We start from the raw sequence: 60948 nt of genomic DNA, 5'->3' as shown, positions 1-60948 counted from the left end.
GCTAGTTCAAGGTGGAAGTTGACTCTGGAAGCTATCAGGCAATTACAAGAATATTGGACCAAAGGGATTCATGTTTGCTTATAATCTTGATGATGCCTAACTTTCGCCCGTGCGATTGCACTCGGGATTGGCTCATTATTTTGTTTATAGCTCAATTTTTCCATAAGATCTACATGTATATCAATACATAAAAAAGATGTTAAAATCTTCTTAAATCTATGATATCGGAGAAGAAAAAGTTCAAATTCGAAATTTTTTATATAACACGTAGAGAAAATTTAAAGTCTGAATATCATTAGGTGATTCACGCGAAGTATATTTTGTGTTTTCAAACTTCAAACCACCATTCATCTTGAATAATGAAGCTTGGTAAAGCCATCGATCGTTATTGGTCATTCATTCCTGTCAATTTGAACGAGAATATATAGGATTTAATACTATATAAGCTTGTCATACAATGGTCTCGATCGCTATCAAACAATGGTCTCGATCGCTATCAAAAATACACCTATGAATGAGTTAATTATGCACCCACATGTGACTATGTGAGCATGTGAAACGTAAGTAACTTTACACTTGTCAAGCTTATATATATATATGGCCTTCAGATTTGGAAAGAAATCGCATAAAGTTTCAAAATTCTCTGCATATATACACAACTTCCATCAAAGAAGATTGAAAACTGGGAAAGGTGCGAGTCTAGACTCTAGAGGAAGCACTTTCATCTCCGGTCGCTCATTTTCTCAAAAGTGCCTTCAACGGCGGAATACTCCATACGCAATGCTAGCTAGCTGCAACGTACATTCGACCATTCGTTGTTTATAGCTCCATATGTAAGTTATGCATTTAATAGATGAAGCGAATTGAGTAGTTAGTAGAACACTCTTCTTTAATTAGTGTTTAACAGAATATATTGTTTTAATTGAGACTTTTGTTATTATCTCAGAAAGTTCTCTTGATACACATTGTAATATGAGATTTAGACACCACATCTCCCCTCATATCGTCTGCGGTTCATTAATCAAGGTTTGATAACAGCTGCACTGACAAGGGTTAGAACGTCTGTAAAATTCATTGATTGTTTCAAATTACTTGATATGAAACTTCATGGCCCAAAAATAAGTCCATCAATTTTTTTTTCCTCATCCGGATATGTTAATTAGATTTGGATATCCAATCCCATACACGTCAAATTATTAATTATGATTTGTATTGTTGTTGGAGTCGACTACACTTAAGTATGTTTTTACAACGTGGATAACATATATGTATTGAATATATTGGATGCAGTACGTGATGATTATTAGTGAAGCATCGATGATGTTTTGGCTTCATGCATTTATACGTATTAAAATTTTTAAATTGATTAGTTTTATGACAGAAAAAATAAAGGTGAATTTTAAGGTTTGATCATCGAATCTAAGAACTCTAAATTCAAGCAACAAATACTAAGTACAAGGTTTGGGGCAAAATCATCCTATCAAATTGTCAAATAATTTCTACAGCTTAAGCTTTATAAAAAACATCATCTTTCTCAAAAAAAAAAAAAAACATCATCAACTTAATTGAGAAAAATCAAGTTATCCATTTTGGCGGCGATTGACTCGCTAATAAACGTACAGTCGGTGGAGCTACACCAAATAGCTCCGATTGTTAAAACTTCCTATGCAACTAAACTCCCCCCACTCCTCTGAACGAAGTTTCAATCTTACATTTTCGATCTGATACAGTCAGACAGAAAGATCGAGCGGCACAAAATGAACATGAAGGCTACATATAGCTACCAAGTCCACGGCATAGTCCTATCAATGTCAAACACGTACGATTCACACATGTAAGTTTCTGGTCCCTTGACTCCCTTAAAACCTAGGTCGGGCTCTCAAACAGGGACACTGCTGGGTTGGTACGTATTTAACGGCTGTCTGCACAGTTCACATGAAAGTGGGCACACGTGGCTCGCCCATGAAGGTAGAGGTAGCATGCCAGAAAATCCAGGGCTGTAACTTGCCGACACTACTTAGGATTGCTAATTTTGGATGGTCTACTGTGTTAATCAATTAATTAGCAATTTAGGGTGAATAGTATTTTAACTAATAATTTGGTTAGGTGAGCTTGCGTAGTTTGGATGTTCAAGTGCTATCTTAACCCTACCAAATTTGATGTTTACTTCTGGTCTGTACTTGGTCCACCGGTGACCTGATTATCTTAGGAAGGTATTATCTTTAATAGTAATCATAGTTAAAGCACAGTGATTAGAATCATAGAGGAGATAACATGAGAAAGAGTACGTGGTTCAGAAGTTATTTGATTTAGATTTTTTATTTAGCAAGAATGACATAAATAATAAGCTCAGTGTCTGTTAAACACTCTCCTATAAAGAATGATCTACGTATTCTTACCAATGCTAATTATATGTTATTCCACTCTTTAATTTGCTATTACGCACTTTTGAATATCTAACAAATTAACTCATTTTAATTTTTAGTTGAAAGGTTAACAAGCTTGTTGGATTAGCATTGACCATTTGTATCATGATGGGATTTTTGAATAATTTTCCCATAATTAGGTGGGTACTATGCATGGATATGGGAAATGGTAGGAATATGCTTTTAAATGAAGTATAAAGAAAAGAAGAAAAAGATATGGGATCGATCGTGCTGTTAAAGAGTTTGCTACCTTTCAACGTTTGCTTATCCTTAATCTCACATTACTTAATCTGCAAGTGTTTTATTTTATAAATGCATGCACATTTGGCTATACGTGATGATACTGCACCCTTTAGCATGTGGCGCGGCCTTTACTCTTTGGAAAATAAGAAGCCTAGTTGTAAACTGGGTTTCCAGCGCAAAGTAGCTAGCTACTGATCGAAGCAAAATAATTAAGCTCTGACTTCGCTCGATCACTACTAATTAGCACTAATTTATATTACAATTGTGGTGACCGGGAAGGATTAACCTGCACCTTTATTATTAGCCTTAGATGAAGTTTACATTTTGGGGACTGTATTAATCGAGATTAAATCACACTTGTATGTTTTATTTTTTAGTATATTAAGTTTTGTTATTTTGTAGTTTGAATTGTATAAATATGATGTTAAGATATTAATAAAGGAAACATAAAATATGAATTGTAAAATGAAAAGTGTAAATTTTACTCATATAATTTTTTTAGACAATTATGCGTATTAATATATACCAGAGATTTGACATGCGCGCATAATTTTAAAAAGACTTCACTAAATGTTAAAGCTTACAAGGTACAACCTTTTCTTCGCACGCCAATGTATGGAAAGGTTCCTCCACCTTTGCTCTGCCTGGAATTAAGTTTGATGACCTGATCAGCCTCCAATATTGTAGGGTGAAAATGGACCTATAATCAATTAACTCTTTTAATTACAACACAATGAACTGAGGAAGGTATTGAAGTTGGAATTGTTCTAACTTCTAAGCACGAAAGTCATCAGTCATGATGACCGATGAAGATGGAAAACAAAGAAATCGATCGGTTTTGAAACTGATTTTGCATTATTTTTATAAATTATCATACTGTTTAAAACTTTAAATGATAAAACAACACCGTTTAAATAGTCTTTGCATTTTAAATGAAGTTTCACGTTTAAATATAATCAAACCTTACAAATCCTCCAAAAAAGAAGGGTTACATTTCTAAGTAATGGTGAGTGGACATTCATCTAGCTTTGGTTTTAGGTTCATAGAGAAGACTTTTATGGTTGAAAACTTTAAATGATGTAGAGATGGTATGTGAAGCCTAACAAGTACTGCCCAGCAATCCAGCATCGATCAATTAATAGATGAACAGTCCTCGTGCTTAATAGATGTGATACACATAGGTACCAAACCAATAATTAACTAATCTAGTGATACATGTACTAGATTGATCAATCTTTGGTACATTTTCAACACCCCTTTAGTTTCTTGACTTTCTTCTGTGCTGAAATGAAAGTTGTGGCATACATGTGGCAGTTTTTTGTTTCCCTAAGAAGGAAAAACCTTGCTATTTATTTTTTGAATCCAACCGGAACAGGTACAAATGGAATTCATTGAAATTTCTAAGATTGAGGGTCCTCTTTATAAGACTGCTAAGTTCAAATGTAATTAATGTATGGTTCAAACAATTGATCAAGTCCAATCTAATTTTCAGCTTCGTAATAAAAGCAGATAACATTTTTATAATAAAAGCAGAGTAATATAAAGGGGAAATGATCATTTACCCGATTTTAGGCTAAAAATTGCCCACTTGCTCCACCAACTGTTTTTTAACCCCATATTTACCCAAAACACTCTAAGGGATTATTTCCCCTTTATCCAATTAATTCTTTTTTCTTTTTTTTTGAGACTTTTTTGCCCTCTCCTTCTTTCTCACTTAGAGAGAGAAGTCACCTTCCACCTTGCTGTGCTCCGGTGACCAGTGGCCGGCGCGGTCTCCAGCGACCGGACTCCGGCGATCGGTGACAGGACTCCGGCGAACGGTGACCGGATTCCGGTGACCAATTACAGGATTCCCGGAACCGGTAACTGAAATCCGGTGACCGATGACTGGAATCCGGAATCCGGCTATTATTGCCCCCCAGTAATCATATTACTGCCTCCCAGTAATCATATTATTGCCTCTCAAAAATCATATTATTGCCGTCCAGTGAATTGTATGAACTCCCAAAACCAAAATGAATACACTACAGGCACAATTGATCAATTTATAATCATATTATTGGCTCCCAATAATTATATTAGTGCCTTCCAATAATCATATTATTGCCCCCCAATACAAAGTCCAATGTCTCTACTGCCTCCCAATAGACCACCAAAAATGCACCATTTTGTAGGATTCACAGATAATTTGACTTTAATACATTGAAAACAACATGTAACTTATCAAAACACCACACTATAGTGATCCATGTCCCTCGTATCAAAGTCTACTGGGGGCCAATAATGTGTCTACTGCCCCCCCAGTAGACCATTAAATAAACCCCACAATTACATTGCAATCTCAGGATACCGGAAAAAAAAAAAAAAAAAAAAAAACCATAACCACAACATAGGCCCAAAGCCAGAGTCCAAAGCTCAAAGGTAAGAGACCCAAACTCTAAACTCTAGATGCAGTCCCACCAAGCCTGCTCGACTCCTGTAGCCCTAAGACCATCCACGCCGGAAAACCGTCGCTGCCAGAATCCTCCATCAACAGAATCGTAGCTTGGCTGCCAGCGCTCAAATCAGCACCCCCAATAGCCGTCCTTGTGAAATCCAAAGCCTTCGTCACCGCGGCTCCCAGCTTGAAGTCGCGCACAGGTTCAACGCTCAACCCATTAGACCCATGGTAGTCCGCTCCTGGCCCGTCGTCAAGTTCCCAACCAGCATCTGCTCCACTGTGGCAACTTAAAAGATTGCCTCGAAGAGGCAGCCACGCTGCTCTTTCTTTCATCAACAAAACCAAACCCCCCTTCAAGAAGAGGAAGGAAAGGAGGAGGAGGCCGAGTCTAACCCATGACCCTAGAAGGGGATGATGTCGGAACTGGGATTATTCATATTATTGCCTCAACGGTGTCAAAGCCCCGACCCGGACCAGAACTGTGATTGCCGCGTGGAGCTTCGGATGACGACCGCGGCGGAGCATCAAATGTTTTCTTCTCGTGGCAGCGGTGCTCGCAATCGGAGATGCAGTCGAAGAGGGGAGGGAAGAGAGAGAGAGTCTGAGAGAAAGAGACATATCAGTGTAATTTATAAATTAAAATGAGGGCAATATTGTCAAATACTGTTTGATTGGGTAAATGGGGTTAAAAAACTCTTGGTGGAGTAAGTGGGCAATTTTTGGACTAAAATTGGGTAAGTGGTCACGGCCCCTAATATAAAATATTCGGCAACTAGTGTTATAGTCAACATAATTTTATATGCATTATGGATTATTGATTTTTATTTGTATTTGTTTTCGAAGACTACCTACACCTCCATTCGAGATAATTAATTTTGATAAATGCTCTTTTATCTGATTTTAGAGTAGCGACTTACATGTAAACCTGACATCCATTAGCCATCTATTGACAAACAACTTTGTATGCATAATGCATTATTAAGTTTTATTTGTGTTTGTTTTAGAAAACTAACTATACATCTTTTCAAGATAATAAATGTTTTTTCTCTGGTTTTAGGGTAACAGTTTACATGTCGTGACATCCATTTAGCCATCTATTGACAAACAAGTTTGAGGTATTAGCATTGTTGTTGTTGTTTTTATTTTTATAACTAATAGAGGACTGTTGATTTTTTCTACCATTATATGTTGACTACGTAAAGTTTTATATCAGAGCTCAATAGTACTCGTTCCAACTTCATCCCAGAGTTTACTAATTGTTTTGAGATTTCATCATGCAATGCTTTTTGTTAAGCTAATTTTGGAGCGAATGCTCTAGCTTGCAAATGTCACTTCTTAGAGCAAACTCGAATTTGGGATTGTGGAATATCCTTGTGTTTTCTTCAAGCTTCATATCGCTCCAAAAGGGGCATAGCTAGGAAACCAGAAAAAAACTCAAAAAAGGATCGAAAAGAAAAAGGTGGTCTGGAGGGACCATGCCTGTGTCAAGAAAGAGCCATATCTGGCACTCAAGAACAGTGAATGATTGATTTAGACCCTTTTCGGGAAGAAGAAAGTTGATACTTTTCTTCTTTTGGTGAAAATTAATGGAATTTGTTGCTCTGGTCTTTCGGAAGCGATTTCTCATCATCACAGTATGGTAACTTAGGTGCAACTGATTAGTAGATCCGTCCAACCTGGGTTTCAATATATCAACTTTAATTTGGTGTAGCCCCATCTTCCCACATCCCACCCCACCTGACTTGTATTTTATCAGTGTATGTTACAAACTACAGAGAACAAAGATCTTGAAAAGGAGAGGCCACCCTTAACTATAAGTTATAATGACTTTTTTGGTCAATATAAGTTATAATGACTTGGTAGAAGACTTGCTTTTGCAATTATTGATGTAGACTCGTCTTTGTTTATTTTCGATATTTGACAGACGAGACCTTTTATTTATTATTTATGTGTATATATATCTCAATAAGAAAAGATAAAGAGCAAAAATTATTGAAAATAGAGTAACACAATTTCACTCACGACCCTTAAAACAAATTGATTGGTAATATGCTTGAAGATGCACAAATTAGATATTCTACTCCTATTGAACCAAAAAAAAATTAAACAATAGATCATAAGATAACATGCAAGAGCTTCTAGATGTGCACACTTAGAAAAGTTTTAAATCCTCCATTTAAACCCCACATCGCCGTGTAACTCCAACCTTAGTGTATATCAGATAGAACCACCGGCGGATCCACACAGAGGCTAGCTTAGGCACTTGCCTAGACTGGATTTTTGAGTCTATACAAGTTTAGTAGGTATGTGAAATTGACAGAAATAGGGCGAAATCAAGTGAATTGTTGAAGAAAATGGCAGAAATAAAGCAAAACCAGGGCAAAATTAGGTAAACTTTTCACAATTGCCTCCAAAATCTATAGCTTCCCTCTAATTTTCCTCCCGTCCCCTTTTCCTTCAACCTGCCATTGTCTTGCCTTACCTGAAAAAATTTTATGGATCCCCCACGGGATAGAAAAGAAAAGAAAAAAAAAAGAACTTTTGTCACACTAACTGGCCCTACAATATGCTCAAGATCAAACCAAAGATTGCAAAGTTCACAACAAATTGACCTAACAATATGCTCAAGATCAAACCAAAGATTGCAAAGTTCACAACAAATTGACCTATTGAGAATTGAACTTACAGCATAATCGTCTCGCCAACAAAATTTCATGATCGTCTTATCAACGAAAATTCACTAGCGCTAGAGGACCGATTCTTTTAACTTTGGAGCCGAAACCAATTATCAACCCACTAAAAGGCCCTTTAAAGGAGTTAATCTGTTTATTTTTGGACATGAGTTTGCACTTTGCACTAGAGCAGAATATGCAAACATGAATAAAGATTATCCACTACAATTTATTGGGCCCAAAATTGAATCTGGAAATCCAAAGATCCCCGAGCCCAATCTAAGTCCAGTCCATTATCATTTCCCCTTTCACATTTCGGTCCGCTAGGGTTTTGGAGGCAAAAGCCATATCACTCCTATAAATACCATTTTAGGGTTTTCAGAACCCAATCTCACAGCCGCGGAAGAGAAGAGAGAGAAGAGAGAGAGAGATGGGTCGCGTCATCAGAGCTCAGCGTAAGGGTGCCGGGTCGGTCTTCAAGTCCCACACCCACCACCGCAAGGGTCCGGCCCGCTTCCGCTCCCTCGACTTCGGCGAGCGCAACGGCTACCTCAAGGGCGTCGTCACCGACATCATCCACGACCCCGGGCGCGGTGCCCCCCTCGCTCGCGTCAGCTTCCGTCATCCTTTCCGCTACAAGAAGCAGAACGAGCTCTTCGTCGCCGCCGAGGGCCTTTACACCGGTCAGTTTATTTACTGCGGTAAGAAGGCCAATCTCGTCGTCGGCAACGTTTTGCCGGTCAGATCTATCCCCGAGGGAGCTGTGATCTGCAACGTCGAGCACCACGTCGGCGATCGTGGAACCCTAGCTAGGGCTTCTGGTGATTATGCTGTTGTTATCAGCCACAACCCTGATAACGATACCTCCAGGTGACTCAGTCGCTTCTCTTTTCGTTTCGGTTTCGGTTTCGGTTTCGGTTTTGATCGTATTGAGCTGTGTGAATTATAGAAGAGATTGGTTTGATTGGAATGGTTCCGATTTTGTTCATATTGAGTTGTGAAATTGTTGAAGAGATTTGTTTCTGTAGCTGAAATACCACTTCTTTTCTATGAAATTTTGATTTTAGGAGTAGCTGATAGTTTGATTAGCTTGGAATTGAGTACTGGTTCGTATTTTATTTGAAGAAAAGTATAGTGAATTTGGTGAATTAGGTAAACAAAAGTATGACTCTTCTGTGTGAAAATGATAGTAAAAAATTCGGTATTTATTCACTGATTTACTGTATTATTGTCATAGCTGATTAATTTGTTTGGCTGAGTTGTGTTGTTAGCAATTTGCGTGTCGTGTCCTTCAAATTCCTTCAAGTGCTAGTTTGCAAGATTACAAATTGATGGGTTCAGAGTTGAGATTGTCTTATTGTTAGATTCTTTTAATTGATTAATTTTTGAAGTTTTGCTTGTTCTCTATATCAACCTGAATTGATTAACCCCGATGTTTGTAAATGTTTATATGTTAAGCATATGAACATGATGATAGCTTTCCTATTGTCACTGAGTTTCTTAATTTCAATTTGAATTAGAGTTGTATTGTTTTGTTGAATGTGTGTGTTTGTGCTTGTTTATTAGGATCAAGCTTCCATCTGGTGCCAAGAAGATTGTTCCAAGTGGCTGCCGTGCTATGATTGGGCAGGTTGCAGGTGGTGGAAGAACAGAGAAGCCTATGCTCAAGGCCGGTAATGCCTACCACAAGTTCAGGGTGAAGAGAAACTGCTGGCCTAAGGTGCGTGGTGTGGCTATGAATCCAGTTGAGCATCCCCACGGAGGAGGTAACCACCAGCATATTGGACATGCTAGCACAGTCAGGCGTGATGCTCCCCCTGGGCAGAAGGTTGGTCTCATTGCTGCCAGGAGAACTGGTAGACTCAGAGGACAGGCTGCAGCTTTTGCTTCCAAGGATAAGGCTTAAGATTTATATGCTAAAGCTTATGAGTGTCATTAGGAAGGAGACCACCGTTTCTTTTGAACTAAATTTACTGTTTTGGAAGAACCTCTTTATTTTTATTCAAGACTATCGAGTGCATTTTGTGGTATAAATTTTGTTTGGTTCTATCCTTTTATGCCTGTTTTAGATATCTTTCTTTTAGAATCATATTTACTTTCGTAATTATATTTTGTTGACATAATTATCGATATATCTTCAAACCATGTAACAGCAGGGAAATCTCTTCTGCTTTCAATATAAGACTTGGGCTAATGTGTATCTTTTCTAAACAAGTCATATAGATCATCTTTTTACGGTGAGAATATAGAGCTTCATCGTGGTTTATATCACTGACACAATTAGTAGTTGCATGGATTAAAAAGTCACGGTAACACTCAAAGTCATGAACAAAGATGAGAAAGCAATTGAGCTATTCTGCCATGAGACTACTATGATTCATGAAGATGAGATTAGTAAGAGGGAATGGACCTTAGGGGATGAAATGGTTGTTCATATTACTCAGTTTCTCAATGTTCTGAACTCATGACTCAAGCTAACGATGACATTTTTAGACGCAAAATGTCATGCTAATTACATGTGGTATGAAGATTGGAACGAAAAAGAACTTCATGTTCTTGTTATTTTTGTTTTCTTGTCATACAGACTTGCGGCTTTCAAATTGTTATATTGCAATGAGAGGAGAGATGGTTATTGCAATGAGAGGAGGATGGTTACACCATATGTTTCCACTTAGATAGTGGACTAATATATTGTAGGAAACTAAAATATAAGAACTCAAAAACAAACTTGCGGCTTTCAAATTGTTATATTATAAGAAAATTTGGGGCTTCATGTTCTCGTTGAAATTTGGGGCTTCATGTTCTCATTAGTTTTGTTTTCTTGTTAAACAAACTTGCGGCTTTCAAATTGTTATATTACAATGAGAGAAGAGAAATGGTTACACCGTATGAGACCAACTTCACTTGCAATGCCCTCTCCTCTTGAGTTGAACACATGAGGTTCAAGAGCGTACTCAAACTGTCAAACATCCCCATCCTGTCTTAATGAAGGTCCTTTGGATATGCCCAACACAATACGTGAACCGTTTTCGATATCCGATTGTAATGCCATCAACATCCTCGATGTTTCTCCTACCATTAGTAGAGACCCACCAACCAACTATGTTAGCTAATATCTTTGGATCATCTTCGAGATAAACTCTACGGCAGGGGTTGTCACCTTTACGCAGATACCGTTGGACTGATGTATAGATATAAATTTCTCTATGATTAATCACTCCATGGGCACCTATATGAAACCAATAGTATAGATGTAAATTTCACCATAATTAATCACAACATGGGCACATATATGAAATACCAGGGGTGGACTCGGTTTCATCGTTTCGGGTTTTCAATACTAACCGAAATCGCACAAAAAAGGAACGAAATCACGCAAAAGAAACTAGAAAAATAAAAGAAGGGCAAAGGAAACCAGAAAAGAAAAATCACAACATTAGTAACAGTTAAAAAAAAAAAAGGAACTAAATCACCTAAAAAAGAAATCAGAAAAATAAAAGAAGGGCAAAGGACACGTATGTTTTCACTTAGGACAGTGAACTAAAATATCATAGGAAACTAAAAAAATAAAAACTCAGCTAATAAACTAAGCTGTTGATTGCTTTGTAGTTCCACCATCATAATTGTGGAGGAATTTTATTTAAGATTTTGTTCAAAGTAATTTGGCGGAAACATCTCTTCAAACATAAGTCTCTCTCAACCCTAGCCGCAAGGGAGTCTCTCTAAAAAAATTTCTCACTTGTCCGACGACGCGTCCTATGGACGTTGTTGCCGGACGAATAGGCTTAATATCACTGGTTATCGGCAAGTAGTGGCCCTGGGCCTTTGGTTGATAGATTTTGGGGTTCAAACAATGAGGGCTTGCAAGGTTTTTGACCGGTGGAGGCTTGGTAGGAGGATCAGATTGGCAGCGACTGGTAGACCTGTAAATGGATTAGATTTTGATCTAGACCCGCTCCAGATCAGTGGCTATTGGACAGGTTTGGATCGAAAATTTTGATCCGTTAATCCGTTAACCCATTTATTTAACGGATCAAATACGGATTTAGGTTGATCCGATCCGTTAATGATCCAACCCGTTTTCATAATAATAAAATGTATTATTTTTTATTAATATATTATTATTTTTCAAAATATAAAATATAAAATATAAAATATAAAATATAAAATATGAAGAATTTCTAATACAAATTTTTTGCAGAAATCTAAAGGACAGTCCATCACCAAAGATTCCAAGAAGCATTAAGAATTTTTGATAATGTACGTAATTCTACTTTTAGTGATACTTCTCATGTTGTTTTAATATTTTATTAATATCTTATGAGGTATCATGATATAAATTTAATAATTTAAAATTTTAAAATATTTGAAATTATAAACTAGTCGAATTAGCGGATCGGATATCCGTTAATCTGGCGGATACTGATTTGGGTTGAGTTATCAATAATCAGCCAGGTTAACGGAGGGGGTTTGGATCGAATTTTTTATTTAGTAAATGGATTTGGATTTAGGTCGATCCGATCCAAATCCGGTCCATTTACAGGTCTAGCGACTGGTCAGAGTTGGTTGGCGGAGCCATACGGGGACATGGTGGAGGGGGTGGTTGGATTAATCTGGTTTGGAGGGTCTATGGGTGGTTGGTGGAGTGGGGTTGCTTTGATATCCGGTGGTTATGCTGGGCGAGCTCCAATCGGATGGATCTGTCTTCCAATCCGGTGGTTGGCAGGGATGGGAAACTCCAATTCAGGGGTGATGGCTGGTTCGATCTTGATCTGGTTTGAAGGGAGGATGGTATGATGATGGTGGCGGTCAGTCTCCGGTGGTGCTGGCGATGGCGCGATGGAGTTTGACGGCAGTCTGGGTCTGAATGTGGTGGCGGTCTGGGCCTTCATCCGACTGTGGGCCTGGTGTCTTTCTCTAGGTCCTTTAGGTGTTGTTTTGTTTTAAAGCTTTTAGTTTTGTTGTTTGCTTGGTTGTTGGTGTATTGTTGGTAATACGGCACTACTAAGGGTGTGGCAGAGACAATCTTCTGTTTCGCCGTCTAGAGGGTAGTTCCTGTTCTGGAGTTGGGTCAGCCGTGGTGGCGAAAATGTCTGGCTATGACATAGACAACCATCCTTGGCCTTCTAGTGGGTCTTTCTTGTCTGGGTTCTGATCGGAAGCGATGGCGATTTGGAGCAGTTGTGGATGGATGGTGTTGACAATAGGGTGGAGATGGTGTTGGGTTTTCTTTAGTCCCAGGTTTGAATGTCCGACAATCATTTTGGTCGAGTTTAGGTCACAACGAGTGTTGGCTTGGTCGATCAAACACTGGTCAGGAGGACTCTGGTTGGTGAGTTAGTGTCGACACAAGTGAGTTATCTAGTTTTAGAGTTCTTACTGGCTGGACGAGAGGTGAGATGTCAAGGACTCACTGCTCCTACGCTTATTATCTTTGTCATACACTTGTAGTGCTAGTTTAGAGTCAGTCATTATAGAGTTCCAGTGTGAAGTCTAGTGGCCATTTCTGAGTAAAAGATGTCGCCTAAAACTCGTTGTAAGCAGTTCATTATTAATGAAGTTCTTATTTGATCAAAAGATTTTGTTCAAAGTCCTTGGGATATAAATGCTGATGACTCTGATGCTTGTAATCAATCTGATAAACCACAAAATCCTTCTACAATTGCATTGTGGAACAAAAAGGCAAAATCATTCTCTAATTGTGTGCAACCTACGGAAACAATTCATGTCTATCCATTATAAGATTTCAATATATTTTATATCACAATGAAATTGCATATTTAGTTTTACGCTTTAATCAAGTCAATGAATTCGAGTTTACGCTCTACATCAAGTCAATGAATTCGAGTTGTACTCATAACACTGCTATACTTTTCGAAATACATTCTGTTTACGATTTCAAGTGAATAATTCACATATACTTTCAAATTTGATGTCACAATATTTCAAATTAAAAGGAAAAGATAAACGTTGAGACTCTGTGTCCAAAATATTCTACACAATTAAGAAAAAAAATTCTAGAATGTTGTGCTCTTTGTCATACATTTGCTTATAAATGTGACAACAAAATTTTTGTTAATTCAGTAACTTTGATTCAATTTACATGTAATTTTGATTTAATTTGATGTACGATGAACATATGCCATACATTTATGTACCTTAACCACATCCACAATATGTTGTTTGGTGTCACTTAGTCGGTCTCTGTGGACTTTGGTTGCTTTAATGGTGCTTTCAGTCTAAATATTCTTAAATTTTCTGCTTGTTGCTTCAGATATGACATCAAACTTCACATCCAGTTTTAAGTAATTTTAGTAACATTCTTTCAAATTTTCTTACTTTGGTGGAAAGTAACGGTGGCCTGTTCCGAACTTCCGATATTAATTACCTGTATCGTGATAATGGCATGGAAAGGGAATTTTCACACCCCATTTCAATTTCTGTAATCTGCCGCCATAATTGATTATACAGCCAGTTTTCGTTATGGCCGTTCTAAGAATCATCATAAATCTTTGTTAGCGTATGCTCCCATGCTTCGTGTAAGTCGAGCAACCCTGAGGCCAAGCCAAGAGCAATTTTATATCTCACATCTCAAACCAACAAGCCTTTTTTCTTTGAACAAATGAGATCTAAGCTGCCACTCGTAGAGACGAGTAGGAGTCTTTTCTCATGGCACCAACCAATGAGTTGTACCAGATTCCGATGCAGAAGTCGACTGATGATCCTTACTTGTGCTGTTGTGCAGCATACGCCTTTAGCCCTTGTTTTGATCCGCTTGATATCTTCTTAACCGCTACGCCGCCCTTACGAGTTCAAGTCTTTCATGTAGGCTGTAGCCTCTGTAAACCCCACCAATCCCTCTCCCCCTCCAAGCTTCCCTCCCTCATCAAAATCGTTAATTGGTCGCTCCAGCTAACTCTTGGTAAGAAACTTCCTCGGGCCGGTCCCATTCTCAAATTCATCATGGATCAAATTATTAAATAAGAACCATAGGATCTTCATCATCACTTATTGTGTCCTCTTCTTCCAAAAGATGAAGCAAACCAAAGCCAACACCCAACCGTACTGCTAGACCTATATTACTTCTCCTAGTTGAGTTGGGAATATTAACCAAAGAAATTGAAGTAAAATTCCATGAGATGATGGTTACCGGTTGAAGCCAACAAGCCAGCAATGACCAAATCAGGTAAGTGCTGCGTCAGGTTTACACGGTAAGAAAGACAACTCATCACCATGTATCGGGCAGTACCATTTTCAGACCTAGTAGTAGTGAACTCCACAGTGAGTTTTTTTGAGCTGGAATTATAGCTAACCACAACACTGTTTTCTCTTCCTACCATGATGCCTCCATTCCAAGGCGCCGTGATCAGAGACCTGACAGAGTTGACGTCTATACCAATGTTAGTGTAAGCAGGATCCTCGACTGTTATCCTTGGATTCTGGTTGATATCAAACTCCACTACAACAAATGGATACTGTACCCACGTCAAGCTGACGCTTGCCTCCACGAGGAGGACGACACTGCATCCATATCCGAGTGAGCTGTTGAGTAAGGACCTGCTTGGTGCTAGGAAGAAGGCTAACTGTCGCCAAACTTGGTGTTGTTTTCCAGGTCAATTATGAAGCTGAAATGTGCGGTGAAATCCGCTACTTTCCGGTCACTGTCCCAAATGATCGAGGAAGGTTCACGGTAAGGTGCTCGGCCAACACTGTCATTCTTGGGCTGGTCTTGGGTGCCTTATGTGAGCATCTCCCTCTAGGAATATGGTGTTGGTATTGGTGTTGAGCCTCTCCTTCTACGAACATGATGCATCCATTGTAGATTTGAAGAATACCAATGCTAGTTTTGAAGACGCAATGATCTTTCTCCAATGCTAGTTTTGAAGAATCCTCCAAGATTAATTTTCTGCCGGTTGGCAATAGTAATATGATTACCAAAAGAAGATTACCGTACTCTGATCATATTCTTCTCTAAAAAAAAATCATCCTCAGCGGCTAAAACACTTGTGCATATCTCTAACGAGTTATGTCCAACTGGAATATACCTCTCTGGGCAGTTTTTATAAATATTGGTGAAGTACTAATAGCAAATTCATTCTAATTGGAACATATGTGCACTCTTAGAATTATTACTTTGTAGGGTTGGCATCTTGGAATCGCCTATTACGGTGGAAACATTTTTACGAGAAAAGTAATTACTTGTAAATTTGAATACATTCATCTATTAATAAGCTGGTTCAGTTTGAACAGTACATACACTTTCATTTGGTTTAAAGTCACCTGTCCTCGCACCAGTTCTATCAAGTTCTCTACAACACGTCATAAGGTTTTCAAATACAGGGTTCGCCACATCACTTTTGGCAGTAAGAATGCTAACCTCACGAACTAACTGCAGAAGAGTGTCTTTCTGAAACCTTTCTCCATTTTCCTTGAACAAATTCAACCATGCTGTCTTTGAGAATGCCTGCAGATCATCGGCATTCGTTCTGGCAATGCAGGAGATAGCAACAGAATAGTTATCTTCCTCCAGCTTTTTGCAAAACCTTTCCTTGATGAGAGCGGGGGGTGGAATTCGGTCTGCCTCGGTCAAGTGCACCCAGGTTATATCCAGTAGCTCACCCTGAAAAGCATGCATGGGTTCACTAGTGAAACAAACATTCTGGGGTAAAAAAGAAGAGAAATGAACACCTTAACATGCATCGGGCAAAACATTATGACAACTACAACATGGCTGCCAGATCTGTTTGGTACTAGCAATCCATAATAGCAAGGTTCCATTTTGAAAAACACTTTTGTGCATGCAAAGCACGTGCGCACATATCATCCTATACATTTCCAAACAAGTGCTAAACATATCCCATGAGGTGACATAGAAATATTGATAAGAAAATGTTACCTTTCCTGCTTTGCAAGCATCCAATATCATCCGAAGATGTCGTTTAATATTGAAGTTATATCCACTTTGCAGCATCCTTTTGTAGAAAGACTCAAAATCATCCCACCTTTTCTCTGTGATGCATGCTTCTAACAAAGTGTTGAATGTATAGATATCCGGTGTCACCCGCAGCTCATAACCAGATTTGCTGCTGATATTGTACCCATCTTCCAACATCTTTTGGAACAGCTGTTTTGCTTCTTCATACATCCCATGGTCCAAGTAGCCTTTCAGCATTATGTTGCAAGTGACCAGATTTGGGGAACAGAAGTTCTCCATTTGGTTGAAGACATATGCCCCACTTTCAATGCTTCCAGCATCCAAACAAGCTTGAATTAAACCAGTGTAAGTCACTACTAAAGGCTTATTTGCAACCTTACATATCTTCTCAATCTGTGAAAAGAAAAAAAATGACATAATATGTCATCCAACCATGAACCCTGAATTTTCTGCCATATGAATCGTTAAGTAAACTTTAAAAGGTAATCCCATCAATGGAGTTATTAGAACAATTGGATTGGCCAGATCTGTCCTTGCAGCAGAAAAATCTTTTGTTGTATCAATATAGTGCATGCTCAAGTGCCAAGCCAAAAAAAGAGAGAAAAGGATAAAGAAGAAAACAGTAATGGGTAAAATATGTTTCATTGATACAAGTGAAAAAATGACCAACACTACAAAGACATCTGGACACCGGCACGAGTGTCAAGTAGTAATTACCTGCATTAGTGCTTCTTGACACCTTCCATCACTACAAAGACATCGAGCGAAGTCATAATAAAGAGCTGCAGAACCTACTATTCCTCGTCTTTCCATATTGTGAACAGTCTGTACAGCCTCGTCTATTTTATCTTCTCTCCAAAGAGTATTCACAATAACTGTATTTACAAGGAATCATCAACATTATCAATCTAAAATAAAATCCCAGGTGAAATCAGTAGCCAGCAAAATACCTCTGTAAGTTAAAGCATTTGGTATAGAAGATTTCTGCATCTTCTTAAAAAACTCGTGAACCAAATTGTACTTGCCACATGCAAACATCACCTGATTCAGCGAAAAAAAGTTTAAGGTATCTGAAATTCAGAAGAGATCCAGGGTTACCTAGCACTCTAGCAGGCCTGGTACGAAAATGACCCTTGCATCATTCTGGCCAAAACAAAACAAAATTCTTGTTGCATTGTATTGTACATGCTAAATGCAGTGATAAGCATAAAGAAAGAAAGATAAAAGAATTTTGTTCAAGGTGGAGAAGCTAGGCATGAATAATTTTTTTTTTTTTATATATAGATTTTAATCAAATCAGGGGAACAATAAGCTATTCATTTTTAAGAATAGATTACACTTTAGGCTGGCAAGGAAATAGTTTAAGAAAACCAGAAGACCAAATGAACAACTATAAAACCTTGCATGGATACTCTTCATGACAGACAATATTCCTTGAGAACCAATTAATTTACTTTTTGTAACGGTAATATCTCCAACGAAGTACAATGGATCATAGTAAACAAAAGAGGGGCAGGTACTACCTCCATGACAAGTCCATATGTTGTAGTGGCAGGCTGCACACCTTGTTTCTTTAACTGCTCCAAAACCCAAAATGCTCCTTCCCATTGTTTCCGCTGAACACAAGCATTTAGTACCTGCTTATACATATAAAACATTACACAAATGCACATGCTTTCTGATTGCCCATGAAATATATAGAATCTACCAATTTTACATCAATTACCAAGATTTAAAGAATCTAACATAAACTGGCTGGTTATTTGTTTCATCAAAAACAGTCATTCTTTTTAGCTTAGGAGCTGTCATCCTATAGATAGCTCTTTATAAGCATATACGAACAATGCCCCAAACTTGCAATCTATAATACTAAAGAGATTGAGGATTCAACTGAGTGTAGGAAACTAGTTGGCATAAGTGTCAACACAAAGAAATTATTCTATGGAAGTATTTTATAACTCATAGCGATTTAATCATTATGATCTTACATGTTGAAAGAGTCTCTAGATTAAAATATTAGTCAAACGATTAATGGTCACTTGGGTGGGTCCTAAATAACAAAGCAATGCAATAGTTAGAGATGATAATCTCCCAAACCTAAATGATCCCTAAGTACCACTTACTGCATTGTAGACAATGACATCTGGTTCCAACCGAGGATCCCACTTCCCAAGTGCTCCAGTCTTGAATTTCTTCTTGGGAGGAGACCGCATAGTATCAATCACATCAAATAGTTCTTTCATATGGCCCGCTTGTCCAAGAGTAATGGCAATGGAATGATAAGCTACCAAGTCAGGATATGATGATAGTTGTTGCTGGAAAGAAGAACGACAAAAGATGTCATTGGTTGCCCAAAATATTACTTCTATCTTTTGACTAAAAGTATATTTTATGAGCAACAAACACAATGTAGATAATGACAATCCAAGTCAGTTACCAGCATTGCATGAAATACATTTAGTGCCTCCACAGGTCTCCTTGCCTTTCCAAGTACATCAAGAGCAGTTGTATATATGTATCTGAATTTTGAAGAGGAAAATGCTTCAAATTTTTCATACAGATAATAATTAATGACAACATTTTATCTAGTATAATGAAATATTTTAGTGTCACGTGAAATCCAAGAAAATAGAAAAGAGAGTAGTAACAAAAATCAGCTGTATATAACATATACCAGCCCTCAAATCATTCGCTGGAAAGTGAAATTCCAAGCAGTATAGTCAATAATCCACAAAAGAGTCCATGAAAACTGTTATACTTAAATAAGCTGTGAGCATAGGCCAATCTTTGTATCTAGTGCTCCAATATTCTGACAGGCAAATTACCTGAGCTTGTGAGATTTGAAGCGCTCACGCATTTGAAGCCACTCAATGACTTGTAACACTCGTCTCCAGTTTCCGAATTTTCCTAATATCTGAATAACTCTAAGTATTGAATGATCTGTGAATCTGATTTGTGCACTTCGCATCATCTTTGAAAACATCCACTCAGGCATGTCGATGTTTGCACCATTCAGCCTGTTAAATTAAACTACTTTAACATCAATGAGACAATGAGAAATCCTAACTAAAATAAATCAATACTTGATATGAGCACGTTTGGTGAATGAAAAAAAGGAAAATAAAGAAAGATCCAGATGATCAGCAAAGTTCTGATCAAGATGTCAAAATACTAGTTTTTAGCACAGTGACCCCTCTATTTGTAGTTCTAATCGGAATTCTTACTATATATTTTCTCAATGATCATTTCAAAACCCAGAACCATTATGGCAGATAATTTGTGATAATCATTCCTTAAAAAAGTCAGAATAAAGTGGTATTTATCCCCCAAACAATTAAGGCTTGAACCTTGTATAGAGAATATAGTAGACAACATTGGAATCTTCTTGATTAGTTTTACTGTCATTCATCAACTAAGAGATAGTAGAAAATGAGAGATTATAGATAACTTGGGACCACAAAACAAATGCCTGAAAGTGTCTGACTTAGCTTCACTTGCATGCTATTCTGCAGTCAACCAAAATGATAATATAGCGGAACAGCAGGACATACTGAAAAACTCACTCATGAACTGTACATGTAACTAGATGAGCTTAAATATACAAAACAGATAACCAAATATTAAGAATACCAAATTTCTCTTATGATTTATAGTAAATTGTGATTAGCAAAGTTTAAGCTAACATCATCAGTGGACAAATTAAAAGATTAGAAGAGGAAAAACTCGAAAGAAGCAAAGAGTACATACGATTTTGCTAGCTTCTGGATTCTCTCCTCCATTTGCATTTGTGAAACTCGTGGCTTGTCCATAATATCACTGAATTCATCAAAATTCTTAAATGCAGCTCTTTCATCATAGTCTCTCCTAGGGAAATCTCTTCCGTTCTTGGTTGAATTTCCACTTCTAGGAGAGAAAGCTCTATTATCAGTGGCTTTCTCAGCACTGATGCGGTACCTCTCAAATCCATCTTCACTTCTAACACCACTTTTCCTTCTCTCAAAGTCTTGACCAGTTGACTTGTAATCTCTTGGGCTTTCTTTAGCATTTCGTGCCAATGCACCCTTTCCCGAGTTGAAGTCCAATTCTTGTTCTGGTCTACCAGTATATCTCGACCATTTTCCATCACTTGTATCTCCCCTTATCTTCATCTTTTCCTTTTCATCCATGTCACTCTGCCTGCTATCATATTCATCCTTATATCCTCTAACTCGTAGCCTTTTGCTTTGTTCCGTGGTTCCATTAGCATTTTCATATAGTTTCGCAACTTTTGACACATTCCCTCGATCCAATTGCCTTTCAGACTCCCCCGATTTTACACGCTCTTCATTTGCCTCAGACAACTGTCTTCTGGAAACATTTCTATTCCTCATATTATGCTTTGGATTATCTTCTTTTGGCCGGCTGCTCTTATCTTTGTCACTTCTAAGCTTAACAGACCCCATAACCTTCAAGCATTGATCAAACGATGGCTTAAATTCAAAATCTTTCTCCAGAATTTCACTACCAACTGACCGGTTATCAGTCCCTTCCTTCGCCACAGCACTAATTACAGTTCCACGGTTCAATGTTCTAATACCAGAAACCCGACTCTTCTTCACATTCTTCTCCTCTAAGCCAATGCGGAAAATGGTTCTCCCACAAATCAAAAACCCAGATAAAGGAAATGGCTTTGGGCTACAATTCGTAGCCAAAATCCCATTTCTTTGAAAATTACAGAACCCCACTTGCCCATTTGACAATTCCATGTTCAACTTAACTATGGATTAAACTATACTGGGCACTACAGAGTGATACAATTATATACACATACATAGAACAAATTTAACAAAAATTAAAGCTGAATTGAACTATGAACTTCAAGTTTAAGTAGCAGAACAGTTCTAAGAGGAAATGATTACCAGGACTCTGCTCTCCTCAAAGCCAGAGGACCCAAGTAGCTGGCGGATGGAAAGATGAGAGATAAAGACTGGAACTTTAATTTGATTATGATGTAAAGATTGAAAATTGACGGGAAGATAAGCAATGAATATTGGTAGGAGTGGTAGAGAATCTGCTGAAACTGTGAAAGGGGTTTAGGGTTCTTCTGGGTAGAGAGATAATGTAATTAAGTTCACAGCATTGGGCATTTGGGATAAGATTGTCAAATTTGGGTTTATTGTTTTTTTTTTTTTTTTTTTTTTTTGACTTTGTCAAGAGTAACTCTAAAGGCTTCCTAGGCCTAAGGATAAATCCCCTTCAACGCATGTGAAATGCTTCAACTGTGCATTTCAGCATAGTGCCGGACCAATTTAACAGCTTCGGAGTTTGAACATAGGTTAAGGAGCACACCCAACTAGGCAAGAACCATTAGGCCACTTGCAGTAGTTGGTTTTAAATTTTTAATTGTTAGCTAGAGTCCTAGAGAATATCACCCGCAGTGAACACAATTAACGATAATACCTACCCTCTTTTTTTTCCCCCACTTTGGTCATACCGTACATAGAGGGTTTAGTTAGATGATACTCTCTCTAAAGCCTCTAATGGTCTTAGTTCACTTCTCAGCATAGCACTTTTAGTCTCCTCACTCAATTTGGTTTTGAAATAAATAGTGTTTAGTTATTGAGATTTGCTCCATTTCCAAACTGCTAGTTGATGCTCTTGAATAAGTGCTCATGTTGATGCTATCTTGGAAAAACTCTGCTTGATTGCTCTGTCTCATGCATCATTGTCTTTTATTTTTTATTTTATTTTTTTTGAATAAAGGGCTGGTGCGGCTGCCCTCATGCCTTGATTAATGAAAATGTCGAATATAAGAGGGGACATTGAGCCTAAACCCTTGATTACAATAGGCACATAGAGAACATCCTGAAATAATATCATGACTCTCTACTAAACAATTGTATTCAAATACGCACCAACTAGCAAAGAGAGCTCTACAGGCGACTCTATTTGCTTTACAGCGGTGACACAACGGAAAAATAACTCGATCTGCAACTCGATTACAACATAACATAATTTCCATACGCACAGCTTTCCCATCATGTTGCCACTAAAAAATACATCTAGTGACACTAAGTTTCACCCTAGGAGGCAGCGACCATTTGACCAAGCAAGGAACTGGCCGCCTACCTAGAGCAGACATGTTACTACCACTAAGAGGTTGCGACCATTTGCAAATGCAAGGAACTCGCCGCCTACCTAGAGCAGACAAGGCACTTTGAGTGCATACACGGGCACACAGCCCTACTAGCCCTACACTACTACTGTAGGGACTTATTTTCAACAGAACAACAACCGTAAGCAAACAACAGGAAACAAAACAACTAATAATTAAAAACCACCAGCAAGGCGCAGAAGCCAAAGCTCAGCCCAACCACCATCTCCCCGAGCACCCAACGCTGCAGCCCACCAAGCTTGCACCCAACGTCTTCTGTCTGCACCAGGCCACCTCCTTGGAGCACTACGCCACTGGGCAGCATCCCTGCGCCCCGGCACCACCGCAACCCTTCTCATGCCACCCAACAACCCGATCAACGTCCGAAACCAGATCCAAAAAGGAACTGAACCTTCGCCGGGCTCATCTCTGCCCTGAGATCGAGATCTCAGCTGTCACACAGATCCTAGTTGCAGCTGTGACGCTAGGTTTCGCCGCCGGCAAATCGCACCCCAGAGCTGCACCACGTCTGCCCTCACCCATGATCCCGGAAGGACAGATCGACATCGATCTCCCCACACCAAGATCAACCATTCTTTCTCCAGCCATGGACCACGCTTCAACCCAAAAACCCTGCTGCAATCCCAGACCAACATCCTCTCCCGGACTGGAACGCAGCGACAGGAGCGCCGACGTAGTTCGGCCGGGAGAGATCGCACGAAGCAAACTTTTCTTTTCTCTCTCGCGCATGGGGCGTGTTCCCATGTCTTTTATTTTATTTTTATGCTACAAGCAGCAGGTTATCCGGATTTTGATAATAGACACTATTCTTGTTGATCTTGTGAAATTTGTTATGATATACTTTTATTTGAGAGTGTTTGAAGGTTCAATTCTATTGCAGGATCATTTTGGTATTTTATTCTTAACCCCCTGATTCATGTTTGTTTCCGCTACTACCAATACATGGGTATTGAACTTAGGGGGAGTGAAATCTTATGCACAATCTGCTTTGGTCCCTTTGTCATTTCTAGGCAAAAAGGGGGAGAAATTGGAAGTTTGATGTTTCATATGCTTATGCTTAGACTACTTCAACCATACATGCTCTTCACGGGTGTTATGTTTCTTGTGTGCAGATTACAACTTGGAAGTTCATATTTATTTGGTCATGGTAGTATAGGATCAACTATTGTATATGGTTAAATGTATATGTTGTTTTGCCTAGGAAATGCCAAAGGGAGAGATTGTTAATGCAATGTTTATTTGATTGGCATTTCCTAAGCGCAACAACCAAGAGTCATGTATTCCTGTAATATGCTAATAGCTTTCTACTCTTGGATCCCTAGAAGAATGGAATGCTTCAGGCTTCATGCACAACTCATATCAATCAGGTATGTTTTGCATACATGTATGCAAATATTTATGTTTGTCAAGTGTTTAGGACTGAATCTGTCTTTAAATCCTATTGTAGGATGCGAACATGTTTTCAATCCTATTGTGCTAATTGTACGAATCTTAATAAGATTTTATCCAAAGAATTTAGGCTTTCTTAAATTGATTTTTGGGCTTTTATTTTTAAACGTCTGATTTTAATCTATGGATATAAACCTTGTTTAAAAAAGCCTTTTGCAGCAGAAACCCTAGCTAGCATACCCTACTTCATTCATCTCTTATATATGTACGTGTTTTTCACGTTGATAGCGGGTACACTAGAATAGAGAATATATCACTGTTGCATTTTATAAAGAGCTTCCGATCTTTCATCCTTAGAAAATATATATTGAGCCAAAATTGTTGTTGAGAATTCTTCATGAGCTGTTCCAAGTTTTGCTCTTGAAGGATTATCAAATCCCAAACTTTTTATGTTAAAAAGTTTTTTTGGTTAGTTCATGCATGATTTGTGCTTTGAGGTGATTGACAATCAAGGTGAGAGTTGTGACCTCAGGATTGACAAAGGAGAACAAATTCGCTGATCTGAAAGTAGCAAAGATGAGGAGACACCACTGCTCACTAGATTGGTTCTAGTAGATGAGTTGTGTAAGATCTTTATGTACTTTCCTATTCATATAGTGGATTGTTCACCAACATAGTGCTCGTAGTTGTTTATCTCGTTGGAGAGTTTTACTGCATCAACAGATCTTGAGTTATGTGTGATGATTTTACTTTGAATGGTTTGACAAATTGAACATATCATAATATCATCAGAGATTTGTAGTTTTGATTAGGATTAAAGTTATATTGCAATCCTGTATTCGGATGTGAACAAGCCTGTACTCCTAAAATTGATTCCTAAAGTTATTGATATATTGACTCGGTTCCATTAGTTGGGAAATATATGTATATATTCTGTAATTACAAAGGTTAATTATATGCAAGAGCTGTTGGTATCTAAGAAGACTGTAATCTATCATTTTTTTTTTGACCGTTAGATTAGAAATTAAGCAATTATATATGAGTTTTTATCATGGGTAGGGTCTGAACTTTTTTGAACCGGACTCGATAATACCCAGACTTTAAAAGTGATCAATTGGGTACCTAAACTTTAAAAGTCAGGTCATATAGAGTGTTAAAATTTCGTCAAATCTCTGTTGAATGGAAACATGTGCCACGCATGTGACTTGATTATTAGGGGTAAAAGTGATTTTTGGCTCCACCTCTTCCTTTTTCACATATTTGGTCGAGAAACATACTTTTCTGGGTTGAATTCATGAACTTCTGAACTCATCATCCTACTGACTTCACTTATCACTCGGAGACGAACGACAATAATAATAATTAGAATAACTTTATCACAATCCACAACACCACAACAAAAACATGATTTTGTATCCCATCATTGTTCCCTAATTTAGCAGAAAATCCACCCAAATTAATCTAGTACGTCAAGCCATTTATGTTTCAGAAAAACTGAGTTTTAATATGCAATAGGGCCAACAAGGAGTTCCATCAGAATGTTATCGCCGAACTCGACCCAAGATTCATGTTTTAGTTTGAAAGGCGGGTCTGAATTTAGTTCTGATGAGGCAATATCAAGTACTTCACACATCCAAAGGCAACATCAGACATCCCCCGCCTTCACATGCTAATTAAATATCAATACGCCGTCGACTAACTCAGAGATCCATGTGGGTTTTCTTTTCATATGATTCTTGGTTTGGAGGTTTCTTTGAAGCTCACAGTTTCATCCTAGCAATTGTTCACTTTAAGATAATATGGCCGGCATTATCTTTCACCAAAGTCTGATACTCTGATTCCAAATTCATGTGCGGTTAAACAAATTCATGGCTTCAGATACCTTTTTTTTTTTTTTTCTTCCTCATACTACAATTCATGTTCTAATTCTCATATTCCCCTTCTTACAGATTGACCAAAGATTTTGAAGCTCCAGAATGGGTGTGCTCATTCGATAGCAAGACCAACGTTCTCTTTCAATCTCAGATTTCCGGAGTACGATTCATAGTTTTCTAATGGGTTCGTAGTCTAAATTTAACTCCATGGGTCAGGGACAAAATTATAGAACTTCTGGGTTTGTAGGCATAAGCAGAAAAGAGCTAGAGGAGTGACCTTCATGTTCAAGTATAGTGGGCCGGTAATTTGATTTGGTAATGTTTTGATCTCTCATGTTGTTTCTTTGCTCAAGGATTAGTTTTGAACTCCATGGTTTCACTTGAAACGTCCTAGCTTGTTGTTCTTTGAGGGGTTTGAATTTCTTAAGTTCTAGCTTGTACTCATGCATAGTGGGTGTTGGGATGTTGTTAAGGCTTAAAAGTGATTTTCATATGAATGATAGGTGAAAAGTTTTTTTTGCCCTTATAGTTAAGGGAGATTAGATGGAAATTTAACGGAGGTATCTGAGTGATTTTTATATAATTTTTAGAGTTTAAGTGCCTATTTGATCACTTTAGCTTCATTGTGTGTTTCCGGTCCATAAACATTCAGACCCTATTCATGATAAATACCCATTTATAATTTTATATATTTACTTTTCATTATTTGTGCTAATCAATCTGGACTTCCATTCTGAATTAAATAAATAGACATGCCCCACAGCTCCAATGCGACTTTCGTTTCCTTGGTAATATTGGAATCCCTTTTGACGTAAGAGTCATTTGACTCTACTTTTTCCTCTGTGGAGAATCTGGAGATGATCAGCTTGAATAGCAAGTTTCATTTTGGCTTTGGCTACAAGGGTTGGAGATTAAAAGCCATTGAGGTAGCCTAGACTCCACGCTGCCGCTTCAGTATACCGACAGTCACAGAGAGAGAGAGAGAGAGAGAGAGAGAGAGAGAGAGAGAGAGAGAGAGAGAGAGAGAGAGAGAGAGATGGATTTCACGGCGCTGCGGGCGGCGGTGGAGGAGGCGGAGCTAGTCGACGCCCACGCCCACAACATCGTCGCCACCGACTCCTCCTTCCCCTTCATCAGTGCCTTCTCCGAAGCCAACGCCGATGCCTTATCTTACGCACCCCATTCCCTCTCCTTCAAGGTCAGTTCAGTTCTCTCTAAATTCAATTCCATTGGTCAAACGCAAGTCAAAGAGTCAAATTGTTTGATGGTGCGATTATTTGCAGAGAAGTCTGAAGGAGGTTGCGGAGCTGTACGGCTGTGACAAGTGCTTGGATGCCGTTGAGGAGCATCGGAGAGTCGCCGGATTGGAGGCCATTAGCTCCAGATGCTTTGAGGCTGCGAGAATCTCTGCGTTACTTATTGATGATGGACTGAGGCTGGACAAAATGCATGACATAGATTGGCATAGGAGTTTCGCTCCTGTGGTTGGGAGAATTCTGAGGATTGAGTCTCTGGCTGAGCAGATTCTTAGTGAGGTGGAGACTCCTTTGATGTGCTTACTCTAAATGTTAAATTGAATTTTAATTTCTGGTTGCGCGTGTTTTAATTGAATGGTGTACCAGGTCCTGTATGTTCTTTCTAATATCTAGTTGCGAATTGAGGTGTCATTTGCGCAGCAGAGGATCTATGGTTTCTGGTTGTGAGGGGTTTATTTTGTGGAGTCTGGACTACAAGTGAGATTCATTTTTGACTTTTGTTATTTTTTGTTTCTTTTAGGAGTTGCCAGGTGGATCTTCTTGGACATTGGATGTGTTCACTGAAGCATTTGTTGGAAAGTTGAAGTCATATCCTTATATTTAAGGTTGTGTTTTATTTTCTGTCACCTTTTCCTAGAATGATATAAAAATGAACTCCTCGGTTGAGTTGATTTTCTTAACGTCTATGCCACATTTGCTGATAACATTTTTGGCTTGAAAAGTATAGCTGCCTATCGCAGCGGTCTGGAAATTAGTACACATGTCACTAGGAAAGATGTTGAGGAAGGTCTTTCTGAGGTTATACAGGGTGAGTACTGCATTTAGATGCTGTTTTATCTGTGTTAACTGAAACATATGCTGATTATTCTATCTCTGCAGCTGGAAAGCCTGTTCGCATATCAAATAAAAGTTTGATCGACTATATTTTCACTCGTAGTTTGGAGGTTGCTCTACTTTTTGACTTGCCAATGCAGATACACACAGGGTAATGGAGAGTATTGCAATTATCAAATTGGTTTTTGCATTGTTGGAATGATTACTGCTAATACAATAGAAACATCTGGAATTTTTTTTTGTCTATTTGAAGAAATACTTCTCTTGTTAGCTGATTATTTCTTTCATGTAAGAAACTTGGGGTCAATTTTAGAAAAACATGCAGTAATGTTGAAATGAAATGTGAAGGAAATAGATTCACAGGCTTATCCATTTTTAGGAGTTATTTTGAACTAGGATGCAAAAGTTTATAGGTGATCTGTATGATTCTGTGATTGTTCAAAGTTGTATGTTCTTTGCATATAAGTGATTGACACTTTTGACCTGTAACTAGTTTTGGCGACAAAGATTTGGACTTGAGGCTATCCAATCCCCTTCATCTCCGGGCTGTGCTTGAGGACAAGAGATTTTCTAAAAGCCGCATTGTTCTTTTACATGCATCCTACCCGTTTTCAAAGGAAGCATCATATCTAGCCTCTGTTTATCCCCAGGTGACATTTGCAGTTTCGTTGAATTAAAATAGTCTTTTGGGCATTGAATGTAAACTGGCAGGTCATTGAGGATGATAAGCGTTTTCACATACAGGTCTACCTCGACTGTGGCTTGGCTATACCCAAGCTCAGTGTCCACGGGATGGTATCTTCACTAAAGGAACTTTTGGAGCTTGCTCCAATTAAGAAGGTAACAGTATGTTTAGTCGAAGCCTGAAAGAAAGATTAAGTAATGAAAATATGCTTTCTAAGACACATAGAGAGCGTTTTCGCCACTGTACAAGATGTTAAGCATTAGTGTATGAAATAAACGCAGATGTCGAGTATACTCTACAGCAAGGGTATATGTGATTCTTCTTCTTAATAGACTCCAGATTATTTTCTGAACCTTGTCCATGTTATTGTTTCTAGAAGTGTCTTCTAGTGAGTTGTAAGGGGAAAAGATGTTTCTTCTGTATGTACATGGCCATGCACATGCTTTTGCACTTATAAAAACGTCCGATGTAATTCATTTGCAGGTCATGTTCAGCACTGATGGATATGCATTTCCTGAAACTTTCTACTTAGGTCTGTTAAAGTGAATATCAATTTACCATTGCATTACTTTTGATCATGATGATTTTAATCTACAGAGATACTTATGAGCATTGGCGCATACATATTTGTGATTGACAGGTGCAAAAAAGGCACGTGACGTTGTCTTTTCAGTTCTATGTGATGCCTGTGCCGATGGTGATCTCTCAATTCCGGAAGCTATTGAGGCTGCTAAAGACATCTTTTCACAAAATGCAGTTCAGTTTTACAAGATTGATCGTGCTGTCAAAGCTTCTGGTTCAGCCAATAGTGTGTCCTCTAACTTTGTGAAGGTGAAGAGTAATGACTCGGAAAATTATGTCTCACTTGTTCGTGTTTTCTGGGCTGATGCATCAGGACAACAAAGATGTCGTGTGAGTTCCTTTAATTTTCAGTTTCTTTGTTAGAATAGATGTATTTCTGTTGCTTCTTATCCGTAAAATTTTGCATTCAGAAGTCAGAAAAACACCTATGCTTTCCATAGACAAAACAAATAATTATTTTAAGCTAAAAAAATTCACCTCATGCTACTCTGCCTTCCACCAAGTAAAGTCACGTGGCTTAATTTACTAATATATATTGGGATATCGCTTGTGACTGCTTGCTATTCATGCTTCATCAATTTCATTGTCAGCGTACTGTATAGCACTATAGCAAGCATACCAGATGCACAACCCTGCATATGTACAACCTTGCCTTTGTATGCTTGAATTTGCACGGATTAATTATGTTGATTTCATTTGTCTCATTTGTTGTTCATCATTGATTCAGGTTGTTCCTGCTAAGCGGTTCAATGACATCGTTACAAAAAATGGCATTGGTTTGACTTTTGCTTGTATGGGAATGACTTCTTTCACTGATGGTCCAGCTGATGAGACTAATTTGACTGGAGTGGGTGAGATCAGACTCGTGCCTGATTTATCGACTAAACGGAGAATTCCATGGTACTAAGCAGATTTATTGAGGTTTCAGAAAAGTATATCTTCTCTTGGTAAACTGTATATATATATGCTTAAGTAATTTTTTTTGGGTTTAGAGATAGTATGATTAACAATTTGTCTTTTTAGCTTCTTAGTTTTAATTGTACGAGTTGTCAAAAATTCTTCTTTTGCAATGGATTTTGTTAGCATTGTATTTAGGTTGATAACAACTCTGCTCAAATGCATGAATTTATCAGTTATACAAACTTAATTTATTATTATGCAATATTGGAAAGTACTGATGATGAACTTTTATTTACGAAGTGCACTGCTCCTGAATCTGATAGCATGGTTCTTGACTACTTTATTAAATATTAGTATTTTCCTCGACAGGGTAGAACAAGAGGAAATGGTTTTGGCCAACATGCATCTTAAACCAGGTGAAGCATGGGAATACTGCCCAAGAGAGGCCTTACGGAGGGTTTCAAAAATATTGAAAGACGAATTCAATTTGGTATGTTAGATTGTTTGTATCTTGCATACCTATTACTTTGATATCAACTTCAATGCTATTTTTGCCTCATTCCCTTGAGAAGAGAGGCTTAGGGGTGGAAATTCTAAAAAAAAGTGATCATAGGGATTTCCTAAATAAAGGATTCCCTCTCACATGTCATAGGGAGTTACTTGTCAATAGGTGGGATTCTAATAAAGTGGTAAAGTCTTTGTGTCGATGCTCTTAGAAAGACATTGCATAGGGCTTTGCATTGCTTGTCAGCCTTTAAATTTCTGCTCACATTATAGGTGGACTGTTGATTCATCTTTCTTGTATTCTAATAAATATGAATGTTTTCTATTCCAAAAAGAAATAAGAACAAAATTTAAATGCTATTTGTGCAGGTAATGAATGCAGGATTTGAAAATGAATTTTTTCTCTTGAAGAGTATGCTAAGGTAGGAGATACTCCCATATCTAGGTAAGTTTGTAACTTGGACATTGTGCACACATTGTGACTTGTGGTACACAAATAAAAACTTGCGCAGGGACGGGAAAGAAGAATGGGTACCATTTGACTCAACACCCTACTGTTCCCCATCATCATATGATGCTGCTTCCCCTTTGTTTCACAAAGTTCTTGCTGCTCTCCAGTCCTTGAATATTACTGTAGAACAGGTGCAGAAGAAAACTCATGCTATGATTGCTTCTTATATTTGTATGAAGAAAATTGTCCTTTGAATTAATCCACCTTGGCTAACTTATTGGAGCTATCCATCCGTTTATCATTTGTTATTGTTCCTTCTAACTTCTAAGGTTTATGCATCCTTAAAACAACCATGGGAACTTGAACTTTAATGAAAAAAAACCAAGGAGAGAGTATCCTTCCAGTTTGAAATTGACACAGGTAGCAAATGCTGTCATTTTCAAAATTTGTACTGCATTTAGTAAAAATCTACCATTTCACATGATTAAGACTTATCTAAGGATGTACATCTATCGGGGTTTCTTTATTTGATCTCGATTTTTTGGTGAACTGAGCTTTTTCTTGTTGAATAGTTCTATCCATGATCTATTGTTTGTCAAGCTTTTTTTTTTTTGGTCCAGGCATATCTGTATATGTAGTTGATGCTTGATAGCTTGAACATTCCCTTGAGGGACGTGTGATCAATTTTGTAATAGAAAAATAAAACATGCATACACACAGACGGACACAGCTGGTCTGATCTGTCGAGTAGCTAACTTTAGTAGTATCTCTCTCTCTCTCTCTTGTTCAACAAAAAAAAAAAAGATTTTACATTAATTTTTACTTACTTTTATATCCTTGTTACAAACTGTAGTTACATGCAGAAAGTGGGAAAGGTCAATTTGAGGTGGTTCTAGGGCACACAGCTTGCCAGCATGCTGCTGACAACTTGATTTATACCCGTGAAGTTATTAGGGCCATTGCAAGGAAACACGGATTGTTGGCAACCTTTGTCCCAAAGTAGGTTCTTAGTTTTGCCATACATAGCTACATATATAACTGCAATAAGCTGTTCATTTCAACTAGATTGAAATAATTTTTCTATTCGGGAATTTTGGTGAATAATATTTCTTACATGTACGTCTCAGTCTGTAAAATTGCATCCTCATAATTTTTGTATTGGAAATTTTGGTGAATAATATTTGGAAATATTGTTTTAGTCTTCATGCTCCATATTGTAAGAGGGTTTGCATAACTTTGTCGTCTCTTGGGCAGGTATGCGCTAGATGAGATTGGCTCTGGAGCCCATGTACATCTCAGTTTGTGGCAGAATGGCACAAATGTATTCATGGCATCTGGTGGATCATCTCAGCATGGAATGTCCAAGGTTGGGGAGGAATTTATGGCAGGGGTTTTATATCATCTCCCAGCAATTTTGGCATTTACAGCTCCAATTCCAAATAGGTACCCACATTCCCACCAGACTCTGCCACTTGTCCCCTTGTTCTTATAAGTGCATAGTAATATCATCTTGTACATACCACTTTCGTCACCCTGTTTTTCCAATTTCTCAAGCTTTTCATTTAGAGTCTTTACATTTTCAGGGATCAGTTTTACCAAAACTTCTTAGAGCTTGAAAAACAAACTTGTAGAACAACGTAGATAATATCAATATACCTTAGACTGGATATAAATGTGTAAAGTTTGTGCTTCCAGAATATTTTGGGTGTACAATTTAGTCTGAAATATCATATGTGATCGAGACTGTCCCATTTCTGTTATTCTAGTTGAATAGTTCTTTGATTGGATCATCTTCTCTTAATTATAATATATCATATTATATGTTTGTAGTTACGACCGGATACAACCTAATACTTGGAGTGGAGCATACAAGTGCTGGGGAAAAGAAAACAGGGAAGCTCCATTAAGAACTGCATGCCCACCTGGAGTTCAAGCTGGTCTGGTGAGCAACTTTGAGATCAAGTCATTTGATGGGTGTGCAAATCCACACTTGGGCTTGGCTGCAATACTAGCTGCTGGCATTGATGGTCTTAGGAGACATCTTTGTCTCCCTGAACCTATTGGTAAGACTACATAACATTAGATAATATGGACTTGCTATAAGATGTGATCTTGAAATTGCTCTAATTAGTCATATTGGTGATTCTGGTCAGTCTCATTCTATGCAAGTGAACAACATTTTGAAGTAATCATTCATTTTGGAATCTTAATAGTACATATAGGCCTATATACAATATAGATATATATATATATATATATATATATATCATTCTCTCTATAGCTTGAACACTAGCACTTCTTGGGCATTCTTATTCAATCTCTAGGCGTCATCTGCACTGAACTAGATTACTATTATGATGCAGTTCGACAGATTTTCTGGAAATGAAAATCTTTGTTCTTTTGACAGTACAACTACTTTTTCGTCACTGATTATGTTTTCCAACATTAACTTCTTTACTTCTTTTCATTATCTGCATTGATTTGTCATGAGTTTAGTATATACTCGGTCATGACATTGAAGAAAATTGAGGTTGTGGTCTTTTTAATCCATAATGTGTACCTTTTTGATCATTTGGAAGAATATTTTACTGTATGCTGACATTTTTATGATATTTTGTCATTTAACAGATACAAATCCTTCTAGCCTTGAAGGAGAAATACAAAGGTTACCAACTTCACTTTTGGAGTCATTAGAAGCATTAAAGGAAGATGATCTCTTCAAAGAGTTCATTGGAGAAAAGCTATTGGTTGCCATCAAGGGAGTCCGTAAGGTATGATTTAAATATTATTCCTAAAAGATTTGCATACCGTTTGTTGAACTATAAATTCTCTTATTGTTGGAAATATTTTTGCATACCGTTTGTCAAATGACGAATACTCGTATTTTTCCTAATTCTGTCCGCAGGCAGAATTTGACTACTACGAGAAGCACAAAGATGCATACAAGCAACTTATACACCGCTATTGAGCTTACTGTCTTGATCTTTCCTTTGGTCTAGCCCTTTTCCAGACTTCCAGTACTTTCCATCAGTTGTCATTTCAAAGTCTATGAATAAGAATAATACAAGCACGGGGAATCCTCATTTGAGGAATTTCATATGTACAAGCAACTTATATACCCCTTTTGTACCCAAAAAATCTTTTGTATCGTTTATGATTGAAAATATCTTCTCAATCGCTGTAGCAGAGTTTTCATGAACATTTTTTTTTCTTATTCTGTTTTTAACTTTTTGAGATTATATGCCTGTGTGTCAAGGGAATTGTCCTCATGGGAATCAATCCCATAAATTGTTTTCGTATCGGAGCTGATTTTGTCAAATGGAACTAAAAGAATTCATCAAATAATAAATAAAATGCACAAAAATGGTTTACAAAAATAGATTGCAACTATTGTATCGTCTTCTAACGTCTTAGACTAGCTTCAGCAACCTCATACTAAAGCTGAACAAATTAAGTTTGGCAATTGCTTGTAAGTTGACCCATTTTACTACCATTTTGCAAGTTTGACCCACAATCCTCATGAATTTATCGAAACGATAGTAACGCGGCTATCCCCAGTTGATTTAGGACACTTTGCTGCTGTATATGTACCTCTGGCATAGCAATGGTTAGCTACTCAATTTCCATGGCTGATGATATCTGCTAATTAATCTCCATTAATCGTCACAAGGAATTATATGTTGTATAATCCAAGTTAAGACTCGAGTTTTTGAAAGAGATATATTCCTCAAGATATATACTGTTGCTCTGTATTTGTCGATCGCTGGATGATAATAACTGATGCTTACCTTGACAAGCAGTTGCCTCTTTCTGATCACAAGTACAAAACCTACTTCTTGAAGCCAATAATGGGTTCTTGGATTATGCTGCCAGGTCTAAATCCATGGCTTTGTGGCTTCTTCAGGACCGACAAGTTCTAATTGCAATGTAGCAACAATGGCAGGGCATGGGATATCATTTTGCAGGCCTACTGACCAGTGATGGAGTTGGCAAGCATGCCGAGATTATGGCATTCAATTTAATGTGCTGTTCCGCGAGGAGTGGGAAGGTGTATGCAAATATTTATAATCAACTAGTAGGTCAACAAGTATCGAGTATTTAGTTGTTCTTTCTCAAGGCAATAGTAAGATGTACCATCATTACCATGGCAAGAAAGTAGAAGTTGGAAACACACTTTGACATAAGTGCATGAAGGAGTCAAATATTGAGATGGAAAAAGAGAAAAAATTTGTGAGTGAGAATTCTTCTATATTATTCACAATTGTGTAAGGGATAAAGGATATATATACAAAACCCTATTGTACTATACTTGTACTACACATTAGTACGATCTAGTATAGGAAACTAATTCCTATAAGGAAACTACTGAATACACATATTCTCTAAATGACTCACGCGTAACTAATAATGACTGACATGTACGTCAACATAATGACTCACACGTCAACACTCCCCCTCAAGTTGGGGCATAAACATCTCGAAGATCCAACTTGCCTAGTGAGTCCCAGGACAACTTGCTAGATACAGCTTTGGTGAGTATATTTGCTAATTATTCCTTAGTAGGAACAAAGGAAAGGTAATCAACCTTGCGTCTAGCTTTTCCTTAATGAAGTGTCGATCAACTTCCACATGCGTCGTTCTATCATGTTGCACAGGATTCTGAGAGATTTCAATTGCAGCTCTGTTGTCACAATACAGCTGCATAGCTGACTTAGGCTTAAAACCCAAATCTCGGAGAAGATTACGTAACCATAGGAGTTCACACACTCCATGTGCCATACCTCGATATTCAGCTTCAACACTTGACCTTGCAACAACCTTCTGTTTCTTGCTCCTCCAGGTAACAAGATTTCCTCCCACAAAGGTAAAGTAGCCAAATGTAGACTTCCGGTGTGTGATACAACTAGCCCAATCAGCATCTGTATACCCACTAACATCAAGGTGTTGATGTTTTGAGAACATTAAACCTTTTCCTGGTACAGACTTCAAATACCTCAAGATCCTCACTACAGCATCCATGTGTCTTTCACTTGGATTGTGCATAAACTGACTCACAACACTAACTGCATAGGCTACATTAGGTCTAGTATGTGATAAGTAAATCAGACGTCCCACTAGCCTTTGGTACCGAGGTTTGTCAATTGGAACTTGATCAGGGTATTCTGCTAGTTTGTGGTTTTGCTCAATTGGAGTATCAATTGGGCAACAATCTAACATGCTTGTTTCTGCCAAGAGGTCCAGCACATACTTGCTCTGACATAAGAAGATACCATCTCTCCCCCTGACGACCTCTATCCCAAAGAAATACTTTAAGTCACCTAGATTCTTCATCTCAAATTCGGATGATAACTTCTCCTCAAGGCTTTCAATTTCTGCTAGATCATTCCCTGTAATCACCATATCATCTACATATATGATTAACACAGTCACCTTCCCCTTTTGGTGTTTCAGGAACAAGGTGTGATAATAATTGCTCTGCTTATATCCAAAGCGTCTCATGGATTGAGTAAACCTGCCAAACCATGCACGGGGTGACTGTTTCAGTCCATAAAGAGACTTTTTCAACCTGCACACAATATCACCTGGTATGTCAGGTATATAACCAGGAGGTAAGTTCATGTAAACTTCTTCAGTTAGCTCTCCATGAAGGAAAGCATTCTTAACATCAAACTGATGGAGTGGCCAATTCAGGTTTGCTGCCAGTGACAATAACACTCGAACAATATTCATCTTGGCTACTGGAGCAAAAGTCTCATCATAGTCAATTCCGTACGTCTGAGTAAATCCTTTAGCCACCAACCTTGCCTTATATTTGCTTATTGTGCCATCTGCATTATGTTTCACAGTGAAGACCCACCTACATCCAACTGGTTTTTTTCCACGGGGTAGTGGTACAAGTTCCCAAGTGTGATTCATCTCTAATGCCTCCATTTCTTCCTCCATTTCCTTGGCCCACTTTGGGTCTCCCATAGCCTCCTGCACTTTGTTAGGTACAAATACATAGGATATTTGATTCACAAATGATGCATAAGGTTTGGATAACCTATGGTGTGACACAAAGTTAGCTATTGGATATTTGGCTTTAGCAGTTATGGAAGGTTCATACCTTTTTGCTGGTTGGCCGCGGGTGGTTCTACTAGGTAACACATATGTAGAAGAGACAGACTCTACTGGATTACCAGATGAAGATATTAGACATACCTGAGTTGGAGCTTCTTGACCAGAGATTTCAGCATTAGGGGGTGGAGTATCAGGTAAGGGGAAAGCCTGTATAGAATCTTCTTCAGCTTCAGTAGTCGATTGGTCGACATCAATGTCTTCTCGTCTGGGGATTGACATGTCAACTCCCCCCTTTTTTTGATAGGTCGACTGCTTGACTAGTCGACTGTAAGATTTCTTTGACTGACAGGTAAACTCCCCCTATCGACTGGTCATTAACGACTTCAAGTCTAGGGATTGAAATGTCAACTCCCCCTGTCGACTCTGGAATTTCAGCAGTGCTTTCTTCTTCTGCATCTTGATTCTTCTTCAATGCTCCACCAACATACATCTCTTCAAAAAATTCATTCTCCCCCTGAAGAGAGTTGTTGGTGGGGGAGAAATAGCACATGTCTTCATAGAAAGACACGTCCACGGTGATGTAGAACTTCCTTGTAGGTGGGTGATAACACTTATATCATTTCTGATGAGAACCATAGCCTACAAAGACACACTTCAGAGCCCGGGCATCCAACTTTGACTGCTGGCATTTTGGTATGTGGACAAAGGCAACACATCCAAAGACTTGGGCAGGTAGGTTATGGAATAAAGGAATAGAGACATGGGTTGACAAGACTTCGAAGGGAATACTCCCCTGAATGACACTGGAAGGAAGACGATTAATGAGGTGGGTTGCAGTTTGGACCACTTCACCCTATAGATACTTGGGCATATGGGCACCAAATAATAATGCTTGGGCTATGTCTAAGAGATGACGGTTTTTACGCTCTGACACACCATTTTGTTCTGGTGTGTGGGGACAAGTAGTTTGATGAATTATGCCTTGTTCTTGGAAGTGCTCCTGGAAAACACTATTGACAAACTCCCCCCCATTATCAGAATGAAAAACTTTGATAAGGCCATTAAATTGTGTTTGAATCATTTTTTGAAATGCTTGAAATGCAGGAAATACAGCATCCTTAGACCTAAGCAATGCAACCCATGACAATTGAGTACAATCGTCAATAAATAGAACAAAATAACGCATTCCAGAAATAGTGGGTTCTTTGGAAGGTCCCCACACGTTAGAGTGAATAATTTCAAAGGGAATGGAACTTTTATTAGAAAGACTCAATGGGTAACTGACTCGATGACTTTTTGCCAAAACACTAGTTTCACAATGTAAGGAAGACTCATTAATGCCAACAAATAAATAGGGCATAGTTTTACGCATTACACTGAAAGAAGGATGCCCTAAGCGTCTATGCCAAAACCACACTTCATTCAATTCTCTAGAATTCAAAGTCAAAGTGACTGATGCAGTCTTCCTTGGCTTCTCCTCGGCATATGCTTGGTCCAGATGAAACAGTCTTCCCCTCAGATACCCCCTGCCCGATTACCTCTCTGGTTAGAAGATCCTGAAAAAGAACATACATAGGAAAGAATGTTACAGAGCACATGGATTGGGTATTGAGCTGGGGAACCGAGATTAGATGATGAGACAAGTCAGTCACATATAAGACATCATGTAAAACTATGGTGGGTGTGACTCTTATGGACCCAACGCCTAGGACAGGGAAAGACTCACCATTGACATTTATAACATGTGACACAATACGAGTGGATAAACTAATGAAGTATTTCCTATCGTAGGTCATATGATCAGAAGCACCAGAATCAATAATCCAAGTATCTGAACCTACAAAGTTTGAAACTTTTAAAGCCATACCAATCTTACCAGTACCTCTACCAACCATTGCTATTGAAGGATTGTCAACTCTGCATGTGGTTTGATCTTGCCCTGCAATACTATGGTACTCCGAATTCTGAACTAGATGGACAGCTGACTTTCCTTTCCCTCGAGGTCCTGTTGGCTTAGGCTTGCTGAAATATCCAGCTGGATACCCAACTAGCATATAGCAAGTCTCCTTGGCATGTCCAGGTAGATTGCAATGCTGACATACCAACCCAAAATTGGCTACTGATGAAGGAGCCTGAGTCATGGGATGAAGTCCTGAATGTGGTGTAGTGAAGCCAGGTGGTGGACCTTGAGCCCGTGAAGGCTTAGCTTGGACTATCAGGCTAGAGATTTCAGAAATAACTCCTCTTGCGCTATCCTGCTAAGACTCATCCTTACGGATGTAGTTAAACGCCTCAATAAGGGAAGGAGACTCTTGTCGACGTAGTAGCTCTCCCTTGGCACTGTCATGTCTAGCATCTAATCCACTGAGAAACTGGTGCACACGCTCCAACTCCTTCTCCTTGACATACCAGGCTATATCCTCAGCATCCTTCAATTTGTTTGGTCGCCGCTGATCAATCTCAGCCCAAACGTTCTTCAGTTGAGTGTAGAACACTGAAACCGCTTGTCCATCCTGCTTCATCCTTGTTGCCTTGCATAATAACTCATAGATCTGAGAGGAGTCAGATTCATTTAGATAGAGATCATTGAGCGTCTTCCAAACTTCTGCAGCCGTATCACACCCAATGATCAATTGGACCACCTCATCAGTCATGGCCTTGTACAGAATTGACAGTACAAGTCCATCAACATCTTCCCACTTGACATATTCTTCACTCTAATCATTAGTCAGCGCCTTAATGGTACCTGTGACATGACCCATCTTGTGAATTCCACAAAGGTGGGCTGAAATCATCTTCTTCCATGTTCTGTAATTCCCAGGTCCATTCAATTTTGCTCCTCCGAATGAACCTGAGGAAGAATCCGGATTTTGAACGGAAACTTCAACTTTCTGAATACTAGAATTGCTGGTATTCCCTCCTTCTAGAAGTGGAGTATCAGGACCAGCCATTGGAATACCAACAGAAACAATCGTGCAGCGGAATTGAGATAGAAGGTAAGTTGACAAGTCGAGAGGGATCAATCGACTAGTCAAGAAACAGTAGTAAACCTTCTAAAAACCAGAAAACAATCCTAACCCCCGAATTCGAGGAAGGAACAATCTTACCCCAGAGTGTGAGGAAAGAAGAATGAGGGAAAAAACAAAGAGACAAGTCCTCTTGGATCTTCGCTCTGATACCAAGTCAAATATTGAGATGGAAAAAAAGAAAATATTTGTGAGTGAGAATTCTTCTATATTATTAACAATTGTGTAAGGGATATATATACAAAACCCTATTGTACTATACTTGTACTACACATTAGTACGATATAGTATAGGAAACTAATTCCTATATATAAGGAAACTACTGAATACATATATTCTCTAAATGACTCACGCGTCGACTAATAATGACTGACATGTCAACATAATGACTCACACGTCAACAGAAGGATCCATGAACCCTTTCGTCTTCCAAAGGTGAGATCTTTACTTGTTTTAAAGAATCTAGCAAATGAAAATGCTCCGTTTTGGGTGCTCAAGTTTGTAAAATTAGTCCTAAACCTAAATGGATAGAGATGAGCAGTCTTGAAGAAGAGATAATCTTTGGACATGGCAGATCCTAGATGGCACTATGAAGCTAATAAAATAACTCAACGACTGTGAGAGACGAGGTGTTTTTTTGGACTGGGAAGTGGAAACTGCATTTATTTTCCGAATCCGGATTATAGTACAAATACTCATGATAGGATTGGGGTTTATAAATTATCTGATAGATAACCTGAATACGAAGATAAGTGACTGGAAGAGCTGGTATCCTCTAAACTGGGTTTGGTTTACAACAAAATTGTAACTCTATTAGGACCGTTCAAAGCATATGGTGAGAGGTGTATATTTATTTCTTTCACAAATTACAGGTAGAAAATCTTTCACGCCAATTGCCATTATATTTCTTGGTACTTTTCATGACCAATTTTTTGGCAATGACTAATATTGTTCACTTTTGTGAAATTATAGGAGCATCATAACGATCGGGATCACTCGCATCCCTCCAAATCCAAGAAAACCGGAATAGACGGGACATTACAAATTAAACAGTACCTAAATTCCAGACCCTTATAAATCTGCTGTGCAAGAATCTATAGTAAAACGATTCAAAAACACAAATCACTTTCAGAGAATTAACAACATATATGGTGCCATATTTCACGCCCTCTTGGGTTCATTACTGCTCGTTCTTCCTTTTGCTGCCTCATTATGTTCATGCAAAGGATGGAGTTCTATCCTCACCACGCACTCGATCATATTACTAGCTAGTAGCTACTACCATTAAAACATTGCCTCTTACTATTTTTATCCATTAAAGCGCGTACTTGAGCATATTATTACTAGCTACTACCATTAAACGCCTCTTACTGTTTGTTCATGATTTGATTAGGAAACCTTATTTCATTCGGACTTGTTCCCCAAACCACCGCTTTTCAAATATGAGAAGGATTCGACTTCTAGAGTCTTATATATGGTGCTCACCACATAACTGCTCCAATCAAACAGTGTTCCAGAAACTTGGGCAGAGTCTTGTATCTCAAGTAATTAAGAATATTTATCCATACATAAAGAAAGAAACAGAAACAGGGAAGCACTAGGTTGAAGCTGATCAACAAGAGATGAATTGGCTCTCGAAGATACCTAGGGTTGCCGAAATCATTTGGGTACACCTAGAGAGCGACCCAACTCCATTAAAAGAAGGAACCACACTGAAGATGGTCTGTGGGTCTTTTTATTTGCCCAAAGAAAGTGAAAATCGATCGCTACTAGGCGAAGACGCTCAATTCATTTGTGCAAAAGAGAACACCATTGGTGTTGCGGATGGTGTTGGCGGGTGGGCTAAGTATGGCGTAGATGCTGGAGAGTATGCAAGGAAGCTCATGGACAACTCAGTCATGGCTGTACATAACCAACATAGAAAATCTGGAGATGTTGATGTCGATCCGATACAAATCTTGCATGAAGCCTACGGAAACACCAAGAATATTGCTGGGACATCAACAGCTTGCATCGTCACGCTTAGTAACGAAGGTAGAGCCTTGCATGCTGTGAATGTTGGGGATAGTGGTTTCATGCTGTTTAGAGACAAGAAGTGTGTGTACATTTCGCCAATTCGACAGAGTTACTTTAACTGTCCTCTTCAATTGGGGACAGGATCAGGATATACTCCCCAGTCGGCTACTGAGATTAAAGTTAGGGTACTTCGGCCGGGAGATGTCATAGTTCTTGGGACAGATGGGTTACTGGACAATGTGTCGCCGGGAGAAATAGAGAAAGTTCTGGAGGAGAATACCATAGAAGGTTTTGTGGAACCGGAGATGTTGGCATGGATCATAGCAGAGAGGCTGGCTTTACGCAACTCCGAGGATGCAGGAAGGTTGACTCCTTTTTCAATTGCAGCTCATAAGGCCGGAGTCGAGCACATTGGAGGTAAGAGGGATGATATCACGGTCATTGTAGGTCAAATACTTGCAGCGTAGCAATAATATGAAGTAGATCGAAGTACGTGGATGCTTGGGTATAAATTATAATGAGTGTTATGTAGATGCAGTTCCAACCTGCACCGTGGTCTGAAATGAGAATTAGAGTTTGATTAGTTTTTTTATTTATTCAGAGTCAGATCATGTATGTTGTGATAGAGCCATTCATCATATGTTCCCCTGGCCTTTGAAGATTGAACTGTTATAACAAAGTTACCGGTGTTAGCAGTATTAATATCCCACATTTCTCCCTTTTCTTGATTTTCTTTACAAAGCTACCATGGCATCAAGAGCCAAGTTCGTTTGGGATTTTCGCCGGCACCGGAAGCCTGATCGGAGCTCTGCTTTTGCCTTCCATCACTGGTTGATGTTCAGTTTTCAATTACTTTGCTCAAGATCTTCAAGATAAGTGTGACTTTTCTATATCTGAAAATAATAATAATAATAAAAAAAATCCTATTGATTCTACTGAAGTTTTACTATATGCTTAGTGATAATATGTGGAAATGAAGACTAGATTCTGAACTTTGAGTATTTGGTACAAGATTTAGTTGGAAATTTATGCTTTCAAAGCCTTGATTATATTATTGAAGTTGCCTGCTACTATTTTAAGTACAAGATTCAGTTGGAAATTGAGATTTGCTTGAGATTGAAGTATGTTGAAACCCTAGTTTCTGTTCATCGAAGATTTCAACACTAGAGTTGTGCATCTCCCAGTGATTTACTGGAAATTGAAGATTGTAGAAGTAGTACTTTGTGATATCGGAAGCTTAAAACTCTTTTCACTCTGATCTGAAATTGCTCAAGTTCCATATAGCTGAATTTTGCTGGAATTATTTCTTCTAGCTGTGATCAAACTATAAGCTCCTCGTTGAAATTCATTGCTATTATCTAGAATGGTTATGCTACACTTTGCAGAAGCTGGAAGTTGTGAGAATTTGGTTCTATTCATCTGGAAATTGTTAGAACTTGGTTTTGGCTCTTTGATTCTCATTGGAGCTCATTAGTGGTGATTGTAGAGTGTTGATTTCTGGTCATCTTCAATCAAAATATTATCTTTTGTGTTGCCTACCATCACGAAGGACTTAAGTAATTGTTTACTGTCCAATTTCTGCAATCTGATTCCAATCTGTTTAGACAACTCTAACTATGTCACGTAGAAATTTTCGTTAGAGACAATGTTAAAAGGTTGTGACCTAATGAAATATGTCGATGGATCATTCCCTTGTCCTTCGCAATACATGATCACAGATGAAGGTGGTGTCTTATCTGAAATGACAACAGAGTACCTTGGAAACAAAATGATTAATTATGCTATTATGACTTTGCTTGCTGCTACTCTATCTAGTGGTGTTCTCTCTTTTGTTGTCGGCATTAAAACTTCCAGAGAACTTTGGTGTTTGCTCAAGGAGAGGTTTGCTTCTACTTCATGGTTTAACAAAGAGAAACTAGAGACCAACTTTTATAAACTTCAAAAAGGTTCAGATTCTATTGACAAGTAATTGGATCAGGTGAAGGTAGCTTGTGATTAGTTGGCTAATGTAGTGGTTCATATGACTGATGAAGACATAATTGTCTTTGTTCTTCTTGGTTTGCCATCAGACTATACTACCATGAAAACTATAATCAGGGCTAAGCATAACCCCATTTAAATACAAGAGTTAGGGTCTCTTTTGCTTATTGCTGAAGCTGAACTTGAAGAAACTGACTAGTCTATTTCTGCTCCTATAAGTCTTCCTCTGTCACCACTGAATGCAATGGTTACAAATAATGTACTATCTGCTTTGCCTACTAGTAATGAGTAAATTAGTGTTCATTGTGGATCTCCTACTTTGAAGCATGAAGCACTGCCATTTTCTTCACTAGCTGCTATGGTTGCACAAAATAATCTTGTCAACTCATCTCAGAATATGCAATATGGAATATACCAAATGCGGGAACACCATCTAATGCATTCTTTCCATCTCCATATGTTGGTCATTGTTCTGTGTCATCTACTTCACATACGTACTGCTGCACCTAATATTGGTTTGATGCCTAGTGTTGCCAATAATGCTATGATTCCTAATATGACTGCTTCCAATCAGTACAATGTCTCACCTGTTACTTATACTATGAATCACTATAATGTTCCATCTTCTAGCTTTACTACACACTTTGGGTTACCACAAAATAAGTCAATGCCTAACTCTGGATATGGGATGAATAATGAGACTGGTAATGAAAATTTCAATGGAGGATGCATGGCTCAAAATGGTGGTTACAATCCTGCCCCTTAGCACAACTATTCATAGCAGCAAGGGTTCTATCTCAACACTGATTCCTAGAATGGCATGTCACCTTAGCAAGGTTTTCACTCATAGTTAACCAATAATACCTACTCAAATGCAGGGTACTTTGAAGACAACATGAATTCTCCTAACTTTTCAAACAGAGGTACAAGCTACTTCAACAAAGGCTGTGACAACAACAAACCAAGAAGCAACAATTCATCTCCTAACAATCCCATTGTGTGCCAAATCTGTGGAAAAAGAGGACACTATGCATACAACTGCTATCATAGAAATTCTCAGTCTCAGAATATTGCTTTGAGCTCGTATGTGGAGTGTCAAATCTGCAGGACTTATGGACACATTGCCAAAATGTGCAGATATTTAAAGTGGCCAAACAAGTTCTCTCAACCCAAATCTACTTCCATTGCTGCTCAACCGAGTCCATGTTCTTCTATGCCGCTTATTCCTCTTGGTTGAAGCATCTGGTCTAATATCTTCACTAACTACCTCTACTCATCTCAACATCTATATCTCTATGTCAGCTTGATGATTGTATACAATCATCAAGCTGAGGGAGGGTGTTAGCAGTATTAATATCCCACATGAGATATTAATCTAGTTAGTTCATGTCTCAAACTGGCCATTGATTCCAACCACGTGCCATCAATCTATACATCCTAGCTCTAGTATAAATAGTTGTACTCAGCTCCCTTATGTAGTACGATTCATCATTTTCTAATACCAGTCATTATTTTTCTCCCTTTTCTTGATTTTCTTTACAAATCTATCAATCGACTTTCCCTTAGGCATCGTAGGAGGAATGTTAGCTATCTTCTCCTTCTACCTTTCTTTTTCAACTTTTCCCACTCAACAAATGACATGTGGATTCCACTACAATCTAAAACTCAATATTTATTACATTGAAAAACTTTTTCTATTTTTTTCATGTCTACCCTTCAAATAAATGTCCCACATTTTTTTCTTTCTTTCTTTTACTTTTTTTCCTTAAGATGTTTGCCTTTTCTTCACCGCGTTTTACATCTCCAGTCACACCATGGCTTGTTATGATCCTGATAAACTCTGATAAGACACTGTCCACTCCGGCTGCTGATTCTAGGTGGTGCTCCTCAATGATTGGTAATTATGAATATTATGGAACTCACAACCAATTTCGCGAGAAGGTTGATCCCAGGATATACATTTTCAATATTGATCAGAGTGAATGGCTTTCAAGCGCAGTTGAAAGCCTTGACAATGATGGCAAGTGCCTTCCCAGTTTGGAAAACGTAGACCACCACCCGTGTATCCCGATGCAAATACTAATGCAGGATGACCAGTTCCCTAATAAGTTGTCTTTCGTTTGGGGACTCTGCTCTACAAAAACTTGCTAATTTTCATGGAGTATAACACCAGTGATTCGATGCTCCAAATTCATTATCCATCCCAACTTCCCAATGCAAATGATGATATTATAAGCTTTGGCACCCATCCGCTTCCAGAGAAGACCATCGAGTTGTTCAATTGCAATGCAGGATTTGAAAATTGGACCAGATAGTTAATGAACAAAGACGTCGAGGAAAGTAATGAAGAAGAGTAACCCTAAAGAGTAAGTCACATCATCAAGTTATATGATCGATCCCTTGGTATGTCCTTATATTTTTATATGTGCTCAATTTACCTGACTTTAGATAATCCAGTTCAGTATATATGATCACATAATTACTATGCCACTTTAAGTTGACTGTGAAATATATTGGTGTTTGGATTAGTGGTGGTACCTGTGCACTAGTGAAATTCTATTGCATTATGGTGTTATATAGAATTATCTATGATACAACAACACGTTGTTTGTCATACATTTAATTTACATCTAATTGAACGAAAATATCATGTTAAGACACGCATGTCTCCGTTGTAGTGAAAGTTAACAACTATGCTACCAAAATTAAACAACGATATTGTAGCAACATCTAACAAAATTTAGGTTTATTTATCAATTATTTATAAACAAGTTGAAAGGTATACTATATAGTTGAAGATATACATAGTGAATCCGAAGCTATTAATCAAACAGCTCAGAAGTTAATACTACAAATTAAACAAACCACACAACTCAAACGCATATTGTTTTACTATCCTATGCATGCTAGCTGCTAGCTATTTCCTCTAGTATGGAAGAGTACCAGGGATACTTTGTTCGTTCCTAAAGAAATTACCAGGATCAACCTTGGTCTTAATAAGCACCAATTTATCGAAATTTTCCTTGAAATACCTGACCCCAAAAACTCTTCCCTCAAAATAGCTTCCCTTATCATTATGATTGATCCCAATGTCAAGATCTTTATATATAGCTGAAGAAGGCTTCCCTCTGGTTCTTGGAAACGAAAGGAGTAATGTACTCGAACAACTTCCTCGTCAAATCGACGTATTTCTCCGCAGCCTCGGACCCAGAAGCGTCCCAGTTTGTTGCATACTGAACCTTCCAGAGATTGCCAGCTCTATGTGGAAAAGGTTTTGCAGATGCCGCTATCTCAGCCATTCTTCCGCCGTAGGGATTGAAAGTCAACATGGGCATTTGCAACTCGATCATTTTCTGAATAATCCACTTCAAACCAGCTTTCGGAATTGGCTGCTTGACGTAGTCCGACTTCCTCTTGAAGTGGATAAGTACTTGAGGAACCCTAGAAAGCAAAGCCTCCGGAGCTGTCCCGTTTGGAAAGCCTGTCCAGAAAAGCGTCGATTCAACCCAAATCATTTCTTGGCAATCGGATTGCTCCAAACCCAGTTCAGGGAAACTCTTGTTCATCACGTGATTCACTCTTGTTCAAGAAAAGTCACGCTTGTAAATAAATGTGGCATGCATCACCCGCATTCATTCATAAAGTGATTGAATTGCGTTGACTGAAACTCTTGCTTACAAAACACTGCAACCGTGGCTTGCCTTCCGTAGCCATTGCTCATAATTGTAGTGGTGCACGGAGAGTAGTCTTGAAACAAGGCCAGGAATGTAGCTCTTAGAGTCTTTTCTCCAGTTTGAGAGCCAGTTACACTGACAACATCCATGGTAAGCCTGATGAACAAGTCATTGTCAAGCTTATTTGTGACATATTGCCAATGGTACACGATGTCAGGTGCGGAGACAAGTTATGATACTGTGATGTTTATTATACACTGATTGTACATCTGTTTGAACAAAAATTACAATTTATATGAATCAAAATTATAATATTGAGAACAAAGTTATGACATTAATCCGTTTACACTATTTACATGTAGTTAAACCAAAATTACAATATTGACAACAAATTTGTTCAAGAATTTGTAACAAGGTCGTAGGTGGTGTAATTACTATTAATAGAACTAAGATTACACAAAATAGAACTCAAGTTACCACAATAACAACAAATTTGTTGTCACATTTGTAAATGTGAGTATGACATACTGGTATGTACTATAGAACTTTCCGTCAGTTGCGTTCTGTTCCAAGATTCTTATAACCCTGAAAACAGTAACGGTCTCTGGGACGCGTACAAGGTTGATCTTGTAGCCGATCACCACTCCAAAGCTGGCTCCTCCGCCTCCGGTGATGGCCCAAAAGAGGTCTTCTCCCATCGATTTTCGATCAAGAAGTCTTCCATGCACATCAACTATTTGTGCATCGATTATGTTGTCAATTGACAAGCCGTACTTTCTCATCATGTTGCCATATCCACCGCCACTGAAGTGTCCTCCAACACCGGCGGGAAATTCTGTAGGACTTTGCTCCATGGACTTTGCTTTTCTCGTAAATTCTGTAGGAAACTTCGCCTATAGTAGCACCGGCCTGGACCCATGCAGTCTCGGTTTTGATGTCTACGTTGATGGTTCGAAGATTAAACAGGTTGAGCGCGGATGAAGAATGGGACTTCAGCCACATACGACACACCCTCGTAATCGTGGCCTCCGCTTCGAATTTTCATCTGTAAGTTATGTTTTTTTTGCACAAACGATGGTTTGTTGCACATGGGACACGTGCAACGCGGTGATGATAAGGTAAGGTTTTCGGGTGTATGATTCGTTGAAACGGAGATTTTGGATGTAGGATTCCAAAACCCTTGGGAGTGTAAATTGCTGGACTGATTGGGTGACAAGGGAGCGAATGGCTTAAAAGACATGAAACAAAGTTCTCAGGAGCTGAGGATGAAGCTAAGGCTGTACAAGAAATGGAGAGAACTAAAAGAGTAGGAAGGAGTAAGAGCTGCAAAAGCCTTAGAATTGCCATTTCTAGCATGTTTATTATTGTCTCTGAAATAGTTCTGATTGGTTTGTGTTTTTGATGTGTGTACGGGTGGGAATTTATAAGGGATATGCGTTTGACCGAGACAAAGTTAATTCTCTCTAGTCTAAAGAATTAATTAGATTGTCTGGAAAGAAAGAAATAAAGGTGGCTCTTTTCAACCCATGCACATGGTTGAGTGGTGTAAGCAGTGAGTGGAAGAGTTCCCATTGTACCATCCGAAAGCAACACGGAAGAAAAAGAGGCCTTTAACGAAGTGGGAATGCCCTTCGAGAGGGAGGCTTAAAATTAGTGTCGATGGCGCTTTTAGAGCAGATTGTGGAGTTGGAGGTATTGGGTTAGTGGTCAGAGACGATTTGGGCACGGGAATTGTAGCTACGGCAAGGCCTTTTCTGCATGCACACTCAGCAATTAATATGGAAGTTGAGGCATGCAGAGCTGGTTTTCTTCTTGGTATCCACCAAGGTTGGACGGAATTTGATACTGAGAGTGACTCTGCCCTTCTAATTGTTGTGCACTCAATAGTACTAAGGAGAATTATTTGGAGGTAAGTTGGGTTTTGGATGATTGCAAAGAGTATTTATCTTCTTTTCAATCAGTTAAAATTCAGCATATTTTCCGGGAAGCAAATGGTGTTGCTCATAGGCTTGCACACTTTGCTAGTTTTACTGGATTAGATGATGTTTGGTTAGACGAGACTCCTGTATTTATTCAGGATGTATTCTACGAAGATTATTGTCAGTGTTCTTTTGTAGCACGGGGTCAAGGACTCAAGGTTTTATGTCCCCCCCGGTTGCAAAATCATAATATTAATATAATAGATGGAACTAGGCATGGGGCTGAGTTCCAAACCCCTTAAAAAAAATTAATTAGATAAGAATATTATGCAAATCACCTCCCATCAATCTTTGTTTTTAATTTGTGCTCTTAGACCTGTGTTAATGTTTAAGATTGAGCGGTAGCTTCATCTTTGTAAACGCTAGTCCGATGGGCGGACCGCTACTTGCAATGTTCTCAGAGCTTCTGCTACCTGTCAAGTGAAATACAAAGCGGCGTCAGAGGGAGACCGCACTAGGCGGTCTTCTCTTCTCCGATGCCTAAGTTAGTCAATGTATTTATGTTGACAGAATAACAGTAGGTAAGTAGTGAATGCGTATTTAGTGAGGAGAGAGGAGAGAACCTTTTATAGGTGGGGAAGAGGCTGAGCTCTTCCATGTTTTCGAAGTGGGACTGATGTGCTTCAGTTCCCAGCTTTTGGAGCTTCTGATGCTAACTTGACGTGGGGGGTCAGCGATGATCTGGGGGTGAGCCGGGGCTCCGGCGGTAGCCTGTTTGGCTGTGTTTCCGTAGGTCACACAGTTGGCGGTAGTTGGTACCACTGGCTGTATCATGAGTGTGGCTCATTATAGCTAATTATGCTTGCAAATGCTCATGTAAGTACAAGTCCCCCAAGTCCCCAGTCAAGGAGGGCAATCTTGGTTGGGGAGTTGCCTAGCGGTTCGAAGCGTTACTTCTGCTAGACTTGCAAAAGCATAATTAGAGTCAGTTCGTTGTCAACCAAGGACTTACTGAGAAAACGCTTTGTACCCTTTCGGGTGGGCCCCTGCTAGGCCCCCCAGGGAGTCCCCCACTCCCCGGCTAAGATAGACCTCCGTTTGGTCGGTATATTGTTTGTTGAGGGGAGCTGCACTTAGCAGAGGGTGTTGGGTAGCGAGCCCAAATTTTGGTACCCGAGTGGCGGGGGTCAACGTGCCTGATCAGGGTTGTCGTAGACTGTTGAAGTGTCCCTGTGTCCGGGACGGACGTAACCTGACTGTAACGCCGTGTAGCTTTGTCGTCAAGATGAGGCGTTGCCTAGGGAATCGCCGTTGGCGGCAGTCCCTCCTCTGATAGTAAGCGGCAAGCAGTGTTGCTGGGACCAACCTGGTGATGGTCCAGTGAACGGAGTTGTGCTTCGTTGCAAGATGAAAAGGGAGAAGTTCCGCTAGCAGAGTTTAGCTTAGCGGAGATTGCCTCGCTTGCAAGGTGAAAAGGGAGAAGCTCCTCTAGCGGAGTTGCGTTGAGAGAAGACTACGTCACTTGCAAGATGAAAAGGGAGAAGTTCCGCTTACGGAGTTACTCTTAGCGGAGACTGCCTCATTTGCAAGACGAAAAGGGAGAAGTTCCGCTAGCGGAGACTGCCTCGCTTGCAAGATGAAAAAGATGAAGTTTCGCTAGCGGAGTTGTGATTAGCGGAGACTGCCTCGATTGCAAGGTGAAAAGGGAGAAGTTCTGCTAGCAGAGTTGCGCTTTGCAGAGACTGCGTCACTTGCAAGATGAAAAGGGAGAAGTTCCGCTAGCAGAGTTGCGCTTAGTAGAGATTGCCTCAGTTGCAAGATGAAAAGAGAGGAGTTCCGCTAGCGGAGTTGCGCTTAGTGGAGACTGCGTCACTTTCAAGATGAAAAGGGAGAAGTTCTGCTAGTGGAGTTGTGTTTAGTGGAGACTGCCTCATTTGCAAGATGCAAAGGGCAAAGTTTCGCTTAGCGGAGACTGCCCGATGGTTTGTGACCTGGCTCTTCGATGGTTGCTTCGACTGGACGCTTCATCTGACGGCGTTCGACACATGGCTGACATGTACTGGGTTAGTGTGTGGAATAACGTCTCTGCAGCATGCCCGTCTCCTCGCCATTAATGCGAGTAATCATGGATTTTGTAACCGAGGCGACACCTCAGTTAATTAGGAGAGTAAGTGAGATCGTGGGGCACGTGTACGGTGGTCGTGCGATGTCGTTTATAAGCGGACGGCTTAGATTGTTTTGACATTGACATAAAAGAGGGGGAAACATAGTGTTTTAACACTTTGCACTTCAAACTGAAACCATCGTCTTCAAGCTTTGCTCTGATATCCGAGAAGAAAATTCTACAATTCTGTGAGGGTATTGATCGTTAGAGAATGAAGATCTCCTGAATCGAAGATGAGCATCTTCAAGCATTTCAGAGTTTCCGTCTTTGAGGTTGGTAATCTGAATCTCATCCCTGTTTTATTGGGTTTTTTGTTTGCTTATGCCAGTTTCGCGTTTTGGTATTTGGAGTGATTTCTGCCATTCCCCAGTGTATGTAAGGGTCTAGAATTGTGTTTGGGGGTAGGTTTTAGGTGTTTGACAGAAGGTTGAGGTTTCTTGCCCTGCTAGGTGGTTGAATCTGGGTTTGAGTATGGATATGTTTGTTCTTGTTTTGGCATTTTCTAGGTTTTTTGGGAATGGTTGTTCTTGACGTTGTTGGTTATAATCTGACATAGGGATGGCTTAGATCTTGTGTGAACTGACTGGTTTTGGGTTTTAGGGTTTGTGATGGCTAGCGTTGTAGAGATATCGACCAGTAAGGATTCCGGGTCTGACGTGTCGCTCAGTGTAGCGGATAGGATATTTTTTGACTCGTTGCGTCCGTCTACCCATGCAGGAACCTCACTATCCGAACCGCTAGAGATTGAGCCGCTACAGACCATACCTTGGGAAGTAGCAATGGGTCGTGCCAGACGTCTGGAGAGTTCTAGGGCAGGGGAGGATGCCGCCGTCCGGAATAGGCGTGAGGAGAGGTTAGAGAGTAACAGCGCCGCTAGCGGCTTCGCTGATGGGGGAGAGACCCGGGGGGGGGGGGGGGGGGCGATTGAGTCGGCATGGGTTTTCTGTGACGATATTCCTGTTGACGAGGCAGGAGGACCGATGATTGCTGCCGCCGTGAACTGCTTAAAGAGGGTGTTCCGGCTCCTGTAGTGAAACTGCGTCCACTGCTGAAGGATGAAAGAACGTCGATGCTACCAGCGGGGGATGCTGCCATGCACGAGGCGATCTTCCACTAGGGAGTGACATTCCCGCTACTGCCAAATCTCCAAATTTTGGTTTGCAAGTTTGGCCTCGCCTTTGGTCAGATTTGCTCTAATATGTGGCGGTTGCTGATGGCGCTCAACTTGCTATGGCGCCTTTCCGGTTGCGAGGGTCCAACCGTGGCGGATGTGCTGCACTTCTACGAATTGGTATACGTGAGCGGAAGAGTGTCGCGTATTTGAAGGATTCTATGTCTCCTTGGCGGGGACCTTCTGTGTTGCCACCGCGGGATGGGAATATCAAGCGGGGTCGAACGAGGGGGAGCCGAACTTTAGGATTAAGTCGGAGTTCCAACCTATCCGGGGTTGTCGCTAGCGTCTGCCGTTGATCCGAGTTGCTAGCTTTGGTTGTGACAACTCCTATTTTTCTCTAACCATTTCTTCGTTTTTTTTGTGTGTGTGTGTGTGTAGCAGGCTTGCGTTATAACTTGACGCGCGAGGAAGAGTGTCGCGTGGCGAGGATTAGAGGTTGTTGGCGGAATCGTAACCTGCTCGACCTCCGTCTTCTCACCGGTTGGGAGCTGTTGGTCGATCAACAGTTGACTCGCGCCCTTGGTAAGTAACTTCCTTTGATCTGTGCCTTGGTTCAGTTTTCCCCTAGGCTAACCTGTTGCCTTTCGTGTAGATTCTCCGCCGGGTAACAAAGCGAGCCGCGACGCGTTTGCCAAAGCGATGGACCGAGCAGAGATTAATGACTTTCTGGAGAGTATGTACGCCGCTGGGCTGGCGGCTCAACAGATGACGGTCGATCCGCAAACATTGGCAGTAAGCCAGTCCGAAGCCCCAGTGGTGCTGCCGATGCTGTACCACTCACATCTCGGCGCCGATGGTTCGCCAGTTGTTCAAGCGGGAGCTGGTGCCACCCAAGGGGCAGTCGGAGAAGGAGAGAGTGGTGCCCTCTAAGGAACCAGTGATCATTGAGGGGCTAGAACCGCAGATGCAAGTGAGGCAGCAGAGGCCTGTTGCCGCTGGTACCACTCGGGCGGTTCTGCAAAGGAAGCGGCGGCAGAATGACAATGAGGAGGAGGGGGAAGCCGATGATGCGGAGCCCAATGGGGCCAGCCAACAGAAGAGAGCCAAGCAAGCTTCACAGATGATGGCTGTGGCTGGTGCGGTGCAGTAGGGTGGTCTAGACTCTTTCGCGTTCTATGCGGAGTTTCTGACTGACTCTTAGCGGGAGTTCCTGTTCCACCTCTGCGAAAGGCTAGGGGTTCGGCTGGCTGGATGGGACCGTGCGTCCGACGGCCATCCAACAATCGGCCTTCAGCTCGGCCTTAGGGCATCTGTCAATGGAGCTCCATGAGTTGTTCTTAACAGTGTCACACCAACCTGAAGTTGAGCGGCAACTGAAGGAGGAAATCGAAGGTCTCCAGAGGGAGCTGCAGGAGACTAAAGATAAGCTAGCGGATGTGGAGCTGCGCCTGACCAAGGCAGAGTGAGACGCTATGGATGCCAGCGGCAAGCTGAATGTGGCCATTGAGTGGGACCTCGAGCGGAATGACCACATCTCCAAACTAGAGCAGAACATAGCTCTGCTGAAGGATCAAGTGGCGGCAAAGGCCAAGAAAGTTGAGATTCTTCAGCAGGAGTCTGCCGCCAAATCTGCGGAGGTGAAAAGGTTGGAGGGCGAGGTTGCTTGGCTGGAGGTTGAGAAGAGCCACTCTAAGGCTGCCACCGTGGAGGCGTTTAAACAATCTGCAAAATATAAACAAGCCATGATGGAGGCGACGAAGGCTGGTTCTGTCACCAACTTGGACATGCTGAAGCAGAAGGGCGCCATTGACTGGGTGATAGCGTCCCAACCAGCTGGGTCATCTGGTCAGCGGGAGCCTGCGAGAAGTGCGGTTCCTGCCCGAGCTGAGGGTGCTCGCTCAGGTAGCGGAGAGAGTAGTGAGCATCTAGCTAACGATTCTCAGCAGACTCCACCTCCCACTCAATCCGACATCTCCTGTGCTAACTTCATGACCGCCAATACTCGAGCGGATGGCACCATGGTGACGCCGAGCCCTACCGCTCCTGGATCTGATCAGACGTGCCGCCTGGTTGGGCCACCCTTACCGTTGGAGGGTGAAGAGGTTTCCGCTGCTCCCGAGAATTAGTGATGAATACTCCGTAGTTTTTGTAATGCCGCTGAGGCTTGTTTATTTTTGTAATGACTACTTTTGGGCGGGGAGTCCCGACCCTGAATATACGAAGTATTTTGCTTTTGAAATATCCGAAGTGTGGGATTCCTTTCGATGACTGTTGTTTGAATGTTGTTTTACTGCTAGAATTTTGACTTGTGCTTTTACTAATCAACGAAACATTAAAGGAATTAAAATTATTCCAAGTGTAGCCGAATATTGTTGGCGTTGCCAGTTAACTCTTGTGCTTGGACTTAGAGACAATGATTTAAATAATTCCTCGTTTAATTGATAGCTGATAGGTCAGCATTTACAAAAGCGGGGTTGTACCCGTTGGGTAGCTTCCCTTAGCTAAATATTGAACAAAAATTTAGCTAAGTCAAGATGCTCTTGGGTGGCGGCATGACTATTTGTAGTAATACCGAAGGTGCTCGGTATTCCAAGGGCGGGTCATTGTGACGCTATCCTTGTCCATTAAGTAGAAGGTGCCAGGGCTAACGACTTCTACTATTTTGTACGGTCCTTCCCAAGTTGGGCGGAGTGCCGTTGGCGGTGGAATGACTTCCTTCATTATCCAGTCCCCCAGTTGGAGGTTGCGGGCTTTGACTCTGGCGTTGTAGAAATATGTTACCCGCTGCTTGTTTTGCAAGTTGTGCAAATGGGCCTTGTGGCGTCCTTCTTCGAGGAGGTCCTTATCGAGGTTGACGCCTTCGCTTTTTTTCTTGGAGTAGTAGCCTTCGACCCTAGCGGTAGGTTGGGTGACCTCAACTGGTAGGATGGCTTCAGTGCCGAACATCATGCAAAATGGTGTTTCACCGGTGGCGGAAGTGGGGGTAGTCCTGATGGCCCAAAGTACTTCCGGAGTTTCCCCGCCCATAATCCCTTGGCGTGGTCGAGCTTCTTTTTTAGCAGCTTCTTGATTATCTTGTTTGCTGCTTCGACTTGGCCGTTGGTTTGGGGGTGAGCGACAGATGCAAAACTCAACTTGGTGCCTAAGTTGGCGGTAAAAGATATGAGTTCCTTGTTGTTGAACTGTGTGCCGTTGTAGGTGATGATTGTATGGGGGACGCCGTAGCTGTAGTAGATGTTCTTACAGAGGAAGTGGGTTACCTTGGCGGTAGTTATGGCCGTTAGTGGCTCCGCTCTATCCACTTATTGTTGTAGTCGATGGCGATGATGATGTACTTGAATTTGCCCTTGGCGATTGGGAGTTTGCCAAGGAAGTCCAGGCCCCACATGGAGTGGATCCATGAGCCAATTATGATCGACAGGGGCTCCGCCGAGGCATGGGGAAGGTCAGTGTATTGTTGACACTTGTGGCAGGACCTGGAGACCTTCCTGGCGTCGTCGCCGAGCGTGAGCCAAAAGTAACCTTGTCGCATTGTGCGATTGGCCAAAGACCTAGCGCCCAAGTGGTTTCCACATTCCCCAACGTGTATCATTGCCAGAATTGCCTTTCCCTCTTCTGGGGTCAGACATCGGAGGTTGGGATGGGTGAACCCTTAGCGGTAAAGCTTGCCATTCTGGATGTTATAGCGGGTTGCCCTCCGCTTGAGCTGCCTTGCTTCGACCTTGTTAGTGAGTAGTGTTCCATTGCGCTTGTACTCTATGATTTCATCCATCCAGCTGGGATTGACCTTAATGTTTTGGTGATGCTTGGCTTGGCAAGGCACTCTACCCTTGTGTCTGCTAGACTTTGGTGTGGTTGAGCAGTTGCTAGTCTTGCCAGAGAATCAGCCTTGCTGTTCTTTTCCCTGGGAATTTGTGTGATGGTGTGAAATTTAAATTTTTTGAGTAGTGTCTTGACGTACCCTAAGTATGCCGCTAATTGCTGGTCTTTGGCCTGGAAGCTGTCGTTGACCTGGTTAACGACTAGTTGAGAGTCGCTGAATATGTTGACACTGTCAGCTCCTGAATCGATGGCCAGGAGTAAGCCGGCAATGAGCGTTTCATACTCCGCCATGTTGTTTGAGGCTTTGAAATTGAATTTTAACGCGTATTCCACGTTTAGTCCCCCTAGTCCTGTCAAGATGACTCTGGCGCCGCAGGCCTTGGCACAGGCGGAGTCGTCTACATGGAGGTTCCAGTCTGACTGCTGCTGGGGGGCTGGTTCCCTAGCGTTTACCATTTCTGTGTTGGCCTCTTGTGCCCCTAGGTTGGGTTCATCTTGATGCTCGGTGAGTTCAGCTAGAGGTGGCAAACGGGCAGCTAAGCACGAGCACGGTACGGGCCCGGCAAGTTTAAAAGAGGCCCGGCACGGCCCAAGCCCGTTAGTGGCCCGGCACGACCCGAGCACGTTAGAATAACGGGCCGGGTTGGGCCTAGGAATATTGGCCCATTGGCCCGGCCCGGCACGGCCCGAGCACTACATATTGTGGGCCGGCCCGTTACAAACACAAAATTTCATTTTGTTTTTAAAAATATTTAAAAACCACAATGATGAGATTTGAATATTAGACCTCTTTATTTAAAATCTCATGACAATTCCACTAATGCTATTTCTTTATATTGTCAAAATAGTGAAATAAAACATTATATCCTTGTTTTGAGATAAAGTATTTTTTCTAATCTCATAATTATACAACTATAGAATGAAGAAAAGAATAATATGATACTAAATCTTTATCATTATATTAATAAAGATTAATCTCACAATAATATACTACAAGCAATATATTTTGAGTTATTTTTTTCTTTCTTTCTTTCTTGTAGTGGAATATAAAAAAAATATTAGAAAACTAATCTTAAAAAGCTAAGATTAAGAAAAATATTGTAGAACTTAATTTATTTTAAATTTCTAAATAGTTAAAAAAATTAATTTTTATTTATTCAAATTAAGATTTTAAAATCGTGCTTTATAGTGGGTAGGCACGAGCACGGCCCGTTTATTGACCCGGCACAAGCACGGCCCTGTACGATATGGGCTCGGGCCATGGGCCGGACCGGGCTTAATGTTTAAGTAAATGGGCCGGCCCAAGCACGGCACGAAGCACAACTAGGCCTGCTTAAAATGGGCCGGGTTGGGCCGGGCCGGCCCGTTTGCCACCTCTAAGTTCAGCGATGAAATCTGCCACTGCTTGGCCTTTCATGGCATTCCTTAGCTTGAAGTCAATGTCGAACTAGCTGAGCTCGATGGCCCACTTGCTGAGGCGCCCAGAGTGCTCGGGGTTTTGCATTATTTGCCTCAGCGGTTGGTTTGTTAGGACATGAATTGTGTGAGCTTGAAAGTATTGGCGGAGGTGCCTAGCAGCTACAATGAGTGCAAGATCGAGCCTCTTCAGAGGGGGATATCTCATCTCCGCCCCATTCATGCCCCTACCGGCGGAGAATACTGGGAGCTCCTCTTGTGTCACGCCCCTGATTTTACACACATGAAAATCGATATATATAACCCCATAATTATATATGCGTGAACGTCCAGTCATCAATACAAATACCTGAAATCTTTTTCCCCTTAACTTGCACACATATTGATGCCCTGAACCCTCAAAGTTAATATACACTCGCATCCAAAGAGTTATATATTACACAAGCTTACGAATTTAATTGTCAACAACAAAATAAAACGTAAAGGCTGCTCAGAGTAACTATACAACGGAAGTCCTTATCAAAAGTAAAGTCACAAAGGTGGCTTCCTACCTCAAAGCTGCAAGCTCGCTGCCTCAACCTCGATTATCCTAACCTGCAGGATTAACCCCTACACCGTTGGAATGGTGCACCGGGTTGCCACACAACAAACCCGGTAAGCTTTTGCAAGCCCGTATGAGTAACTCAAAACCACACATGCACAACCAACGAGGAACCCATCAACTCGTAAAAAGGAACACACACACACCTTGTTTTCCCAAAACAGCACATTCTTTTCCCAAAAGAAACAATAAAGGCCACACCGTGACCAAATCATATAAATTGAAACTCTGACAATTAAATATGATAAACAAATCCTCCCAGGACATTTAAAAGAAAGAATCCCCGAGACTCCCTTTTAAAACACATTCTCAAATCAACACAAGTCACCCCGTGACAAAATCATACTAATTGAAACTCTGACAATTAAATATGATAAACAAGTCCTCCCAGGACATTTAAAAGAAAGAATCCCCGAAACTCCCTTTTAAAAACACATTCTCAAATCAACACAAGTCACCCCGTGACAAAATCATACTAATTGAAACTCTGACAATTAAATATGATAAACAAGTCCTCCCAGGACATTTAAAAGAAAGAATCCCCGAAACTCCCTTTTAAAAACACGTACTTATGAGCATCAGATAGCTCCCCGCTACCCCCCATGATGTACTATGGCAACAGACTAGAGCTCTAACTGATCGTATCCACAAACCCGGCCAAAGGCGTGAAGTCCCGATTTATATGCCTGAGGTTACTCCCAGCAACCCCAAATCCTCAGACCTCCCAGGTCGTCAGACCAAAACCTTTCAAAATGGTCACTCAGGACCCAAAAGTTACTCAACTCACACAAAAGGAGATGTCACCCCGTGACCTCCAATCATCAGACCTCCCCGGTCATCAGATCAAAACATTAAATCAACCAAAAGGAGAGATCACAACCTGTGACTCTCAGATCTTCCGACCCCCGGTCGTTAGATCAAAACATTCAAATCCCAACAAAGCAACTCACACCAAATCTTGACGCTTTTCAAAACAATAGAAATTCCCAATTCCCACAAAATGTTTCCCGAAAAGTCAAGCCCCAAAACAATAGAATGAAACCCATCAATACCTATTGCCTCAACTCACTCATCAACCCACAAGAATATACATATTCCACGTAAATATATATATATACGTGGTCATTCACTCAGGAATGCCACTAATACCAACTATAGTTTGCAGTTAACTAAATAACTCTCAAAGCAATAGGGTCAACCCGTTCGTGAATGAACTTCGTGAGATTACTCACCTCGAACTCCTGCTGCGTCTTCAATACAGAACCGAACCAAAACTATCACCAACAACTCGTCCAAATACTTCGTCAAGTACCTAATCACAATCGATTTCCACTTAGTAATAATTCACAAACGATTTAAGTCCGAAACCCCTGTTTTGAACTAAAATCCCCAAAGTGGCGCCAATCGAGGCGAAACCACATCCGAGACCTCCCAAAGTCTCTGGAATACGTCCACGATCGATGTGACCAAACCACAAGTCGATCGGACGCTCAAATCCTCACGGATAGCATAAATTGGTCGGTATGAAACTGCAAAAATCATAACAATTCCAAACGAACTCCAAAACTTGCATATTATATATCGAAACGCTCGTATCAACGAGTAGAACATATTTAATAACAGAAACAGTTCCTTAAGTGGCCGGAACACCGCCGGAACGCCACCACAGACGGTGGTGCACCGCCGCCGGCCAAAAACACATTATTTCACAAAACTCCCAACATCAAAAAGCTTCATCTAAGCATGCTTGTGAACTTTCATAACTGGATCGAAGTCAGAAAACAAGCCTAAGGGATCGAAAACTACCTCAC

The 60948-nt window shown here is 40.1% G+C and overlaps 4 protein-coding genes and 1 pseudogene across 4 annotated transcripts; 3 read left to right on the top strand and 2 right to left on the bottom strand.

The window, feature by feature from the left end:
• Positions 1-8157: 8157 nt before the first annotated feature.
• LOC112166151 (60S ribosomal protein L8-3) lies at positions 8158-9849 on the top strand. The gene is made up of 2 exons (XM_024302925.2): positions 8158-8651; positions 9348-9849. The coding sequence occupies exons 1-2, from the start codon at positions 8212-8214 to the stop codon at positions 9685-9687; spliced, it is 780 nt and encodes a 259-aa protein (XP_024158693.1). The 5' UTR covers positions 8158-8211; the 3' UTR covers positions 9688-9849.
• Positions 9850-15976: 6127 nt separating this feature from the next.
• On the bottom strand, positions 15977-21834 carry LOC112166677 (pentatricopeptide repeat-containing protein At1g30610, chloroplastic). The gene is made up of 9 exons (XM_024303555.2): positions 20464-21834; positions 19542-19733; positions 19154-19235; positions 18840-19031; positions 18240-18353; positions 17667-17757; positions 17434-17591; positions 16678-17109; positions 15977-16401 (listed from the first exon to the last, which is right to left on the bottom strand). The coding sequence occupies exons 1-9, from the start codon at positions 21459-21461 to the stop codon at positions 16006-16008; spliced, it is 2655 nt and encodes an 884-aa protein (XP_024159323.1). The 5' UTR covers positions 21462-21834; the 3' UTR covers positions 15977-16005.
• Positions 21835-26833: 4999 nt separating this feature from the next.
• LOC112165656 (protein fluG) lies at positions 26834-34544 on the top strand. Its single transcript, XM_040506933.1, has 19 exons — positions 26834-27102; positions 27155-27331; positions 27417-27668; positions 27910-27977; positions 28082-28197; positions 28269-28374; positions 28717-28873; positions 28968-29063; positions 29392-29440; positions 29549-29820; positions 30218-30390; positions 30760-30880; positions 31264-31316; positions 31407-31536; positions 32199-32344; positions 32600-32788; positions 33176-33408; positions 33974-34116; positions 34251-34544. Exons 2-19 carry the CDS (start codon positions 27170-27172, stop codon positions 34311-34313), a joined length of 2529 nt encoding a protein of 842 aa, XP_040362867.1. The 5' UTR covers positions 26834-27102; positions 27155-27169; the 3' UTR covers positions 34314-34544.
• A 7605-nt stretch (positions 34545-42149) lies between these two features.
• LOC112203186 (probable protein phosphatase 2C 55) lies at positions 42150-42914 on the top strand. The gene has a single exon (XM_024344186.1). It carries the CDS (start codon positions 42150-42152, stop codon positions 42912-42914), a length of 765 nt encoding a protein of 254 aa, XP_024199954.1.
• Positions 42915-47353: 4439 nt separating this feature from the next.
• Positions 47354-49448, bottom strand: LOC112203185 (annotated as a pseudogene).
• Between the last annotated feature and the right edge of the window lie 11500 nt (positions 49449-60948).

The sequence above is a fragment of the Rosa chinensis genome, chromosome 5, assembly GCF_002994745.2.
Source record: "Rosa chinensis cultivar Old Blush chromosome 5, RchiOBHm-V2, whole genome shotgun sequence".
Lineage (NCBI taxonomy): Eukaryota > Viridiplantae > Streptophyta > Magnoliopsida > Rosales > Rosaceae > Rosa > Rosa chinensis.
The sequence above is the reverse complement of the archived record's forward strand: the minus strand, read 5'-3'. Positions and strand labels throughout refer to the sequence as shown.

Excerpts from the sequence above, each read along its gene's own strand:
- LOC112165656 (XM_040506933.1), top strand. The coding sequence starts at position 27,170 with ATGGATTTCACGGCGCTGCGGGCGGCGGTGGAGGAGGCGGAGCTAGTC. Across the intron at positions 27,669-27,909 it reads CTGAGCAGATTCTTAGTGAG|GAGTTGCCAGGTGGATCTTC; the intron begins GTGGAGACTCCT and ends TGTTTCTTTTAG. Across the intron at positions 29,441-29,548 it reads TCCTGAAACTTTCTACTTAG|GTGCAAAAAAGGCACGTGAC; the intron begins GTCTGTTAAAGT and ends TGTGATTGACAG.
- LOC112166151 (XM_024302925.2), top strand. The coding sequence starts at position 8,212 with ATGGGTCGCGTCATCAGAGCTCAGCGTAAGGGTGCCGGGTCGGTCTTC. Across the intron at positions 8,652-9,347 it reads CCTGATAACGATACCTCCAG|GATCAAGCTTCCATCTGGTG; the intron begins GTGACTCAGTCG and ends CTTGTTTATTAG.
- LOC112203186 (XM_024344186.1), top strand. The coding sequence starts at position 42,150 with ATGGTCTGTGGGTCTTTTTATTTGCCCAAAGAAAGTGAAAATCGATCG.
- LOC112166677 (XM_024303555.2), bottom strand. The coding sequence starts at position 21,461 with ATGGAATTGTCAAATGGGCAAGTGGGGTTCTGTAATTTTCAAAGAAAT. Across the intron at positions 17,758-18,239 it reads CATATGGACTTGTCATGGAG|GTGATGTTTGCATGTGGCAA; the intron begins GTAGTACCTGCC and ends TCGCTGAATCAG. Across the intron at positions 17,592-17,666 it reads AAATGCTTTAACTTACAGAG|TTATTGTGAATACTCTTTGG; the intron begins GTATTTTGCTGG and ends TTGTAAATACAG.